Source organism: Oncorhynchus mykiss, chromosome 2 (assembly GCF_057628025.1).
Source record: "Oncorhynchus mykiss isolate SJ-2025 chromosome 2, ASM5762802v1, whole genome shotgun sequence".
Classification (NCBI taxonomy): Eukaryota; Metazoa; Chordata; class Actinopteri; order Salmoniformes; family Salmonidae; genus Oncorhynchus; species Oncorhynchus mykiss.
The window spans coordinates 36,458,337-36,530,425 of record NC_143023.1 but is presented as its reverse complement, the minus strand read 5'-3'; the positions used below and the strand labels follow the sequence as shown (position 1 = coordinate 36,530,425).

The 72,089-nt window shown below is 43.7% G+C and overlaps 1 long non-coding RNA gene across 3 annotated transcripts; it reads right to left on the bottom strand.

Annotated features, from left to right (window-relative positions):
• Nucleotides 1–18,715: 18,715 nt before the first annotated feature.
• LOC149985087 (uncharacterized) lies at nucleotides 18,716–41,893 on the bottom strand. Of its 3 annotated transcripts, none has more exons than XR_016486343.1 (4): nucleotides 41,597–41,893; nucleotides 38,703–38,790; nucleotides 20,724–20,907; nucleotides 18,716–20,492 (listed from the first exon to the last, which is right to left on the bottom strand). It is a non-coding gene; the product is annotated as an uncharacterized LOC149985087 (long non-coding RNA). The 3 variants fall into 3 exon arrangements; XR_016486344.1 differs by lacking the exon at nucleotides 41,597–41,893 and adding an exon at nucleotides 38,914–39,783; XR_016486345.1 differs by lacking the exons at nucleotides 38,703–38,790; nucleotides 41,597–41,893 and adding an exon at nucleotides 21,028–22,069.
• Between the last annotated feature and the right edge of the window lie 30,196 nt (nucleotides 41,894–72,089).

The following is a 72,089-nucleotide window of genomic DNA, read 5'->3' as shown; positions in this document are numbered from 1 at the left end:
GGACTTAAGATTTTTTGTCATCGTTCCCCCTGTATGGAGTTTTACTATCACTCTAAACCCTTTAGTATTCAGGAACAAGAACCACAGAGATAGTGAAAGAATCAGTGAAAGAACAGAGATAGTGAAAGAATCAGTGAAAGAACAGAGATAGTGAAAGAATCAGTGAAAGAACAGAGATAGTGAAAGAATCAGTGAAAGAACAGAGATAGTGAAAGAATCAGTGAAAGAACAGAGATAGTATCTTTCACTGTTCAGATCCCTCTTGATTACTTTACACAGACCTACAGTACCAGACGACCTCATGAAGCTGGTTGAGAGAATGCCTAGAGTGCAAAGGGTAGCTACTTTGATGAATCTAAAAATCAATTTAGATTTGTTTAACACTTTTTTTGGTTACTACGTGATTCCATATGTTTTATTTCATAGTTTTGAATTATTCTACAATGTAGGAAAAAAAGTCAAAAATAAAGAAAAACCCTTGATTGAGTAGGTGTGTCCAAACTTTTGACTGGCACTGTATGTCAATGAATAATGAGTCCACGATGTCATTACGGTACTAAAGCACTATAGGGAGACCTAGAATGTTGTCGCTATACGCACACATCGCTCCCCCACTCAACCCCTGTATAGTTTAAGGAGTGGGCAAATGGAGAGGAATCTGGAGCCTGATTCACACTATAGAGCCAAACCAAGCCAAACTGACCTGTACTGGACTGGCCTGGTTATGCGTCCACCATAGTTACTGTGACCGTGCAGAAAAAACAAATTATGATGGAAACAAAAAATCAGTATGGTTTGGCACAGTATGGTTCAGTTCGGCAGTGTGAATCAGGCATAGTAGTTTCCCTTAGGTAATCTGTCGCTGATGAGGGCAGTGGTGGTTAGATGGGAGGGGGAGTAAGGAGGAGTCGAGGGGGGCGAGGTTGTATATTAGGAAAAATATTAACTCTGAATAATGCATGGCCTGCTTGCTCAATGTGGGTGATTTGCTTTAAGGAGCCCTTCTCTTTGACATTGAGATTAAACCAACCTTAGACTGCCTGGAGAGGCCGGGACAGGCATGGGACCTGTCAATACTGCAAGAACATACCCCATGCACCATGCATCTGCAAGATAGACAGATAGAGGGGCGGGGGAGTCAGAGAGAAAGATAGACAGATAGAGGGGCGGGGGAGTCAGAGAGAAAGATAGACAGATAGAGGGGCGGGGGAGTCAGAGAGAAAGATGGACAGATAGAGGGGCGGGGGAGTCAGAGAGAAAGATGGACAGAGAGAGGGGCGGGGACAGATAGGCTCTCTGTGTTCTTATACCCTCTCTATCAGGACAGAGAGAGAGAAAAAGAAAGAGAACGAAAGTCAGAAAGAGAGAGGAATAAGGTGAGGAGGAGGTCTGTCAGAGAAAGAGAGTTTCAGAGGAAATTGAGTCAATATTAACCTATGTAAATTGTGTGCTTTCTCCGTTTCGATTCCAATTCTGTCAATACTGGTGTGATGCGCTTCAGTCATCCATCATTGATCTCTCTCTTTCTGGCTCTCTCTCCACTCAATCAGGTCGGCCTTTTCCCAATCAATAATCAATTTCCTTCATAAATAATGGGAGAAAACAGTGGTGGCCCGTCTGGCCATGAGGCCTTGACCTCCTGATACAATTATGGAAAAGCCTAGCAGCCTAAATGAGGGAGCAGCCTTTTCCCCATTATAAACCATGGCCTTGTCAGGCTGTCCAAAATCCATGTTGAGAAATGAAGAAGACCGAGAAGTCAGTGCCATGTCTATGTGTAGGCTACTGTAGGCAGAGGCAGTTTCTGATAGGATACAGCATTACAGTGTGTATGCTTGCCTATGCTCTGAAGATCTGCTCAAGACGACGTGAAATGTACATAGACACCTTAACGCTGATCACAATCAGAGTTGAGGTCTGGGTCAATGTTCACAAACTCTCAGAGTCAGAGTACTGATATAAGAACCGGTTTTGCCTTTTTAGAGGAAAATGTGTACGGTTATATGGACTTGGGGCACCTGATCCTAGATCAGCACTTCTACTCTGAGACGTTTTTAGAATATGGCCCCTGAGTCCATGGCAAGTGGACACGCATGACAAGGAAAATATGGGATAGTAAAAGTGTGGTTCAATAACATGCCGTGCTAACACTCAACTGTGCACATGAGGCGAGGAGGAAGTGAAGCAACTACTAGAGGGAAGGCAGAAGAAGCAGAACACACGGTTTAGCAGGACACGTCACCTGGCTTTCCAAACGCTGCTTGTGTTACATAAAGACCTTTTCCAAGGAGTCCTCCTCTGCACAAGAGAGAGAGAGAGTGAGGGGAGTATGAGCGAGAGAGAAAAAGAAAGCACATCCTTACTGGAGCCCATCCTCAGGTAATCATCCCGGCCCTTAATCTCCCCGTAACGACGTTAGACCCGGTCTGTCAGAGAAAGTTAAATATTCACGATACAAGGCAATCTACTCAGTGTTCAAACAAAGTGCCCCTGCCAAGTTCACCCATGTATGGAGAGCTGAGAGACTGCTATGTAAAAGAGAGTGGTGGGGAGGGAAAACAAGAGAGGGGGAAAGGAGAGAGAGAGGGAAGAGTATTTTATTATTCACACAAGGCATAATAAACCAGGCATGCTCGGTTAGCACTTAAACTCTCTGTGCTTTAGCGGTTAGCTCTTAATACGACAGCAGTGATTTGGACATGTCCTATCAATAGTATAAGGAGAGTTTCATACATGTTAATACAGCCTGGTGTAAGCTACTAATAGATGTTCATAGGAGGGGTCTAGATGAAGAAGAGGGGGAATGTTTAACTACCTGTGTGTGTGTGTGTGTGTGTGTGTGTGTGTGTGTGTGTGTGTGTGTGTGTGTGTGTGTGTGTGTGTGTGTGTGTGTGTGTGTGTGTGTGTGTGTGTGTGTGTGTGTGTGTGTGTGTGTGTGTGTGTGTGTGTGTGTGAGAGAGACAGAGAGAGAGAGAGAAAGAGTGTGTAGAAAGAGAAAGAGTGTGTAGAAAGAGAAAGTGTCTCCAGTGGTTTGAGGTGCTGTGGATTCAGGATGGAGTCAGGATGCTGGTGTTGAGGGTAGACGTTTGGGAGGTGCTGGGCTTTCCTCTCCTCCCTGTCTCTTCTTCACCATGGATATTTGATGACCCAAACCAACCCTGAGATACTGTCGTCGTCCCCCCCCCCCCCCCCCGCTCTCACCCCTCTCCTCCCCTGCCTTCCTCTGTCCTCCCTCTGTCCCCTCTCCTCCCCTGTTCTCTTCCCTCAACTCCCCCCTCCTCCCTGCTCCTCTGCTTTCAACTCCCTTCCCCCTGCTCCCCTTTCCTACACTCCTGTTCTCCCTCCTTCTCCCCCTCATTTTCTTTTCCTCTCTACTTGGTTCCCTCTCCCCCACATCCAGGAAAAAACACTATTGCCCTTCTCTGAAAATGATCAGTCTGGTCTCATAGACTAGACGTGACATAGTAAATGTAAATCCGGGACACTCAAATTAGAATGATATGTTATGTTTGGTATGGTTACATAAGACAGATGGTTACTTCAGGCAAAAACAAAAGTAGGGTGGTTGGGCGGGGCAGATGGGTGGGCATATAACGCGAACGTCTAGCAACCCTGAGGTTGTGAGTTTGAATCTCATCACTGACAGCCTTAGCATTTTAGATAACTTTTCAACTACTTACTACTTTTTAGCTACTTTGCAACTACTTAGCATGAACCCTTCCCCTAACCATAACCCTAACCTTAACCCTTTAGCCTAACTCATAAACTTAACCCTAATCTCAACCCTAAGTCCTAACCCTAACCCCAAGTCTAGCTAAAGTTTGCTAGCTAGCGAACATTAGCCACCTAGCTCAAATTAGTTTTGCTAATTCGTAATACAATGTATATTTTGCAAAGTCGTAACATAGTACGTATTGCAAATTCGTAACATTTCATACAAAATGGGTGATGGACATCCACAAACTAATACATCCCAAAGGAAATGTAACCTATCATACTAAATGGAGTGTCTCGGATTTAGGTAAAGAATATTACGTAATGCTCTGAAACCAGGTTGAAATGATATGTATTTAAAATCATCCAGGAGCATATTATACAGTAAGAGTAGGCTGGACATGCATCCTTCACATAAATTAAGCTTCTTCCATGCATGGGCTTCTACAATATATTCAGTCTTAGTTATTCCATTGATTATTGTATAAAGTGCCATAACAAATGCTTCTTACGCAATTCAAATGGCTTTTTACTAATCAAGCTTTCTCATTGTCATGATTGTTAATATATTAGGCTTTTTCTTGAAGTTGTGGTTCAATTAACATGTTTTTTGTTTTGTACGAAGCCATCTACAAATATGTTCCTTTCACAAGACCAGTGATTATTCATCAATTACTTTCCTACTCAAATTACTTATTTCCCGTAATTTAATTTACATTTTAGGCACATTTTCTCTACATAGAGGACAATATTTTGGCCACTGTAGTTTGTGGTGGACAACATTGTACACATGATTCATTAATGCCAGTTTTCCATGGTTTAAAGATCAACACTTTCTATCTGTGATGCTTGCGGTGGCAGAAACAGCATGGGGCCAACTGAAGAGCAACATGAAAAACACTGAATTACAATTTAACACATCCAGCATTTTTGGTTTGTAGCTTTTCACCCACTATTCCTAACAGAAATACATGGCAAATCATCCACGCTAAGAAGAAGAAGTCGTTTCCAAAACTGATTGTGGAATGCCCCTATGGATCAAAACAGAATGCCTGAGAATGAAATGGAAGTTTGTTGTGACCCTGCTCAAGGACAATACTTCCGACTGATGTCACTTCTGATGCTCTGAGCGATTGAGAATTTGAACGTCTTATAATATTCTTGCAATGTCATTCTATGAAGTCTGTAAAACTGATCCACATTTATCTTCTTCTCAAAACTGTTCTACAAATGGAAAATACTGTACATTATTCCGCAAAAAGTATCTAAATGTGTAAATGTACTTCTAAGAATATATCTCTATATTTGAGTTTTAATAAACAGAGGAACAGTTGTTCTTGATCATAAGCTGCACTTAATGCCAATATATCAATATCAATATATAATGTATCATAATTATAACAATTATTATGTAGTAATTATCATTTTTATTTATTATTAATTAATTAAGTATTAATGACATTATAATAATAATAATAATAATATACGCTGAGTATACGAAACATTAAGAACACTGCTCTTTCCATGACATAGACTGACCAGGTGAATCCAGGCGAACGCTATGATCCCTTATTCAATCAGTGTAGATGAAGGGGAGGAAACAGGTCAAAGAAGCCTTGAGACAATTGAAACAAGGATTGTGTATGTGTGCCATTCAGAGAGTGAATGGGCAAGCCATCTATTACCAGGTACACCCGTTACCATACCCCGTTCAAAGACACTGCAATGCTGCTGTTTTTTTTTTACCCTCAATAGTTGTCCCGTGTGTATCAAGAAGGGTCCACCACCAAAAGGACAACCAGCCAACTGTGGGAAGCATTGGAGTCAACATGGGCCAGCAACCCTCTGGAACGCTTTCGACACCTTGTAGAGTCCATGCCCTGATGAACTGAGGCTGTTCCGAGGGAAGGTGTTCCTAATGTTTGGTGTACTCCATATACAATATCAATATTTGAGCACAGAGCCTTCTGGTGACACCGTCTCACCGTTTGGTGAGAGACCGGGGTGAGGAGAAGAGGAGGAGGTTGTGGGCTGGGCAGGTGTGTCAACAGAGGTGAAGAGAGGAGAGATACGGTTATGTGTGAAAACAGGGAGAGATCCCTGTTTTAACACATAACCGTGTCTCTCCTCTCTCACACACAACACGCACACCCACAGGCATACGCAGAGGGAACACTCCAGATTCAAGGTGAGGTTTGACTTTTTTTACAGATTCCAAGGATGTCGGGAGACGCTATCAAAATCGTCCACTAGAGGCAAAAAAATGTTTTAAACAAGTGCCTGGAGCTGTAATTAAACACATGGTCTATGTAGCAGGAGCTCGCTGCTTAGACCACTGTACCATATGTCCACAGTGAGTTAGCAACGGCAGTCTTAATAGCTAAACTTAACCCTAGGAGTTGTTTCTCTGTTTTTGTGCTGTAAGCCACTTTAGTGAGTGAAAATGTGCTTACTACGACGGAGATAAGTGGTTGTATCACCGAGCGATCTTCAGATGAATGTACTAACTGTAAATCGTTCTGGATTAGAGTGTCTGCTAAATTAATAAAATACACAACCGTTCAAATGTTTGGGGTCATTTAGAAATGTCCTTCTTTTTGAAAGAAAAGCAACTGTTTTGTCCGTTAGAATAACATCAAATTGATCAGAAATACAGTGTAGACATTGCTAATGTTGTGAATGACTATTGTAGCTGGAAACAGCTGACTTTTAATGGAATATCTACATGGAATATCTACAGAGGCCCACTATTAACAACCATCACTCCTGTGTTCCAATGGCATGTTGTGTTAGCTAATCCAAGTTTATAATTTTAAAAGGCTAATTGATCATTAGAAAACCCTTTTGCAATTATTTTAGCACAGCTGAAAAATGTGGTGCTGATTTTTAAAGAAGTAATAAAACTGGCCTTCTTTAGACTAGTTGAGTATCTGGAGCATCAGCATTTGTGGGTTCCATTACAGGCTCAAAATGGCCAGAAACAAAGTCCTATCTTCTGAAACCCGTCAGTCTATTCTTGTTCTCATAAATGAAGGATATTCCATGTGAGAAATTGCCAAGAAACTGAAGATCTCGTACAACACTGTGTACTACCCCCTTCACAGAACAGAGCAAACTGTCTCTAACCAGAATAGAAAGAGGAGTGGGAGGCCCCGGTGCACAACTGAGCAAGAGGAAAAGTACATTAGAGTGTCTAGTTTGAGAAACAGACACCTCACAAGTCCTCAACTGGTAGCTTCATTAAATATAGTACCTGCAAAATACCATTCTCAATGTCAACGGTGAAGAAGCGACTCCGGGACGCTGGCCTTCTAGGCAGAGTTGAAAAGAAAAAGCCATATCTCTGTCCAGTGTCTGTGTTATTTTGCCCATCTTAATCTTTTCTTTTTATTGGCCAGTCTGAGATGTGGCTTTTTCTTTGTAACTGCCTAGAAGACCAGGATCTCGGAGTCGCCTCTTCACTGTTAACATTGAGACTGGTGTTTTGCGGACTAAGTACGCCTATGTAGATATTCCATAGAAAAATCTGCCCTTTCCATCTACAATAGTCATTTACAACAATAACAATGTCTGGACTGTATTTCTGATCAATTTGATGTTATTTTAATGGACAAAAAAGTAGCTTTTCTTTCAAAAACAAGGACATTTCTAAGTGACCCCAAACCTTTGAACGGTACTGTATATTTTTTTAAATGTAGCCCGATCCCAAACCTTAATGCCTGTACTTCACCCTAGAGTTGTTTCTGTCTTAACCCTATCCCAAACCATCATTTTAAACTTCATATTCATTATCTCCAGCACCACCCCAACATCAACACGTGAAAATGGCACTTTTCTATGTTTTGTAGTAAAAAAGATAAGAGGAAGACGTGTTTCCAATGACATCATCAACCAATTAGTAGACAATTCCTACTCATAACTGACTAAAATGAGAAGTTGCACACCGATGATGTCATTGGAAACACTTATATTCCTTTATTTATTCTACTGCACAACAAAGAAACGTGTCATTTTCAAATCAGTTGATGTTGGGGTGGTGCTGGAGATGATGAATATGAAATTGAACCTATTGGAAAAGTTCCTTTAACTCTTAACTCAACCTAGTTGGACTTTGTGCCTTAACTTAACTGTAGAGTTGTTTTCTGTGAGGCTAAATCATCTGGAACTCATGCGGGAGCTGTGTGCCTAAATACAGGACGTCAGGAGATTAAGTCAGTTTACTAGTCAAAAATAGATTTTTATCCAAGGGCGTCAAGAAATTACGTGAGACTGTGATATCTCGTTGGGCATACGCATACACACGCACGCATGCCACGTGCACACACAAACACCCTCAAACGCACTTGAACGTGTGCACGCACGCACAAACACACACACACACACACTCTCTCTTCACATCACTCTCACATCAACACACATACAATTATAGTATAATAGCTTTCACTCTGATTGCTTCATCCTTTATTTAAAATCAACTACAAACCCCATGACTCTGTTGATATTTTTGGACTTTAGACTTTCAGCTCTAACATAACCACAGCAGCCCAATAGATCCTTGTGGATGACAACAGACTCTGTGTGGTACTGTCTGTGGAATAGGTATATTGTTTTCCACTGTGCTTGTGATCATGGCAATTTGGCAGCGGGCTCAGGGAGGGTGAGCTAATTCAGATCTAATGAGAACGCGGCCTGGTGGATTGAGAAGTGTATCGGCGCAGTAATGTGAGGAGATGGGGGGGGGCCCGTGTTACCATGAGGATTAGGACTTCTGGCTGCTGGCTGTGGTGGATGGGTCTGGTGCAAGCAGCCCTCCCTCCCCTCCAGACCTGGGTTCAAACCCTCTTTGAAATCTTTCAAATTCTTTGAGTATTTGCTTGAGCAGATGGATGGGTTTGCCTTTTTGTGACTCTTCCGTTGGTCGATTGTGCCAGGCAAGCTCAATCAAGCCCAACTCTCTCAGTCAAGTATTTGAAATGATTTCAAATAGTATTTGAACCCAGATTTCCCTGCCTCCCCTTTGTTCCTTCTCTACCTCCCGTCTCTCCAAAATGATTCCCCAGTGGATGTATGGGCTCTCACCCTCTTTCCGACACGCCCACCCAGGGAGTAATTGATTCTGCAAAGGCCCCGGCGGTGGAGGCTCCTGGTCTTTGTGCTGCTGTCGACATACGTGTGCCACTGATGCATGGGAGAATTACACCAGGATTGACGGATTAGGTAGCCGCAGTTAGCCACGTTGACGAATCATTGGTGTTGCTGGTGTAGGTGGTGGGGAAGTGTGTGTGATGGAGAGGGGTGTGTGTGTGTGTGTGTGGGGGGGGGGGGGGGGGGGGGGGGGCTGAGAGAGAGGGAATGTGTGCGTGTGATACAGTACTGTATGCCTGTGCGTGTGTTTGTGTGTGTATGTTCATTCAGTATGTCCACGCATGTGTGTGTGTGACTGATGTGTGTTGGATCACAGCTCCTCACTGAGAGACTTTAAAGGTCTGATGATAATCTGCATGTGTACGTAGAGTAGAGCCGGTGGTGTGGGCAGGGGGCGTGGGGGTGGCACTGCATTGATATTCAAAACGGCCTGGAAATTCAAACCCTTGTGCAAAAGATCAAGGACTCTCATAGCTTTAACACAATCACTTTACTGTGTAGATGGTTCTCTTATGGGTCTCTCATAAATAAAGGAATAGAGTGGCACTTCATACCACAATCCTTTAATTATTAAGATAGAACTACCAAGGTTATCTCAGCGTTCACAGAAAACACTTCAGGAAGACTATGGACTATGGATTTGAATTTTGCCAGCACAGTAGATAGGGCAACAGCATTCAGTGGCATACAGAGTTAAAGATCAAGAACATACACTACATTTAGGAGAAACTAATTTTAGGGAAGAGAAGGATACAAGACATACAGTACAGTATATGGCAATCAAACCCCTTTACGATTGGATAATGATTGTTATAGAGTATCTTATATAGTGACAAAGGTCCATTGTTATTTTAGAGCGTACATAAAGAAGAAAGCCACAGGTGATAAGAGAGATCCATCTTGATGTGTTAGGAGTACAGGAAGTAAATTATCATTACCACAATACCCCTATAGAAAAAAAAAAAACACAAAAAAAACACTTTACACAAGGAACTCTCATTAATTTAACTGAAGGACCATTATGTGTTTTTCCCAGAGTGCATTAGTCGTGTGGACAGGCAAGGAAGGCAAGACGTCTTTGGTGCTAACACAGTTGGGGGGCCGATGACGTTTTCCCCGTTTGCAACTCAGACAGGAGGGATGAGGGACTGGGGCTGGTGAGGGGGAGGGTTATAATTTTTAAGTCAAGAGGTAAAGAATGACCCAGATCAACTGTGTAACATACATTACATCTTCCATCTTCCCCTGTGTTACAGTGGAGAGCGTTAGCAGGTGAGAGGAACAGCGAGGGGAAGGGAGGAAGAGAGGGAGGGGAGGAAGAAAGGGAGGGGGGGGGCTTTAGTTTCCCCCTTATTGATTGCGTTTTTTTTATTCGGGCATAACAACTATAACTTCCCCCAAATGTAATTCACCTGGTAAACTGATATAAAACTAACCTTGTTATATTTATTGACAGGACATAAAAATAAATATTAGAGGCCTGTGGTGGGAAGGATGGGGGGGGAAGGTTCCAATCCATTGATTTGCAAAAAATAATAAAATACCTTAGAAGTCTTCTAACAAAACACACCCCTTACATCTTTCCCCTCATCCCCTTCTCTCCTTAGCATATTAGGTGAGGAATAATGTGGAAAAAATGCTTAGCACACGGGAACGATGGTGGTGTGCAGACGTGGGAGTGGGTCCCTGGGGGGTGCGGTGGAGCCCCAATCCCATAAATCCCGGCTCAGGCGCAAACAATCAATTTTATATTTTAATTATTTACCATGGCCCTGCACGGACAGAGGCATTCATTCTCCCCCTCTGTCTGGGATAAAAAAGAAAAAATTAGGAGATTAATATTTGGCGGAGTGTGCAGAAAAAAATACAATGAAAAAAGAACCCCTGAAAAATTGTATTAGCTTTTGCTGGGCCTGCGTGACGGCCAAGGTTAGCGATAGCCAAACGGACCGATCAATAACTTCATAAATTCTCCCTGACCCCCTCCTCTGGCCCACCGCCGCACCCCTGCTGTTTTAGTTGGGGGTTCTCCTCCGTGCCCAGCAACATTAAATCTGTGCAGGGGAGAAAACTGGAAAACGGTTTACCTCAGCACTTTCCCCACACAGCTCTGTGAGTTTTCGGACTCCGCCCTCACCTGCATTCAGATATTTCATCTGTAAACTTAATTACCAAAGCCGGAGCAATATTGCTGAGGTATCCCGTGTCAACCTCTCATTCACAGGGATTTAGCATAATAGAAAGTGGCTTGCAATAAACAGAAGCAGGAAATACTCAGCACAACGATTTCCCAGCCAGGCCACAAAATCACCTTTAATAAGTAAACCAAATAAACCTGTGAGTTCTGTATGGAACACCTACAGTGTGATTTCATGCACAGACAGAATTTGTACTAAATCAAATGAGATTCAAACAGCATTCAATCATATTCAAATAACAGGAAGTGGCCACACACACAATTGTAGATACTGTATCCCAACCTGTCTGCATTTATGCACCTTAGACATGGCTTAGGCATGTGTGCATGTGCGTGCATGTGTGCATTTGCTTGTGTGTGTGTCAGGGGTTGGAACCAAAATTATTTTCCAATTGTTTCTTCCTGAACGGAACCAACATTTTATTTTGTTTCGTTCCACTGTTCCCATCAGCAAAATAAAGTTCTGAGCCAGTTTGACTGCCAAAAGGTACCGGTTAAATTGTTCCTTTCTGTCCCTTTTTTAACCTGTGAAATGACTTTTTTTTTACATTTAGCTCATTAAATGTCTTCACAAATCAGTGAGGTTAGAGTTAGCTGTTCACATATGCGTGATGTACAGACAAGTGTAGCCAATGGCTACGGGTGGGGAGTGTCACGTTCGTTATAAGGATCAGACCAAGACGCAGCCTGGTATGCGTACATTCGTATTTATTTAAAGAATGAAACACTGAACAAACTAACAAAATAACAAAACAAAACATGACGCTATTCAAACGAGTGCTGACAGGCAACTACACATAGACAAGATCCCACAAACACCAAAGGGAAATGGCTACCTAAATATGATCCATACATACAGTGCCTTGCGAAAGTATTCGGCCCCCTTGAACTTTGCAACCTTTTCCCACAATTCAGGCTTCAAACATAAAGATATAAAACTGTATTTTTTTGTGAAGAATCAACAACAAGTGGGACACAATCATGAAGTGGAACGACATTTATTGGATTTTTCAAACTTTTTTAACAAATCAAAAACTGAAAAAATGGGCGTGCAAAATTATTCAGCCCCCTTAAGTTAATACTTTGTAGCGCCACCTTTTGCTGCGATTACAGCTGTAAGTCGCTTGGGGTATGTCTCTATCAGTTTTGCACATCGAGAGACTGAAATTTTTTCCCATTACTCCTTGCAAAACAGCTCGAGCTCAGTGAGGTTGGATGGAGAGCATTTGTGAACAGCAGTTTTCAGTTCTTTCCACAGATTCTCGATTGGATTCAGGTCTGGACTTTGACTTGGCCATTCTAACACCTGGATATGTTTATTTTTGAACCATTCCATTGTAGATTTTGCTTTATGTTTTGGATCATTGTCTTGTTGGAAGACAAATCTCCGTCCCAGTCTCAGGTCTTTTGCAGACTCCATCAGGTTTTCTTCCAGAATGGTCCTGTATTTGGCTCCATCCATCTTCCCATCAATTTTATCTTCCCTGTCCCTGCTGAAGAAAAGCAGGCCCAAACCATGATGCTGCCACCACCATGTTTGACAGTGGGGATGGTGTGTTCAGCTGTGTTGCTTTTACGCCAAACATAACGTTTTGCATTGTTGCCAAAAAGTTCAATTTTGGTTTCATCTGACCAGAGCACCTTCTTCCACATGTTTGGTGTGTCTCCCAGGTGGCTTGTGGCAAACTTTAAACAACACTTTTTATGGATATCTTTAAGAAATGGCTTTCTTCTTGCCACTCTTCCATAAAGGCCAGATTTGTGCAATATACGACTGATTGTTGTCCTATGGACAGAGTCTCCCACCTCAGCTGTAGATCTCTGCAGTTCATCCAGAGTGATCATGGGCCTCTTGGCTGCATCTCTGATCAGTCTTCTCCTTGTATGAGCTGAAAGTTTAGAGGGACGGCCAGGTCTTGGTAGATTTGCAGTGGTATGATACTCCTTCCATTTCAATATTATCGCTTGCACAGTGCTCCTTGGGATGTTTAAAGCTTGGGAAATCTTTTTGTATCCAAATCCGGCTTTAAACTTCTTCACAACAGTATCTCGGACCTGCCTGGTGTGTTCCTTGTTCTTCATGATGCTCTCTGCGCTTTTAACGGACCTCTGAGACTATCACAGTGCAGGTGCATTTATACGGAGACTTGATTACACACAGGTGGATTGTATTTATCATCATTAGTCATTTAGGTCAACATTGGATCATTCAGAGATCCTCACTGAACTTCTGGAGAGAGTTTGCTGCACTGAAAGTAAAGGGGCTGAATAATTTTGCACGCCCAATTTTTCAGTTTTTGATTTATTAAAAAAGTTTGAAATATCCAATAAATGTCGTTCCACTTCATGATTGTGTCCCACTTGTTGTTGATTCTTCACAAAAAAATACAGTTTTATATCTTTATGTTTGAAGCCTGAAATGTGGCAAAAGGTCGCAAAGTTCAAGGGGGCCGAATACTTTCGCAAGGCACTGTATCAGGCCACCATAGACATACAAATCACCTAGACCTACAAAAACCCTAGACATACAAAAAATACTAGACAATACAAAAACTAGCGTACCCACCCTAGTCACAACCCTGACCTATCCAAAATATAATAAAAAAGAAATATCTCAGGTCAGGGCGTGACAGGGAGAGAGCGAGAGAGGGTGGAGGAGGAGGCTTGAAGAGCTGGGCATCAGATTTATACCTAGGAGGAGTGGCTTCTATGGAGGAACTTTGCATGTCCTGTGATCTAGCTAGCCAACAAGCTGGAGCTAGATAGCTAACAAGTTTGTGTGTGCAGAGCGGCACCAAAATTAAAAACACATCTTCCCTTTTTATAGTTAATAAATCCAACGTGGAACGTGATAACTATGCGTGTAGTATCCTTAACTAGCTTTGAAAAAGTGAATCCATTATTCTCTAGCTAATTAAAAAATTGTCTCCGTATCTTTTCAATCAAGCTTGGGCAGGTAGCCTAAACACAGGCAAAAATGTTCAGCTTCCAGGCAGACACTGGAATAAGGCTTTGCATAGGTGCTTTGTTGTGTATTACTGTGCGACTAAAAATACCTGGAACGTCAAATAAATCTATTAACCGGTTCCCATGCTTTTAAAATAATGGTCATGTTCTGGAACAGTATAGATCACATTTGCTCCAAGTTCTGTTTCTGTTCCTTGAAATGTTTTGCTATTTTCAGTTCAGTTCTGCATTGATTCCAACCCCTGCTGTGTGTGTGCAGACACGGGGCTGTGCACAGACCATGCAACCGCGGTCACAGACTTGTTGAGCAATTATTACAAGAAGAGGGGAAAGGAGCAATCTGATGAGTCAAATGTTTTGCAAAACAATATTGAACTGGAATAAATGCTGCAATTATTAACAAAGACTAACACAATTCCAGTCCAAATAAAAGACTAACAAATACTGTAGCCTACCAACCCTACCATTTGTTCCCACTATCATGTATCTCAGAGGTTTTTTAACTTTTAGACCTGGGACCCCAAAAAAGGAGTGGTACAAAACTTGCAACCCCCACGAACGCACAAGCACGTGTGCACACATGAAAATGCTTGCACAATAGCTGCGCAAATGTAGTGGCCGTCACAGCCATAAACTGTGATGCATTTTCAAAATATAAGACAGGCTACAGAAATAAACTGCGTTTCACACATGCATTTGGAGCTGAAAGTCATTCGCGTTAGCAGCCAGTATCAACTAAGGATATATCATGTCACTTCTCTGGAGACCAGAGCAAGCTAAATCATACGACCTACTTACAGGGGAGATTGTAGGATCGATGGAAAGCATTTTTGTCGGCACGGCGCCATCGCTTTGGAGGGCAGCCTGTCTACAGAGTGCTCATTGCCTGTAGAGTAGCCTTGTTCTTACTCACAAATATCCTAATACATTAGCTGATCCTCAACACAGGGGCTCCACAAGGGTTTGTGCTCAGCCCCCTCCTGTATTCCCTGTTCACCCATGACTGCGTGGTCACGTACACCTCCAAGTCAATCATCAAGTTTGCAGACGACACAACAGTAGTAGGCCTGATTACCAACAATGACGAGACAGCCTACAGTGAGGAGGTGAGGGCCCTTGCGGAGTGATGCCAGAAAAATTACTTCTCCCTCAGAGTCAACAAAACGAAGGAGATGATCATGGACTTCAGGAGACAGTAGAGGGAGCACGCTCCTATCCACATTGACGGGACCACAGTGGAGAAGGTGCAAGCTTCAAGTTCCTCGGTGTACACATCACGGACAATCTGAAATGTTCCACCTATACAGACAGTGTGGTGAAAAGGCAGTGCCTTAGAGACCAGTGCCTTGGCCTCTAAGACCCTCACAAACTTTTACAGAGGCACAATTGAGAGTAACCTGTCGGGCTGTATCACCGCCTGGTACGGCACCTGCATTGCCCGCAACTGCAGGGCTCTCCAGATGGTGGTGTGGTCTGCCCAACACATCACCGGGGGCATCACCCTCCAGGACACCTACAGCACCCGATGTCACAGGAAGGCCAAAAAGATCATCAAGGACATCAACCACCCGAGCCACGGCCTGTTGACCCCGTTATCATCCAGAAGGCGAGGCCAGTACAGGTGCATCAAAGCTGGGACCAAGAGACTGAAAAACAGCTAATATTTCAAGGCCATCAGACTGTTAAACAGCCATCTCTAGCCGGTTACCACCCGGTTACTCAACCCTGCACCTTAGAGGCTGCTGCTCTGTGTACATAGACATGGAATCAATGGTCACTTTAATAATGGAACACTAGTCACTTGAATAATGTTTACATACTGCTTTTCCCATTTCATATATATATATACTGTATTATATTCTACTGTATTTTAATCAATGTCACTCTGACATTGCTTGTCCTAATACTGACATATTTCTTAATTCCATTATTTTACCTTTAGATGTGTGTGCATTGTTGTGAATTGTTAGATACTACTGCACCGTTGGAGCTAGGAACACAAGCATTTCACTACACCCGCAATAACATCTGCTAAATATGTGTACGTGACCAATACAATTTGATTTGATAAGGGCACTTTGGAGACTGGAAAGGCTAAAGCCCTATCTGTGCGTGTGCCTGTGCCTGTGCTTACGTATGTGTGTGTGTGTGTAACTACAGAGCCACTCTAGAAGGGATGGAGATGACCTAACCGTCATCACTTAACAAACACCAATTAAAGCGGTCATAACTTACAGCCCTGCTACATCCCACACCGACTCACTACAACACCCCAACACGGCAACCGTCTAGTGTCACACTCTTTCACTATGATGTATCCAACAGTACGGTCTGCAGGCAGGTCTAATGTTCCCCATAAATTTTGGCCGCTGGGCTTTGGAGTGAAAGCTTTAACACTGATCAATGAGGGATGTAACCAGCGGGATAGGAGAGGCTGAGATGACTTCATTCTAGCCAGCGTACACCATGCATCTGTACTGGTGGAGGGAGGGCCAGGGCCGATACTTGCTGCAGAGAGAGACAGCGGATAATACAGTGAACACTCGGGACTGTGTAAGCTTGTCTGAAAAGCCTTCCAAAAACATGTTTGGGACGGTTAGAGTTTTTAGTGAATCCCTCGAATCACTTGGAAACGCAGGCGATAACTCTCTGGATGTCTCTCTGTTGAAATATTTTGGAGAAAGGAGAGCGAGCAGGAGAATAGAAATGGTGAGGGAGATAGAGGGAGGTACAGTAGAGAGAGAAATAAAGAGATATCTAGCCTGTGGGTGTATGAACAGGAGACAGGTACTGTAAACAGAGAGAACTACAAAGATACACATAACTGTCAAGGCGCTGAAAGAGCAGAAAGAGACAGAGCGAGTGAAGGAAGAGGGGTTGAAGAGAGAGAAAGAGAGAAAGAGAGAGAGAGAGAGAGTCAGACCGACAGGCTGTGTTTAGTTCAGAGCAGAATGTTGTTATTTATCCGGTGGCTGCTGAACAAATAAGGGACCTCCCATTCTATGATCGTGTCTGTGGGGGGCTGTCATATCGAGGCACACATCCTGGCTGAGGACCCAGAACGCAGCCATAATGCTCCAGCTGCGCTCTCCCAACACGTTCAATATGCCAGGGAAGTTTTGCTTATAAGCAGTCTGAAGATGAGGTCACTATTTATGAAGAGCCTTTTGACTTTTAACACCCACATCATCATTGAAGGTTTAGTGATACTATTTAAGATAAATAAACCATACTCCTACTTGCAACACAATCCTACTTAGAACACAACACAATACAATCACTTATAGCTTTTTCTAAGTATCTGCCTCTTAAAAACGGAAATAAATGTGTCAGTTTAACCCACAACATATTGCCCACAACATAGCCTACAAGACAGGCCTCAAGGCTTAGCAACACATAGTTCTAATATTGAACTATTATATTTCAGTGTAAGAGGCAGAGAAGGATCAAATGCTCGCAAAAACATCTGCTATCTCCATGCAGAGAAAGATTAAGTCCTGAACTGCAGGATCTACTGCAGCAGCCCATCTTGGAACCAGCCCAGTGGATTAAAGTGGGCCCCTACTGGACCCTTTACCTTTGGCTAAGAGAATGGCCTCTGACACCTGTGCCAGCCAGAGGAAGAGGGAGGTTGAAGAGGAGGTGGAGTGGGCTTGACCTCCCTGTGAGCCTCTCTCGCTCTCACCCTCTTTTTCTGAAGTGGCAGCTGGGGTCAAGAGTTTGACCCCTGCTAGGGGGTGGTTGACCTCTGTGATCCCTGGTTGACCTCTCTTGACTCTGCTTACACCGTGGAGTCCGCGGGGGCTCAGTGGGGGCTGGCCTGGCTAGACCTGGACCCTGTGGCCACTGTTCCGTCAATGACAGGCAGCAGCGGTCAGCCCGTGACAAATGAGGTCAGCACACTGCCGGGAGATTTATGTCCCTCTCAACATGGACAGGTCACAGCCAGAGTTAGCAAGGGGTCTATCTTTACAAGGTGTACTGGGTGTGAGAGGTGTGAGAGCTAGTGCTGCATTTATTGAGACGTGTGGAAGACACTCATTAAGTTGTGTAGAGAAGGTGTGGGTGTATAGGGAGTGTGAGAGATAACACTGTTGATCTAGACCTGTAAGTAAATTATGAGTTTGTGAGGGAATTTATCTATTATATGGAAAAGCAAGTGGAGTGTGTGTAGCGTGAGAGAGTGGATTCAGCCACACAGAGTAAGTTCAAGAGAAAAGAGAGAGAGAGAGAGAGAGAGAGAGAGAGAGAGAGAGAGAGAAGAAATAGAAGGTAATCATGAAGTATAGGTGGAACTCAGAATTCATGTTTGATACCTGTAATCTACTTTCCTGTTGCTTCCTCGGAAAAACAATCCCACAGTGCTTTGCTCAAGGTCGAACAGTTCCTGGTCCCGAGAACCACGGGAGGTAATCACCTAGCTTTGCTAATCTTGCTACACGCTGACACTCGTAGCGCACCAACGAACCAAATGAACGATTGTCGCCCAACAAACTACTTCCCTTACTTATTCATTCTTTCTCAAGCTCCCAAAACATATAAATGAATAACTGCACACACATCAATCTATCTCTATCTCTCTTTCCTCTTCTCCCTCTTTGAAAGCGTTGCTGTGGGCTTTTACCGAAGTGGCGCCGGGGCACCGGTATCATTTATAACGGGATGGCAAACGGTAATGCAGCCATGGCTCTGTTCAATGTTTTATTCATTCTGTTTTATTATTAGGGCCCCACTTAAAAAGGTGAGCTCTCTCTCTCCTCTCCTCTGGCCGAAACGGCTGCTGCTAGGGCGGCACAGCTAGCTTTATCTATCACCCTGACAAGAGCTGCTTACCAAATGGCACCCTATTCCCTATATTGTGCACTATGGACCCTATGGGCCCTGGTCAAAATAGTGCGCTGTACAGGGGATAGGGTGCCATTTGGGACAAGGACAAGACCGTCTTCCCCAGGAAGTATTTCCGAAAAACTTCAAACAGGCCGAGCTATTGATTTCTCCCTCTTCTCCTCTTTCACCTGGGCACAAGCATACATCTTCTGCTGACTAGAAAGACAGAGAGAAAGTGAGAGAGAGAGAGAGACAGAGAAAGAGAGACAGAGAAAGAGGGAGGGGGAGTTAAGGAGAGAGGTAAAGAGAGTAAGAGAGATAAAAGTAGAAGAGAGAAGCCTAGGCCTCTGCATAACAATGTGGGTGACCTCATGTGATCCGCTGTTCATTTTGTCTCTATGTTGAGAAGAAACCTGTAACTGTCAGGTCTTGCAGTAGACAGTAGTCGCAATGGTTGATTCAATCATTCAAGAATGATTCACATACATGTATATGTTAATTGGATTGTTTGCTAAGATGAAAAGTGACACACAAACTAACATTCTTAGCAGAAATGTGACACTTTGGACAAAAGAACGTGGATCTTGACTTCTTGACTCAGGGAACAACCCTGGACAAGCTAAAGTCAATTCCAACACAAGGGGAAGCATGATGAAGTCACAATAAAATAAAAACTTGACATAACAACACAACCGCAGCTTTCTATTCAGACTTTCTAGGAATGTTTTAAGCAATTCTAAGAACTAATCTGTGCCACGTATTTCTCTAGCGGGCGAGGAAAACATTGTAGTTATGACTGTAGTGAAATAAGGGAGTCTCTTATGTTGCTCTAATAAGAGACTTGTCAGCACTGTGAGCTTTTTGTCCTGATTCCAAACACTGTGTTGAGAAGCCAAAGGAAACCAAAGGAAGAAAACACTTGTTATTATTCCCTCTCATCAACAACCCTAAGCCTTTGCAGGGAACACAACAATGATTTAAGGTCTTTTGATGAAAACGATGTTTTACCTTCACCCCTTTGTTGGAGAGAAAGATGCCGTATTGGTATAGGAGGCGATATGATTTAATGGGAGCCTAATGATTTTCCCCAAGTGGGTTAATGAGGAACGGTGGAACTCTGAACTGTTTGAAAGCACAGCCCTATTTAAAGATTGTTTTAGAGCCCTGCTCAAACTCGCTTAAAGAGGAGTAAAGAAAATAAATACTTGAGCAGATAAGCAAGTAATTAAGCAAATAGATTGGTAAGCCCAGACCCAAGGAGGAGGGATAAAGGGGATAAAGTCGATGTGATCAGTGGGAATTCTGGTGGTGAATCGCGAACTGTCTTTGATGGACACTTCTGAGAGCCAATGGGATTTGGCCTGTCGAAAGTCTCTTTACTCTTGTTAATGTACGTGATTACGTGAAGGCTTGATCGTGAAGGTGCTGGCACAGTTGACAAAGTAGCTATCTTGTGTTTGCAAGTTCATCGACAGGTGATACAAAGGAGATGTATGTGTTATTCTAGACAGCGTTGTGACGCCGTCACTCTTGGCGAAGCTTGAGGCGAGGTATGTCGTGGACAAAGTTGCTCTCAACCTGGTTGTCATCACTGCTGCTGACAGTTTTTCAGATCCCCATGAGGTGGAGAAACTCAGGCGCCCTGGGAGATGGAGAAAGAGGGGTTTAGACAGAGGTCATAAGTTGACGCATTAGTCTTGTATCAAACTGGGAGGCATACTGTGTGAGAAACCTCATTCTAACCGTTCCCCATGCCATTTACTATGACTGCTCACAGCAACGTTACATTTGAAGGCCTACAAGGTGCACAATACTGTTTGAGTGACAGGACAAATACTCCCTTAGATCATAATTTGTATTTGAGATAACTCACTTTGATGTCAGAATCATCTTTCCCAGTCCATTCTGACTCCGTAGAGTAAGCTGTCGTAACTCACGGAGCAGTGGCACGTTTGTCTCTCATCTCTCGTCTCAAGTGTCTTTTACTGCTTCAAGGTATTTCTGTATTCCCCCACGGAGCTTCGCTTTGTGCTAAGCAGTCGCAGCCAACGCGTTAGCTGGAGGTGAGGCAGAGCAACAGATTATCTTTTATTTCTGTCATGTTAGCATGTTAGCGTTGACATTCTCCCCCACCTCCGCCCTTAACGCTCTACTAGCCTCCGGCCATCTCACCTTACCGAAGCAGGTTGTCTTCTTTTCCTCCCCTTTGTAGATGCGGGGCTAGCGTCTTTCATTCTCTTTCATTCGCATTCTCACTTTGGACAGAGAGAGGAAGCGAACCTGAGTGTTTACCAGAGCACCGTGTTTGTCACACCTGGTGTTGTGCACCCTGACAGGAGCATAAATTAGCGCCCTCACAGGCACCCAAGGGCCCCATGGTGATGAGCATCAGTATGGGGCGTGAAGCAAGCTGCAACCCTGATTGTAGGAGGCCAAATGTTAGGGAGGAGACGTAACCTGCTGCAGCTGTTACAGGCTTAGACACCCCCATCACCTCACACACACACGTATGCACACACACACACACACACACACACACACACACACACACATATGCATGCATGCAAAGTCGCAAACACGCACAGACACACACTAACCATTTCCCTTAACTTCTATCATGCTCTTTCCTAAATGTTTCAACTCTTCTCCCCTCCTCACCTCTGCTCAGCTTCCTCCCTAACAAACATACATTAACCAGGAATTACAACAGAACAAACATGCAGACAAAAATAGATGAGCGAAGACAAAGGAAGAGAGAGGATAAGATGTGGAAAAGACACAACGGACACACACAATACCAAACAAACAGGCTCCAATGAATATTTAATTATAATTGAAATATTCATATGTTATTGCCGGAGTGAGACCTTTTATCTGTCCTCAGAGAGGGGTGGGAGGGGGGACAGCGGGCTGAATTGGGCTCCTAAAATGTCACCCTAATGTGATGAACAACGGGACAGAAGAAAACGACTCCCATTAGTGTACAGAAGTAGTGCTCTAATATTGTGCACCAATAGAGAGTGCAGGTTGAATACTTAGGCCTACTTTAATTTGTCTTTACCTGTGGAGAGACTAAATATTTTATCTTCAGCCACATCACAATCTTTTGAGATGGTATTGTCAGAAGCAATTTCAAAAGGGATTGTCACTCTTTGAATGCAAATGACACAATTGTATGAGCGCAAGTGTAGAAGTGTGTGTGTGTGTGTGTGTGTGTGTGTGTGTGTGTGTGTGTGTGTGTTCTGTGTGTGTGTGTGTGTGTGTGTGTGTTTTGTGTGTGTGTGTGTGTGTGTGTGTGTGTGTGTGTGTGTGTGTGCGCGTACAGTTGTAGGATCTTAATCGGATTACTCTTTTGTTGCTGAGAATTGTCCTGAGCTTTGTAAATGAGCTGTGATTGTGATTTCTATAAATTCACTGAAAAGCTCATTTCACCTATGCACTAACAAGGCTTTTCAGCATACACAGCTTTGACACCAGTACAGTAGATCAAGCTTTACTGATCTACTGTACTTCAACAACAACAAGATGTGCTCACATTGCATGGATTGATTAGGATTCAAACCGTCTTTCAAACAGCCGAATACATACTCTTAGAGTAATTTTACCCCATTAATATACTTGGAAATGTAAACATGTGTTTTTCTCCATTTAAGACATGATCCCATTCCACCCATTTTAAAAACGTTAAGGTGCAATCTGGCATCTGGGAATCTGTTCTGTGGTCATATTATTAATATGTATGCCTTGGTTCTTAAAGGGGCAAACTGAAGTTCAAACAATGAAGTGGATACCCCACAACTGTTTTGGTAAAAAGCTGAGGAGTTTGCGGTGGAGAACTGTAACCACAATCACATTTATCGATAGAGCAATGCATACAAAATGAAAATGTTACCATATTCAAAGGCCATACAGTGGTTGTTTACAATTACATTATTTACAAGCAATGAAGTATAACAAGCATTTTTGTGGGATACGACAATTGGACTAAGCTCATGAGGCATTTATAATATACTCTAAGTCACATATGTCAGAGTCAAGGCCCGCGGGCCACATCCGGCCCGCAAGAAGGTTTTTTACGGCCCCTGGGATGATCTTGATTTATTATTAGAACCGGCCCGCAGCAAGCCGGCAGCCCGCAGATCTTTTACACGCACCAATACTACATTTCCCACAATGCAAAGGTGACGCACCGAGCAGTAGGCTGCTTCATTTCAATATTTATTGGCACAGCAGTCGTCAGCATCACAGTAAAATTAACTTTCAGATACCCATCAAAAATGGCAAAACGGAAGGTGGATACTGAGAACCGGGGGTTTCAAACAAGGTGGGAGTCGGAGTATATGTTCACGAAGGTAGCTGGAAAACCTGTGTGTCTTCTGTGTGGAGAAAGTGTGGCGGTACTGAAAGAGTATAATCTGAGACGACATTATGAAACGAAACACGCGGACAAAAACAAGAATATGGACATGGAACAAAGGCTACAAAAGGCAGAGGAATTAAAACGAGGCCTCAAATCTCGACAGGCTCTGTTCAAAAAAGCCAAATCACAAGGCCAGGCTGCTGTCAAGGCCAGTTTTATTTTGGCAGAAGAGATCGCTAAATCAGCCCGGCCATTTACGGAGGGGGATTTCATCAAAAACTGCATGATTAAAGTTTGTGACGAAGTTTGCCCAGAAAAAAGGCAACTCTTTTTAAATGTGAGTCTGAGCAGAAACACCATTGCCGAGAGAGTAGACCAGTTGTCCATCAATCTAAAAGAGCAGCTTGTGAAAAAGGGAAAAGATTTTATTGCATATTCCTTGGCTGTGGATGAGAGCACCGACATTTCTGACATTGCCCAGTTGTCAATTTTCATCCGCGGAGTGGACTCCAACCTAAGCGTGACAGAGGAGTTTTTGGCTTTACGTCCTATGCATGGCACAACTACAGGGCATGATTTGTATGAAGAGGTGTCAAGATGTGTAAATGAGATGGAGCTGCCTTGGGAAAAACTCGTGGGTTTGACAACCGACGGAGCACCTGCGATGTGTGGACACAGGAGCGGACTGGTGGCGAAGATACGGGAAAAGATGCAAGAGGAAAACGCGACAGGTGAGCTGACAGCTTATCATTGTATCATACACCAGGAAGCGTTGTGCGGTAAAGCCTTGAAAATGGAGCATGTAATGAGCATCATCACGCGCACAGTTAACTTTATCAGAGCCAAAGGTTTGAATCACCGCCAGTTCAAGGCATTTCTGACGGAGTTAGAAACGGAGCATGGTGATTTGCCTTATCACACAGAGGTGCGATGGCTAAGCCAGGGAAAGGTGCTTCAAAGATGTTTCGAGCTTCGTGAGGAGATTTGTCTGTTCTTGGACAGCAAAGGGAAAGACACAACACAACTCCGAGACGAAATGTTTCTGTGTGAAATGGCTTTTCTGTGTGACATTACGAGTCATCTGAATGCAATAAACTTGCAGCTGCAGGGTCGGGATCGTGTCATCTCTGATATGTACAGTACAGTGAAGGCATTTAAAACCAAACTGACTCTGTGGGAGACGCAGATGCGGAAAGAAAATTTGAGCCACTTTCCCAGCTGCCAGACCATGAAAGAGAAGCTCTCTACCAGTGCGTTCCCGAGCACACAGTTGGCTGATAAAATAGGTATGCTTGCCGCTGACTTTCGACGCCGATTTGCTGACTTTGAAGCACAAAAAAGCAGGTTGGAACTGCTCGGTAACCCATTTGCTGTTGACGTGGAAAGCTCACCACCAAACCTCCAAATGGAGTTGATTGACCTCCAATGCAATGATGCACTGAGGGCAAAATATGCGGCAGTGGGTGCTGCGGAGTTCGCCCGTTTCCTCCCCGGCACAATGCCCCAGCTGCGCATCCAGGCTGCTCAAACGTTGTCTATGTTTGGCAGCACATACCTGTGTGAACAACTGTTTTCTTTGATGAACCTGAACAAAACATCACACAGAAGTCGACTTACTGCTGAACACCTCCACTCAATTCTGAGGATTTCTTCAGCTCAGAGCCTTACCCCGAACATTGATGAACTTGTGGAAAAGATGGGACACCACCAAGTATCACCCTCAACCTCAAACAAGTGAACATTACTGTGCAATCACATATTTAGAGTTTTTACTCAGTTCAAGTTTAAAAGTTAAAATGTAATATTTGTTTTCACTGCATGTTACTTCTCCTTAAACAAAGTGTTGTTTTTGATTAATAGATTTTTGCACTTTATTTTTTTGTATTTCAATCCAATTATATTTTAAAAATATTTCAGTTGAGTGGATGATAGAAAATTGCTATTATTGTTTTTTCTTTGAAGTAAATTTAGCCCACTTTTGCTAAAATAGAAAATATAGTCTACTGATGGTGCCTTGAATACCGGTTTCTTTCATTTAATGTTCATGTTATGGGGATATTTATATAAAGGAAATTTGTCTTTTGTGTCTGTTGAAAATTAAAGATTACTGACAGAGCCATAAGAAAATATTGCTTTATTTATCTGATCATATTGTAATATATTTGTTAGGTTTTCAGTAGGTTCAATTAGGTTCACTAGACTATATGCGTCATTTAAAAATTTTTCAATGAACATTCGAACAGTCCGGCCCTCGTCTTGTAGCTGATTTTTTTATTTGGCCCTCCGTCCATTTGACTTTGACACCCCTGCTCTAAGTCATGTTGTTCAAGAATCAATGGGTGTGTGTAAATAAATGTAAAGTAAAAAAAAATAAAAAAACATGTAGCAATTGCAGATTTGACCCTTTAAATAATATACCTTATAAACGTTTTAAGAGCACAACTGTCTTACCCTATCATAACCCCAAAATATTGGGTTGCATTACTCAATAGTTTATAGCAGGAACATAAAACATGTTCTAAAGCTGGCAACTTCCTTGTCCATTTCCCATCTGAGTAGACCTGTGTATTCGACTGGGTCACATGTAGGGTTACTTTGCTCACTTCAATGTCCTGCCCTTCTCTGCTTCTGACAAAACCTGTTTGTATAGTCCTGCTATTCAACATTGACAACATCAACTTGGATGCAGAAATGTAACTTTTTCCCCAATCCTACTGAATCCAAGACAATTCATAAAGACCGCGATAAAACACATGGTAACAAATGCTTGTGTTCTGAAGTTTTCTTACTTTAAGTCCTGGACTAGAAATCACTACCAAGTACATTAAAGTGGTAAACCTAATCTAAGAGTATGTGTTAGGCTGTTTGCGGGAAGGTTTGAATCCTAATCAACCCATCCAACGTGAGTACGTACATCTGTTGTTGAAATGCTGTAGATCAATAAAGCTATAGTACTCTAGCAGGTGTCAAAGCTGGGTATGCTTAAAAGCCTTGTTAGTGCATAGGTTACATTGGCTTTTGAATTGCTGTCTTTTTTGGCTTCTGACAAAAGCATAGTTTACATTTTTTTCCTGGAAGGTGTGATAACAGGGACAACAGTGTGATGGTGGCACCCATTATACTGCGATACTGATCACTCATGGCCGCACGGCAAGGCACGACTCCAACACCATTAAGTTTGCTGATGACACAACAGTGGTAGGCCTGATCACCGACAACGATGAGACAGCCTATAGGGAGCAGGTCAGAGACCTGACCATGTGGTGCAAGGATAACAACCTCTCCCTCAACGTGATCAAGACAAAGGAGATGATTGTGGACTACAGGAAAAGAAGGACTGAACACGCCCCCATTGTCATCGACGGGGCTGTAGTGGAGCAGGTTGAGAGCTTCAAGTTCCTTGGCGTCCACATCACCAATAAACTAACATGGTCCAAGCACACCAAGACAGTCGAAGAGGGCACGGCAAAATCTATTCCCCATCAGGAGACTGAAAATATTTGGCATGGGTCCTCAGATCCTCAAAAGGTTTTACAGCTCCACCATCGAGAGCATCCTGACGGGTTGCATCACTGCCTGGTATGGCAACTGCTCGGCCAGTACATTACCGGGGCCAAGCTTCCTGCCATCCAGGACCTCTATACCAGGTGGTGTCAGAGGAAGGCCCTAAAAATTGTCAAAGACTCCAGCCACCCTAGTCATAGACTGTTCTGTGGCACAGGAGCACCAAGTCTAGGTCCAAGAGGCTCCTAAATAGCTTATACCCCCAAGCCATAAGACTCTTGAACGGCTAATCAAATGGCTACCCAGACTATTTGCAACTCTCTATTGTTATCTATGCATAATCACTTTAATAACTCCACCTACATGTACATATTATCTCAATTACCTTGACACCGGTGCCCCCCCCCCCCCGCACATTGACTATGTACCGGTACCCCCTGTATACAGTGCCTTGCGAAAGTATTCGGCCCCCTTGAACTTTGCGACCTTTTGCCACATTTCAGGCTTCAAACATAAAGATAGAAAACTGTAATTTTTTGTGAAGAATCAACAACAAGTGGGACACAATCATGAAGTGGAACGACATTTATTGGATATTTCAAACTTTTTTAACAAATCAAAAACTGAAAAATTGGGCGTGCAAAATTATTCAGCCCCCTTAAGTTAATACTTTGTAGCGCCACCTTTTGCTGCGATTACAGCTATAAGTCGCTTGGGGTATGTCTCTATCAGTTTTGCACATCGAGAGACTGAAATTTTTTCCCATTCCTCCTTGCAAAACAGCTCCAGCTCAGTGAGGTTGGATGGAGAGCATTTGTGAACAGCAGTTTTCAGTTCTTTCCACAGATTCTCGATTGGATTCAGGTCTGGACTTTGACTTGGCCATTCTAACACCTGGATATGTTTATTTTTGAACCATTCCATTGTAGATTTTGCTTTATGTTTTGGATCATAGTCTTGTTGGAAGACAAATCTCCGTCCCAGTCTCAGGTCTTTTGCAGACTCCATCAGGTTTTCTTCCAGAATGGTCCTGTATTTGGCTCCATCCATCTTCCCATCAATTTTAACCATCTTCCCTGTCCCTGCTGAAGAAAAGCAGGCCCAAACCATGATGCTGCCACCACCATGTTTGACAGTGGGGATGGTGTGTTCAGCTGTGTTGCTTTTACGCCAAACATAACGTTTTGCATTGTTGCCAAAAAGTTCAATTTTGGTTTCATCTGACCAGAGCACCTTCTTCCACATGTTTGGTGTGTCTCCCAGGTGGCTTGTGGCAAACTTTAAACAACACTTTTTATGGATATCTTTAAGAAATGGCTTTCTTCTTGCCACTCTTCCATAAAGGCCAGATTTGTGCAATATACGACTGATTGTTGTCCTATGGACAGAGTCTCCCACCTCAGCTGTAGATCTCTGCAGTTCATCCAGAGTGATCATGGGCCTCTTGGCTGCATCTCTGATCAGTCTTCTCCTTGTATGAGCTGAAAGTTTAGAGGGACGGCCAGGTGTTGGTAGATTTGCAGTGGTCTGATACTCCTTCCATTTCAATATGATCACTTGCACAGTGCTCCTTGGGATGTTTAAAGCTTGGGAAATCTTTTTGTATCCAAATCCGGCTTTAAACTTCTTCACAACAGTATCTCGGACCTGCCTGGTGTGTTCCTTGTTCTTCATGATGCTCTCTGCACTTTTAACGGACCTCTGAGACTATCACAGTGCAGGTGCATTTATACGGAGACTTGATTACACACAGGTGGATTGTATTTATCATCATTAGTCATTTAGGTCAACATTGGATCATTCAGAGATCCTCACTGAACTTCTGGAGAGAGTTTGCTGCACTGAAAGTAAAGGGGCTGAATAATTTTGCACGCCCAATCTTTCAGTTTTTGATTTGTTAAAAAAGTTTGAAATATCCAATAAATGTCGTTCCACTTCATGATTGTGTCCCACTTGTTGTTGATTCTTCACAAAAAAATACAGTTTTCTATCTTTATGTTTGAAGCCTGAAATGTGGCAAAAGGTCGCAAAGTTCAAGGGGGCCGAATACTTTCGCAAGGCACTGTAAAGCCTCGCTATTGTTATTTACTGCTGCTCTTTAACCATTTGTTGTTCTTATCTCTTACTTTTTTTAAAAGTATTTTCTTAAAACTGCATTGTTGGTTAAGGGCTTGTAAGTAAGCATTTCTCTTTAAGGTCTACCTGTTGTGTTCGGCGCCCCCTCCTTTCTACTGCGACACAATGCACAGATAAATGTGTGTAGTTCAATAGATGATAGGAGTAGGCCTTCACACCATTTAGGCTTAAAACAAAACAAATAGATCACATAATTACTTTTAGAAAGTAATGTGTTCGATCAGTAGTATAAAACATGTAAATAATACATTTTTGCCTTTATTATGAATTTACAGAGTTTACAGGCAAAGATGTACTCTTTCCCCCAAAAAAGAAACCGTGGCCTGGAAGTGATTCATTAGCTTTGCTGGCTTCAAACTCATCAGCTGGTTGGTTATGCTGTCCAGCGGGAGAGCTTGTGGGGACACTCATACTCCGCAGTCCTTGGTTACTTTGCTAGTAGTCTTTTGAAGTGAGTTGATACTCTAATGGTGTGGCTAGGTTTCAGTTTGGATACATCACAGCTCGGAACATAGAACAGATAGATCTCCAATCAAGACCCGCTGCATTCTCACTTCAATTGTTGCAAGATGGCGCCGACAGAGATGGTCGCCTCGCTTCAAGTCCTTAGGAAACTATGCAGTAATTTGTTTTTTTTAATGCATTATTTCTTACATTGTTAGCCCAGAAAGTCTTAAGTGTTATTACATTTAGCCGGGAAGAACTATTGGATATAAGAGCGACATCAACTTACCAACATTACGACCAGGAATATGACTTTCCCGAAGCGGATCCTTTGTTCGGACCTCCACCCTGGACATTGGATCTAATCCCAGAGGCCGCCCCAAAACAACGTTGTCGCCGCAGGAGAGGGAGATGCAGCGGCCTCCTGGTAAGACTTAGAAGGCGAGCACACCATCCACTGATTCCGAGCATATTACTCGCCAATGTCCAGTCTCAAGACAAGGTGGACGAAATTAGGGCACGAGTTGCCTTCCAGAAAGATATCAGAGATTATAACATTCTCTGTTTCCCGGAAAAATGGCTCACTCAGGATATCGGTACAGCCACCGGGTTTCTTCATGCGTCGCGCCGACAGAAACAAACATCTCTCTGTAAAGAAGAAGGACGGGGGTGTATGCCTCATGATTAACGACTCATGGTGTAATCATAAAAACATACAGCAACTCAAATCCTTTTGTTCACCTGACCTAGAATTCCTTACAATCAAATGCCGAATGCATTATCTCCCAAGAGAATTCTCTTCGATTATAGTCACAGCCATGTATATCCATCCCCAAGTAGATACCTCGATGGCCCTGAAAGAACTTCACTGGACTATGTAAACTGGAAACCATATATCCTGAGGCTGCATTTATTGTAGCTGGGAATTTTAACAAAGCTCATTTGAGAGCAAGGCTACCTACATTCTATCAGCACATTGATTGTAGTACCTGCTTGAGCAAAACTCTGGACCACTGATACTCTAAATTCTGCGATGCATACAAAGCCCTACACCGCCCTCCCTTCGGCAAATCTAACCATGACTCCATCTTGTTGCTCCCCTCCTATAAGCAGAAACTAAAACAGGTCTTAGGTCTATCCAACGCTGGCCTAACCAATCAGATTCCACACTTCAAGATTGCTTCGATCACGTGGACTGGGATATGTTCCGGGTAGCCTCAGACAATAACAATCTGGACAAGAGGAATACCTATGTAAGAATGCTGTTCATTGACTACAGCTCAGCATTCAATACCATAGTACCCTCCAAACTCATCATTAAGCTTGAAAACCTGGGTCTCGACCCTGCCCTGTGTAACTGGATCCTGGATTTTCTGATGGGCTGGTCCCAGTTGGTGAAGGTAGGAAACAACATCTCCATCCCAATGATCCTCAACACTGGGGCTCCACAAGGGTGTGTTCTCATCCCTCTCCTGTACTCCCTGTCCACCCATGACTGCGTGGCCATGCACACCTCCAACTCAATCATCATGTTTGCAGATGACACTACAGTGGTAGGCTTGATTACCAACAACGATGAGACGGCATACAGGGAGGAGGTGAGGGCCCTCGGTTTGTAGTGTCAGGAATATAACTTCTCACTCAATATCAACAAAACAAAGGAGATGATCAGCAAGCAGCAGAAGGAGCACCCCCCTATTCACATAGACCTTGACAGTAGTGGAGAAGGTGGAAAGTTTTAAGTTCCTCGGTGTACACATCATGGACAAACTGAAATGGTCCACCCACAGACGCAACAGCGCCTCTTCAACCTCAGGAGGCAATATAGATTTTGCTTGTCACCTAAAACCCTAAAAAAATTTACAGATGAACAATCGAGAGAATCCTGTCGGGCTGTATCACCGCCTGGTACGGCAACTGCACCGCCCTAAAACGCAAGGCTCTCCAGAAGGTAGTGCTGTCTGCACAACGTATCACCGGGGGCAAACTACCTGCCCTCCAGGACACCTACAGCACCCAATGTCACAGGAAGGCCAATAAGATCATCAAGGACAACAACCACCCGAGCCACTGCCTGTTCACCCTGCTATCATCCAGAAGGCGAGGTCTGTACAGGTGTATCAAAGCTGGGACCGAGAGAAAAACTTCTATCTCAAGGTCATCAGACTGTTAAACAGCCATCACTAACATAGAGTGGCTGCTTCCAACATACAGACCCAAATCGCTGGCCACTTTAATAAATGGATTTAAAAAGATATCACAGTCACTTTAAATAATGCCACTTTAATCATGTTTACTAATTCTACATTACTCATCTCATATGTACAGTATATACTGTATTTTAAACCATCTTTTTCGTCTTGCCTATGCCACACTGCCATCGCGCATCCATATATTTATTTGTACATATTCTCATTCCATCCCCTTAAATTGGGTGTACTGTATAAGGTAGTTGTTGTGAATTTGTTAGATTACTTGTTAGATGTTACTGCACTGTCGGAACTAGAAGCACAAGCATATCGCTACACTCGCATTAACATCTGCTGACCATGTGTATGTGACCAATAACATTTGATTTGATTTGTAATGATAATTCTGTCCATCTTTTTCTGTTTCTCTTGCAACAAAGATGAATTATTAGCCTTTAGCGTGTGTCGTTTCCCCGTAATGAGCTTTTCATTTTCAATGTAAAAATCTAAACTAGAAGATTGATTTTAATTACAACAACAACACCTTTCTTGACACTGGTCATCATTAATCTTTCTCAGTGATTTGAGTGTCACTGTCAACAATTTCTGGAATTTCTTGAAGGTCATCATAAAGGTCACAAATGGCAAATTGCTAATTCCTCATCCGTCCCCTTATTCAGAGAAATCTAGCAAACATATCGTGGTGCCATCTGTTAACTATTTAGGGAATGGAGTTCTCAGCTGACACTTATGAATATGGAGTGTTCAAGGAGAAAAGACTAGAGAAAAAAGTCAATTTAACATGCATCCGGACCAATCAACACCTAATTATAGTTGCAACAATAATTAACAGTATTGCACTTTTCACGAAGACTCATTTTGGCTAGCTAATGGTCTAACCACCGATCAAGCAACCTTATGAACTAAATGTTTAAGTCTGGTTGCTGCAGGATTTTTTTGCTGCGACAATACTGGTCAAATTAAGATCCTACATCTGTATGTGTATACACACGCAATGACAGCAATATGAAGTGGAAGTCCCATGCTGCGTCGTTTATTGGCTTTGTAATAAGTGGGGTAATAAAACACAATAGGTTGACACAAGCCTGGCACAGAGAACACACTCTCTCCATATCCCTAACTAAAGATTTGTGACTGTCACACTCTTTTCAACCTCTCTATTTCCCATCACTTTAAAAATCTCAGCTGTCAATCCCTGGGTGTGTTAGACATGAACATGTAACTACTGAACTTCACTGGTTAAGGGCGCTGTACTGCAGCGCCAGCTGTGCCACCAGAGACTCTGGGTTCGCGCCCAGGCTCTGTCGTAACCGGCCACGACCGGGAGGTCCGTGGTGTGACGCACAATTGGCCTAGCGTCGTCCGGTCTCATCGCGCACCAGCGAATCCTGTGGCGGGCCGGGCACAGTGCGCGCTAACCAAGGTTGCCAGGTGCACGGTGTTTCCTCCGACACATTGGTGCGGCTGGCTTCCGGGTTGGATGGCGCTGTGTTAAGAAGCAGTTGGGCTTGGTTGGGTTGTGTATCGGAGGACGCATGACTTTCAACCTTCGTCTCTCCCGAGCCCGTACGGGAGTTGTAGTGATGAGACAAGATAGTAACTACTAACAATTGGATACCACGAAATTGGGGAGAAAAAGGGGTACAATTCAACAAAAAAATCAAATAAAAGAAAAAAAAAAATCAAATCACTGGCGTAATTAATTATAAATCAGAAATCAGACTGCGAAGAAAAAGTCTAGTCATACAGCATGACTATAAACCAATATGTCAGTTTAGGTGACATAAAAGTAAAAAGCCTATATGTAAGAATTGTTTACATACTCTAGTGAGACTACAGTATGTTCCATACAAGAAGAAAGCACATTTGAGACAGATATACACCATACAGTAGGTCTAAAATGTAAAAAGTGTTATACATGTGAACTGAGGACTACTCCAGTAAAACAGTGGTTTCCTTATTGGCGCTTGTTGTAGCTGTAGCTATCAGATCTAACAGTGTGTAGCCTTTACTCCCCAGGGTGAGCCCACTGTATGAGGTAAACGCTATAGCTTGCTGTTCATCTCGAAAATCAATTCCCCCTCTTCCTTTAAGTGGTCAATATTTTCAGTTTCTCGCTGTGGGGCTCGTTGCACGTCGTTTTCTAATTCAACGCGCCAATTAAAAGTAGGGCCATGTCTAATTCTGGCCCTGTTGTTTGTGTTGTGACCTCATCCCGGCGAGAGGTAGGGGGAGTGTGGGGAGGGGGGATGCTCTCTCCTCTGACCATCCTCCACCGGACCCCCATCCCCATAGTGTTCCTTCGCTCTTCCCCACAGTCAAGGACGGGAGTAATTGACGTGAAACTTTCAGAAATGAATTTGGCCACGTGCGCCACTCATGGACGGCCGCCTAGCCACCACTCCGCCGGGATCATTTATTACTCAGACCTGATTGGCCCTGACAAAACAATACCCTAAAAACTCGCCAAAGTAAATTATGGTCCTGGTAAATGGCCAAGGGGAATGGCTGCTGCCTGCCGTAGCTAGCTCTCTCGCTAGGCTTTGGCGCGGGGCCAGACACAAAACAAAGTAATGCGCTTTTGATATTAATAACAGAGATGATATTGATCTGCCGTGAGACCAGAGCAGAGCAGACACTCGCTGCTTCTCCTGGGGTGGGCCCCGGGTAGGAGGGTTCCTTGAATCACTCCCGCTCCTGCTCTCTTTCCTCTCTCCTCTTGCTGAAAGCCACTTTTCCTGAGGGGCCATTTCATTTGAGTCTTTAATTATGTGAAATGGATTCCATCGGAAGAGGATGAAAAGGCAGAACAGGAGAGAGAGAGAGAGAGAGAGAGGGGATAAAGAGAAAGAGACTGTGTAGAGACTTAGAGAGAGAGAGTGAGGAGGGAAGGGGTGGTTGCTGTACCTTCCAGCATCAGCGTCCATGCCTGATTCACCACACTGTCAACGGCTGTGTCCACTACTTCCGCTTCCTTTTGTTAGGATGGATTTTTCTTCTTCACTCAATAATGCCATGCTATGTGCGTTTCCTTCGCTTAAGACAGAAATGCACCGAGAGAGTAGAGAAAGAAAGTGAAGAGAAAGAGAGATTATAAAGGAGAAAGGAGGAAGGACAAAGAGAGAAAGTGAATAAGGTTGAAGAGGGCAAAGTAACTTTGGATGGGTGCTACAGAAAAGAGTTAGCTACGGAAACACACTAGCATACGGTGTCCATATTAGGACTTGTCCATATTACATATTTCCATTTAATGTATTCACATTATCTAGCTCTCCCTGTGACATCACTGGATAGAGTTGCAGAAAGGTACATTATTGGAAATGAAAAGGAACACCACTACGCTAGCTTATATTTACTAAAATAAAACAAGATGTCTTGTACAGAGCATTATGGGTACAGTAGTACATCATGCTACAGCTACTGTACAAGCTAAGGAGGTAAATGTCACCAGACCAACATGGGTTTGACTGTAGGCATCAGGAGAGTGTAAGAGAAGGAACTGTCTGTCCCTTGCTTTAGGCCTGGTACTTACAAAATACAGACTAACACTGTAGCCCAAATGATTGTGTCCATTTTAGGGACTCTGACACTCAACTTCCATGGATGTGACTGTCCTAATATGGACACAGTGAAATAAATAGACTACTACTGTACACAAATGCTCAGAACGGAAACAAATGCAAACAATCAGGTGCAACAGAAAGTGCAAATCAAGTGCAACAGGAAGTGTCACGCCCTGATCTGTTTCACCTGTCCCTATGATTGTCTCCACCCCCTCCAGGTGTCACTTATTTTCCCCCAGTGTATTTATCCCTGTGTTTCCTGTCTCTCTGTGCCAGTTCGTCTTGTATGTTTAGTCAAGTCAACCAGCGTGTTTTTCCCCATTCTTCTTTTTGCTATTCTCCTTTTTCTAGTCCTTCCGGTTTTGACCCTTGCCTGTTTCTGGACTCTGTACCTGCCTGCCTGACCATTCTGCCTGCCTTGACCACGAGCCTGTCTGCCACTCTGTACCTCCTGGACTCTGATCTGGTTTTGACCTTTTTGCCTGTCCACGACCATTCTATTGCCTACCCCTTTGGATTATTAAACATTGTAAGACTCCAACCATCTGCCTCCTGTGTCTGCATCTGGGTCTCGCCTTGTGCCTTAATAGGAAGTGGAACAGTCCCACATTAAAATCATGATTCCACATTTCTCACCAATGCTCTTAGGGATTTTAAAGTTGGTTTAATTTTTAAATGGATTTTTTTTCCTTTGTAGATTTGTTTGCCTTTGTGACAATCAGATATATTGTCCATTTATGGAGCACTACTAAGGGGAGGGAGGAAGAGCAAGAGAAGGAGAGAGAGCCAGAGAAGGAGGGAGAGCCAGAGAAGGAGAGCGAGCCAGAGAAGGCGTGAGGGAGAGAGCAAGCAAAGTAGACATTTGTGTGTGTGTGTGTGTGTGTGTGTGTGTTAGAGGAATTCGAGAGAGAGAGAGTGTGTGTGTGTGTGTGTGTGTGTGTGTGTGTGTGTGTGTGTGTGTGTGTGTGTGTGTGTGTGTGTGTGTGTGTGTGTGTGTGTGTGTGTGTGTGTGTGTGTGTGTTTACGTATTTGTGTGTCACTTGCTGCCAAGCCTTCTCAAGGTGCTCAGGCATAATTTACAGCCCTGGTGGCTGGGTTCCAGGAGGCAGCTAGGATCCAGTCTCTCCGGTCCTTCTGTTGTCCTGGGGACAAGAGGTGAGCCCTGACAAACCAGGGCCAGCATTTGCATATAAAGAGCCGATTTCCTCCCCTCGTCCTTCCATCGCTCTCCTCCGCAACAAATGATTCATGAACTTGACATAGCTGTCGGGTTAAGAGCCATTGGTCGCCAGCCAACTTCTGCTTCTCGTGTCACTGTGGTGTTTGATTAAAGCAGCTGCACGTGCACACACACACACACACACACACACACAGTTTCTCCCCCAAATAGATCATTATTGATACATTGCTTCAAATAAACAGGCAATTGAAAATGTGATAAATATTTAATTGAAAATGGACGATTGTTTGGCACCAGGAGTTAAATTCCAAATAGGTGCAAATAATTGCCCATTCCTGTGATGTCTGGCATAGTATTGATACTGGGTTCTAACCTGTTAACCACCTTGCACTGCACACACACACACAAACAAACACGCACGCACACAAACATGTACACACACCCCCATTCACTCACTAAGAAACTCATACACACCTTCATTAATTGTTTAGTTTGTTTTGCTATTGTTGGTTATAGTAGATAAGCAAAAGCCTGTAAACAGAACAGTGGTAGGCTTAATTCATTAAACAAAATTAATGCATTAATGAGGATGAGACCACATACATGGTAATGTGCTGGGTAAATATAACAGCATATAGCATTTGGTAATAATGGTTTTGCTTGTACATAATGGGACAGCAGGTTTTGACTATGGTATGGCCATGGTTTCTAAGAGACAAGGTTGTACAGTCTTGTTTGGTTTCCAGTTTTTAATATAGGCCCTCGTGTATGAGGCCTAAGCAAACAATACTACTCAGTCACATTGTTTGTTTGCGGGACATCCCTGTGCTTTGGCATCTTGTTGTTGTAGAGAGAGAGAGAGGGATCAAAAGAGATTGGGTGTGTGTGTTCTGTGACTGAGTAAGCCTTGGCAACCATTCCATGTTTACAAAACGGGCCAGCACTTTGCCAGGTCTCAGACTTTCCCTCCTCTGCCAAAGACCCCCCTACCCCATCATCCCTCGCCAGACTCCTCCCCCCTCACCCTCACCACAAACACCTCCCCAGGCTGCACTCACTCACACACACACACACGTAATCCCCCGAGAACAAAAGAGTTAGGGGGTGGTTCAAGGGGCTGAGTGTAGGGAGGAAGGGGATACGGGGGTTGGAGTGCACAGCTTGTGTGGGTAGCATGCGTAATGGACTAAGATGTGTGAACTTTGACAAGTGTGTGTGTACGCCTGTGAGATATCGGCTGTCTTTCCTCCCGTCTCCTTGCTTCTCTTCCATCTTCACCCCTCTCGCCCCCCACTCTCACACACACATATCCAAAGAACTAACTATTTACATATGCATGGGATTTTTTTTAGGCGAAAATACAAAATCTTAGAGAAAATCAACGGGGGGGGACTTTTCAACATAACCCCCCCCCCTTTTTCCACTATTAAATATTGAGCTAGAAATGAGCTGGAAGGTGTGTGTAAATGTTAAATAATGGAGTGGCTAGGATCTGTCTGTGTCAGAGCTGGTGGGGAACAGATCTACCTCTCTCTCTCTGATACATTATTAAATTTGGATGCACTTCCCTCCATCCTCCATATCTGCTGGAGAGGAGCGGGAAGGCAATAGGAGCTAGAGGGAAGGGGGGCACCCCATCTTCTCCACGGGAATGGCGAGTGGTGGTGGGTGGGTGAGTGGAGGGATGGGAAGGGTACAAGGACCAAGCTAGGAGATTTGGGTGTATGTGCTCGAAGCATATGGAAAGCCATATGCACCTTCCCTGCCTCCCCTGTACCCCCTCCTTCCTCTATCACAGTACCCACAGACCCATTTGTACTAATGACTCTTCGGTGCCTAATGCACTTTGGAGGACAGCGCAGAAGATACTCATTTGAGGGGGGGGGGGGGGGGGGGACTTTCCAATACGGTGTGTTGTGTCCACCCGTTTTAGCAGGCCGATTTTTCAACCATGCCCACTCAGGCCAGTGTGACGCGATTCATCACAAGTAAGTGGGTAGAGAGCTGCTTGTCTCTGACTCTCTGAAGAGTAGAGTGCCTGGTGTAAACTGGGGAAGTGACTGTTGGAAGAAGACTTATACAGGGCAGAGAAGTAAAGGAAACAAGGTTCTGATGAAGGAACTGTGGGAGATGCTCACTCAAAACCCCTGACACATGCACCAGGGGCGCTGTAACTGGGAAATAATGATCTGCGTGTGTGTTTGCTCTAACATATGAATGGGCTCCAAACATTTTCTTATTTTCAATATTTGCATGTGATGAGTGAGAATGTGTGTCTAGTGGGTGCTGCATAGGAACGTGTATGTACGACTCTGAGTGTGTGTAGCATGCACATGCTTGTAACTGAGATGGAGTGTGTATTAGGTGAGAGAGTCTATAAACATGCCCCTGTTTAAGTGTCTTCAAGTAATATGTGGATAGGGACATCAAGATGGCGGTTAGAGGAGGAACCTACCTCCTTTGAACACAGTGGCGTCTGTTGCAGAGGGGCCCCACGAGGCCCTGTGAGGCCCCTAGAGTTGGGCCCTGTGCTCCTCTCTCGCCTTGAGGGAATGATACAGGATGTTACAGAACAGGCTGTGGTGGCGTTTGAGGACACACACACGGGAGAATGACACACACACACACATACACACCACAACAAATAATAAAATGTTTGATGTTACCTTGTGTGCTGCCTGGGGCCAACACCACACAGGGTAGTGCCATCACGCCCCCCTCCCCCATCCCCGGAGAGGGTGCTATGATGGGGGTGGAGGATCAGGAGTAGAGGGGGCGGTGGTGGTTCTCCCAGGGGCTCTTGGACTAACCCTGTTTTGGGTTTGTGGGGTGTAAAACCGAGCTGGAATGCGGTGGAGGAGGAGCAGTCATGTCCCAAAGTAGAGTTGAGAGGTGTGTGTACGTGCACGCGTGCATGCGTCTGCGTGTGAGTGTGTCTGTGTAATTGAGTGAATGTGTGTTTGTGTGGGAAATCAAATCAAACTGTATTTGTCACATGCGCTGAATACAACAAATGTAGACATTATCTTAAAATGCTTAGTTATGAGCACTTTCCCAACAAGGCAGTTAAAAAGTATAAAAATGAACAAATAGATAAAAAGAAAATAGTCAAAGAATAAAATAACACAATAACAATAACAAGCATATATATACAGTATATACAGTAACAGTCAAAAGTTTGGACACACCTAATCATTCAAGGGTTTTTCTTTATTTGGACATAATAATAGTTTATTTATACATAATAATAGTGAAGACATCAAAACTAAATTAATTGAAATGCATTCCAGGTGACTACCTCATGAAGCTGGTTGAGAGAATGCCAAGAGTGTGCAAAGCTGTCATCAAGTCAAAGGTGGGCTACTTTGAAGTATCTCAAATACAAACTGTTTCGATTTGTTGAACTTTTTTTGGTTACTACATGATTTCATATGTATTATTTCATCGTTTTGATGTCTTCACTATTATTCTGAAATGTAGAAAATAGTAAAAAATAAAGAAAAAACATAGAATGAGTAGGTGTCCAACCTTTTGACAGGTACTGTGTGTATATATACAGTGCCTTGCGAAAGTATTTGGCCCCCTTGAACTTTGCGACCTTTTGCCACATTTCAGGCTTCAAACATAAAGATATAAAACTGTATTTTTTTGTGAAGAATCAACAACAAGTGGGACACAATCATGAAGTGGAACGACCTTTATTGGATATTTCAAACTTTTTTAACAAATCAAAAACTGAAAAATTGGGCGTGCAAAATTATTCAGCCCCCTTAAGTTAATACTTTGTAGCGCCACCTTTTGCTGCGATTACAGCTGTAAGTCGCTTGGGGTATGTCTCTATCAGTTTTGCACATCGAGAGACTGACATTTTTTCCCATTCCTCCTTGCAAAACAGCTCGAGCTCAGTGAGGTTGGATGGAGAGCATTTGTGAACAGCAGTTTTCAGTTCTTTCCACAGATTCTCGATTGGATTCAGGTCTGGACTTTGACTTGGCCATTCTAACACCTGGATATGTTTATTTTTGAACCATTCCATTGTAGATTTTGCTTTATGTTTTGGATCATTGTCTTGTTGGAAGACAAATCTCCGTCCCAGTCTCAGGTCTCTTGCAGACTCCATCAGGTTTTCTTCCAGAATGGTCCTGTATTTGGCTCCATCCATCTTCCCATCAATTTTAACCATCTTCCCTGTCCCTGCTGAAGAAAAGCAGGCTCAAACCATGATGCTACCACCACCATGTTTGACAGTGGGGATGGTGTGTTCAGCTGTGTTGCTTTTACGCCAAACATAACGTTTTGCATTGTTGCCAAAAAGTTCAATTTTGGTTTCATCTGACCAGAGCACCTTCTTCCACATGTTTGGTGTGTCTCCCAGGTGGCTTGTGGCAAACTTTAAACAACACTTTTTATGGATATCTTTAAGAAATGGCTTTCTTCTTGCCACTCTTCCATAAGGCCAGATTTGTGCAATATACGACTGATTGTTGTCCTATGGACAGAGTCTCCCACCTCAGCTGTAGATCTCTGCAGTTCATCCAGAGTGATCATGGGCCTCTTGGCTGCATCTCTGATCAGTCTTCTCCTTGTATGAGCTGAAAGTTTAGAGGGACGGCCAGGTCTTGGTAGATTTGCAGTGGTCTGATACTCCTTCCATTTCAATATTATCGCTTGCACAGTGCTCCTTGGGATGTTTAAAGCTTGGGAAATCTTTTTGTATCCAAATCCGGCTTTAAACTTCTTCACAACAGTATCTCGGACCTGCCTGGTGTGTTCCTTGTTCTTCATGATGCTCTCTGCACTTTTAACGGACCTCTGAGACTATCACAGTGCAGGTGCATTTATACGGAGACTTGATTACACACAGGTGGATTGTATTTATCATCATTAGTCATTTAGGTCAACATTGGATCATTCAGAGATCCTCACTGAACTTCTGGAGAGAGTTTGCTGCACTAAAACTAAAGGGGCTGAATCATTTTGCACGCCCAATTTTTCAGTTTTTGATTTGTTAAAACAGTTTGATATATCCAATAAATGTCGTTCCACTTCATGATTGTGTCCCACTTGTTGTTGATTCTTCACAAAAAAATACAGTTTTATTTCTTTATGTTTGAAGCCTGAAATGTGGCAAAAGGTCGCAAAGTTCAAGGGGGCCGAATACTTTCGCAAGGCACTGTACATATATATATATATATATATATATATATATATATATATATATATATATATATATATATATATATATATATATATATAAATATATATATATATATATATATATACTGTATATATACAGTGGGGAGAACAAGTATTTGATACACTGCCGATTTTGCAGGTTTTCCTACTTACAAAGCATGTAGAGGTCTGTAATTTTTATCATAGGTACACTTCAACTGTGAGAGACGGAATCTAAAACAAAAATTCAGAAAATCACATTGTATGATTTTTAAGTAATGAATTTGCATTTTATTGCATGACATAAGTATTTGATCACCTACCAACCAGTAAGAATTCCGGCTCTCACAGACCTGCTAGTTTTTCTTTAAGAAGCCCTCCTGTTCTCCACTCATTACCTGTATTAACTGCACCTGTTTGAACTCGTTACCTGTATAAAAGACACCTGTCCACACACTCAATCAAACAGACTCCAACCTCTCCACAATGGCAAAGACCAAAGAGATGTGTAAGGACATCAGGGATACAATTGTAGACCTGCACAAGGCTGGGATGGGCTACAGGACAATAGGCAAGCAGCTTGGTGAGAGGGCAACAACTTTTGGCGCAATTATTAGAAAATGGAAGAAGTTCAAGATGACGGTCAATCACTCTCGGTCTGGGGCTCCATGCAAGATCTCACCTCGTGGGGCATCAATGATCATGAGGAAGGTGAGGGATCAGCCCAGAACTACACGGCAGGACCTGGTCAATGACATGAAGAGAGCTGGGACAACAGTCTCAAAGAAAACCATTAGTAACACACTACGCCGTCATGGATTAAAATCCTGCAGCGCACGCAAGGTCCCCCTGCTCAAGCCAGCGCATGTCCAGGCCCGTCTGAAGTTTGCCAATGACCATCTGGATGATCCAGAGGAGGAATGGGAGAAGGTCATGTGGTCTGATGAGACAAAAATAGAGCTTTTTGGTCTAAACTCCACTCGCCGTGTTTGGAGGAAGAAGAAGGATGAGTACAACCCCAAGAACACCATCCCAACCGTGAAGCATGGAGGTGGAAACATCATTCTTTCGGGATGCTTTTCTGCAAAGAGGACAGGACGACTGCACCGTATTGAGGGGAGGATGTATGGGGCAACGTATCGCGAGATCTTGGCCAACAACCTCCTTCCCTCAGCATTGAAGATGGGTCGTGGCTGGGTCTTCCAGACCTGGCCAGTCTCCAGACCTGAACCCAATAGAAAATCTTTGGAGGGAGCTGAAAATCTGTATTGCCCAGCAACAGCCCCGAAACCTGAAGGATCTGGAGAAGGTCTGTGTGGAGGAGTGGGCCAAAATCCCTGCTGCAATGTGTGCAAACCTGGTCAAGAACTACAGGAAATGTATGATCTCTGTAATTGCAAACAGAGGTTTCTGTACTAATATTAAGTTAAAATACTTGTCATGTCATGTCATGCAATAAAATGCAAATGAATTACTTAACTTCTTGCGTCGAGCCATCCCGGATCCGGAATCGTGACTACAGCCTCAAGCCCATTACCATTACCAAATGAAATGAAATAAATGTGCTAGCTCTCAAGCTTAGCCTTTTGTTAACAACACTGTCATCTCAGATTTTCAAAAATATGCTTCTCAACCATAGCAAAACAAGCATTTGTGTAACAGCATTGATAGTTAGCATAGCATTTAGCGTTAGCATTCAGCAGGCAACATTTTCACAAAAACCAGAAAACCATTCAAATAAAATAATTTACCTTTGAAGAACTTCGGATGTTTTCAATGAGGAGACTCTCAGTTAGATAGCAAATGTTCAGTTTTTCCTGAAAGATTATTTGTGCAGGAGAAATCGGTCCGTTTTCTGCGTCATGTTTGGCTACCAAAAAAACCCGAAAATTCAGTCATTACAACGCAAACTTTTTTCCAAATTAACTCCATAATATCGACAGAAACATGGCAAACGTTGTTTAGAATCAATCCTCAAGGTGTTTTTCACATATCTATTCAATGATAAGTCACTCGTGGCAGTTTGGTTTCTCCTCTGTTCAAAATGGAAAAATGCACGCACCTGGAGATTACGCAATAGTTTCGACGGAGGACACCGAGCGGACACCTGGTAAATGTAGTCTCTTATGGTCAATTTTCCAATGATATGCCTACAAATACGTCACAATGCTGCAAACACCTTGGGGAAACGACAGAAAGTGTAGGCTCATTCCTTGCGCATTCACAGCCACATAAGGAGACATTGGAACACAGCGCCTCAAAAACCTGGCTCACTTCCTGTATGAAATTTCATCTTGGTTTTGCCTGTAGCATTGGTTCTGTGGCACTCACAGACAATATATTTGCAGTTTTGGAAACGTCAGAGTGTTTTCTTTCCAAAGCTGTCAATTATATGCACAGTCGAGCATCTTTTTGTGACAAAATATTGCGCTTAAAACGGGCACGTTTTTTTATCCAATAATGAAATAGCGCCCCCATAGGTTAAAGAGGTTAAAAATCATACAATGTGATTTTCTGGATTTTCTGGATTCTTTCTTTTAGATTCCGTCTCTCACAGTTGAAGTGTACCTATGATACAAATTACAGACCTCTACATGCTACCTCCGCCTTCGTGCAAGGAGGAGCAGGAGGAGCACTGCCAGAGCCCTGCAAAATGACCTCCAGCAGGCCACAAATGTGCATGTGTCTGCTCAAACGGTCAGAAACAGACTCCATGAGGGTGGTATGAGGGCCCGACGTCCACAGGTGGGGGTTGTGCTTACAGCCCAACACCGTGCAGGACGTTTGGCATTTGCCAGAGAACACCAAGATAGGCACATTCGCCACTGGCGCCCTGTGCTCTTCACAGATGAAAGCAGGTTCACACTGAGCACATGTGACAGACGTGACAGTCTGGAGACGCCGTGGAGAACGTTCTGCTGCCTGCAACATCCTCCAGCATGACCGGTTTGGCGGTGGGTCAGTCATGGTGTGGGGTGGTATTTCTTTGGGGGGGCCGCACAGCCCTCCATGTGCTCGCCAGAGGTAGCCTGACTGCCATTAGGTACCGAGATCCTCAGACCCTTTGTGAGACCATATGCTGGTGCGGTTGGCCCTGTGTTCCTCCTAATGCAAGACAATGCTAGACCTCATGTGGCTGGAGTGTGTCAGCAGTTCCTGCAAGAGGAAGGCATTGATGCTATGGACTGGCCCGCCCGTTCCCCAGACCTGAATACAATTGAGCACATCTGGGACATCATGTCTCGCTCCACCCACCAACCATTGCACCACAGACTGTCCAGGAGTTGGCTTATGCTTTAGTCCAGGTCTGGGAGGAGATCCCTCAGGAGGCCATCCGCCACCTCATCAGGAGCATGCCCAGGCATTGTAGGGAGGTCATACAGGCACGTAGAGGCCACACACACTACTGAGCCTCATTTTGAATTGTTTTATAAGTTGGATCAGCCTGTAGTGTGGTTTTCCACTTTAATTTTGAGTGTGACTCCAAATCCAGACCTCCATGGGTTGATAAATTTGATTTCCATTGATCATTTTTGTGTGATTTTGTTATCAGCACATTCAACTATGTAAAGAAAAATTCACCCCGACTGTGCTGTAGTGGAGCGGGTCAAGAGCTTCAAGTTCCTTAGTGTCCACGCCACTAACAAACTATCAGGGTCCAAACACACCAAGACAGTCGTGAAGAGGCCACGATAACGTTAATAAATTTGCTACCCGGACATTTTGCATTGACCCCTTTTTTTACGCTGCTGGTACTCGCTGATTATTAATTATGCATATGTAACCGGTGTGAAATGGCTAGCTAATTAGCGGGGTGCATGCTAATAGCGTTTCAATCGATGACGTCACTCGCTCTGAGACCTAGAAGTAGTTGTTTCCCTTGCTCTGCAAGAGCCATGACTTTTGTGGAGCGATAGGTAACGATGCTTCGTGGGAGGAAGTTGTTGATGTGTGAAGAGGGTCCCTGGTTCAAGCCCAGGTAGGGGCAAGGAGAGGGATGGAAGCAACACTGTTACACAGAGTCACTTTACCCCTACCTACATTTACATATTACCTCAGTTACCTCGAATAACATTGAATAACATTGACTCTGCACATTGACTCAGTACCGGTACCGAGTTTTAAATTTTTTTTATTTAATGTTAATTTATGAAATGTTTTATGATTCTTTTTTTTGAAAAGATTTTATTACTTACATTAAAAAAGGGGGTTATAAGTAAGCGTTTCACGGTAAGGTTGTCTTCGGCGCATGTGACATAACATTTGATTTGATTTGAAATGACAGGGTGATAAGAAGAAAGCCTCAACAGAAATGTTTTTCACCAAAACATGCAATAAGGCACTAAATTAGTACTTCAAAAATGTGGCAAAGAAATTCACTTTTTTTCCTGAATACAAAGCATTATGGGGTGTTGTGAATGGTTATAATCTGTCATTTTACAGTGCTCTTAGACTGGTCTTATGTCCTCTCCCAGAAGGCACTTGAGTAGCGAAAAAGGAGGCCCTACTCATAAAATGTACAAGTACCTGATATCTCTTTTAGTCTCCTTTAAATCATATTGTTTGCAAATGAATGAATTACCTTAGAAAATGTAGGCAATAATATGAATCTTAATTGAGCCATAGAGAACCAGAGACCGTTGGAGAGGATGTGTGTGTAGGTATGGAGAATAGTCATGTTAGTTCTAAACAACTATAGAATGATGCTCATTGCCTTTGGCCTTATCCATTAACCTCGCCGTCCGTCTCCCTATTTTCTCTCATTGCCCTCTCTGGAAACGGCCCAGTGCACTGCTGGAATGGGCTGTGCCTTTTTGGCACTTCTCCCTCTGTACGGATGAGAGGCTGTCCTGAGGCACTGACAACCAGGTGTGCCACGTGTTGCGATGTGTGTGTGTGTGTGTGTGTGTGTGTGTGTGTGTGTGTGTGTGTATTTCTCTATCTATCAACAGCACAAAAACTGCCCTTGCTAAAAAAAATATAAAAAAATAAAACAAGACAGGTGACAGACAGGGACAAGTGAAGCCGGGGACTGCTGACACGGCGCATTGCCAGGACGTTGCCACGGCTCCCTGTCTCGTCTGGCTTTGACAAGCGATGCGGCTTCAGCACAGAAAGAAAAATCAGATCAGCATCGCGGGTCGATAAGCACCTGCATCATAATACGCTGATCCCTGTCATATATAAACATGATTGGAGCCCTCTCTCTCCCTGTCCCTCTAGGGAGCTGATGTATGGCTGAGAATACTGGGACTGTGTGTGTGTTAGTGTGTGTGTGTGTGTGTTCCTGTGAGGGGCACACCCTCAGTTATAGCCCCATTATCTGACATCTACCAAAACAAGATTAACACATACTGTATCTAAGCTCTTGCACATCAGATCAGTGGACATTGGCCTACAATATGTCTAGGTGCAGGGAGCAAGGGGCATGTATGTTTTCAGTCATATGTACAGTATGTTTTCAGTCAATCATACGGAATCCATATTAGGAACATTGTCATGCGGGAGGAGGAATACAGATTCCGTACTTAAATTGATAGCAACACCTACAGGCCTATATGTTTAATTTACAGGTTGGATATCCAGTATTTCAAGGTTTTTAACCTAAGTTGACCTGTTGATTGTTTTGTATGACTCCTATCCCATAAAATGACTTATACTTATTTATAAGTGATGCATTAGGATGAATGAGGAGGGTATTCACCTTAAAACGACTTGAATCAGCTCAAGGTTATGCCTTTATTCCCTAAACTGGCATTTAACAATATTTGTCTCATCTAGGCAACCAAAACTTATCAAGGAACCAAACGTATAATACAGTATGTGGTTGCCTAACCAGTATTCAAGTAGACTTACACCTGGTGGCTGTTGAATAATGGAAGAAAAGAAATTGGAGCAGTGTGAAGCTCGGTTGACGGCCTGGATGGAACAAGCCTACCTACACACCTCTGGCAGAGAAGTCAGAGAGATCTCAAGGTAGTTTTCAGAGGCCAACCTAGAAGCTAACACAATCAATACATTGGAATGGAGGGAGACAGGTAACATTAATTAAAAGACACATACAATTATCTGTAAGGACCTTCATTTGAGAAGTGAATTTCAAACACAGATTCAACCACAAAGACTAGGGAGGTTTTCCAATGGTTCACAATGGTTCACAATGGTAGATGGGTAAAAAAGAAAAAAGCAGACATGGAATATCCCTTTGAGCATGGTGAAGTTAGAATTACACTTTGGATGGTGTATCAATACACCCAGTCACTACAAAGACAGAGGCATCCTTCATAACTCAGTTGCCAGAGAGGAAGGAAACTGCTCAGGGATTTCACCATGAGATCAAAGGTGACTTTAAAACAGTTACATGGTTTAATGGCTGTGATAGGAGAAAACTGAGGGTGGATCAACAACATTGCAGTTACTCCACAATACTAACCTAATTTTCAGAGTGAAAAGAAGGAAGCCTGTACAGAAATATTGCAAAATATGTATCCTGTTTGCAACAAGGCACTAAAGTAATACTGCAAAGAAATGTGGCAAAGCAATTAACTTTTTGTCCTGAATAGAAAGTGCTAGGTTTGGGGAATTTCCAATACAACACATTAATGAGTACCGCTCTTCATATTTTCAAGTATAGTGGTGGCTGCATTATGTTATGGGTATGCTTGTAAAGGACTGGGGAATTTTGCAGGATAAAAATAAATTAAATGGAGCTAAGCACGGGCAAAATCCTAGAGGAAAAGCTGCTTCGGTTTGCTTTACACCAGACACTGGGAGATGAATTCACCTTTCAGCATGACAATAACCTAAATCACAAGGCTAAATCTACACTGGAGTTGCTTACCAAGAAGACATTGAAGGTTCATGTTTGGACAAGTTACAGTTTTGACTGATCAACAACTAATTTGAAAGAGCTTGAATCATTTTGAAAAGAATAATGGGCAAATGTTGTACAATCCATGTGTGGAAAGCTCTTAGATACTTACCCAGAAAGACTCACAGCTGTAATCACTGCCAAAGGTGCTACTACAATGTATTGACTCAGGAGTGTGAATACTAATGTCGATGAGATAAATATGTGTTTCATTTTCAATAAATTAGCAAAGATGTTATCACTTTTTCATGATGGTGTATTGTGTGTAGATGGGTGAGAAGAAAACAATATATTTAATCCATTGTGAATTCAGGCTACAACACAACTAAATGTGGAATAAAATACTGACCAGACCACTCGCGCACATGTTGATTTTGTCCAACAACACCAGATGAGATCAGGACATGCAGGTTGAAATATCAAAATGAACTCTGAAACAACTATATTCATTTGGGGACAGGTCGGAAAGCATTAAACATTTATGGCAATTTAGCTAGCTAATTTGTCCTGGGATAAAACCATTGGGTTGTTATTTTCCCTGAAATGAAAAACTGAGTTAGTTTCTAGTAATCTCTCCTCCTTCAGGCTAATTATTATTCTTTGGACTTCATATGGTGGTTGGCAGCTAACTTTAAGGTGCATTACCACTACCAACTGCACTGGAGTGTGGACCTCAGTTAATTTTCCAATCAGCCAAAGGGGGTATATGCTCCTAAAAACCAATGAGGAGATGGGAGAGGCGGGACTTGCAGCGCATCAAGCGTCACAAACAGAACCGAGTTATATTTCAGTGCCTGGCTACGCAGACGCTCGTTGACGCACACAAGCAGTGTGGGTGCAATGATTGAATAACATGTATGTGTAAATGTATTTTGCAACGCGAGTACACGCGACACGAGCGGTGTGGTCAGCATGTCAGTCAAGGGATGTGAATACTTTCTGAAGGCACTGTACATGCACACCCACTAGACAGGATGCTATTCGATCACAGGGCCTAAGATAAATATTCTGGACAAAAAGAAACCATAAGACCATTAGTATTGCCAGGATCATATTTCCTAAATTCATAAAGAAAGACAGAAAAAGTGAGAGAGACAGAAGTGGAGGGTATACGGTGCATGAGGAAAGTATTTAGACCCATCAACGTTTTGTTAAGTTACAGGCTTATTCTAAAACGGATGAAATCCTTTTCCCCTCGTCAATCTACACACAATACCTCATAATGACAAATCAAAAACAGGTTAATAGATTTGTCTTCTTCTTTTTTTCACATTTACATAAGTATTCAGACCCTTGACTCAGTACTTTGTTATAGCACCGTTGGCAGCGATTAAAGCCTCGAGTCTTCTTGGGTATGACACTACAAGCTCTGCACACCTGTATTTAGGGAGTTTCTCCCATTCTATTCTGCAGATACTCTCAAGCTCTGTCAGGTGGGATGGGGAGCGTCGATTCACAGCTATTTTCAAGTCTCTCCAGAGATGTTCAAGTCTGGGCTCTGGCTGAGCCAGAGACTTGTTCCGAAGCCATTCCTGCGTTGTCTTGGCTGTGTGCTTAGGGTCATTGTCCTGTTGGAAGGGAAACCTTCACCCCAGTCCGAGGTCCTGAGCTCTCTGGAGCAAGTTTTCATCAAGGATCTCTCTGTACTTTGCTCCGTTCATCTTTCCCTCAATCCTGACTAGTCTTCCAGTCCATGCCGCTGAAAAGTATCCCCAAAGCATGATGCTGCCACCACCGTGCTTCACCGTTGGGTTGGTGCCAGGTTTCCTCCAGATGTGAAACTTGGCATTCAGGCCAAAGAGTTCAATCTTGATTTAATCAGACCAGATAATCTTGTTTCTCATGGTCTGAGAGTCCTTTAGGTGCCTTTTAGCATACTCCAAGCGGGCTGTCATGCCTTTTACTGAGGAGTGGCTTCGGTCTGGCCACTCTAGTGTACCAGTGACCAGATTTTTGATTTGTGGAGTGTTGCAGAGATGGTTGTGATTCTGGAAGGTTCTCCCATCTCCAGAGAGATCCTTTGGAGCTCTGTCAGAGTGACCATCGGTTTCTTGGTTACCTCCCTGACCAAGTCCCTTCATCCCCGATTACTCAGTTTGGTCGGGTGGCCAGCGCTAGGAAGAGTCTTGGTGGTTCCATATTCTTCCATTTAAGAATGATGGAGGCTACTGTGTTCTTGGGGATCTTCAATGCTGAGACACTTTTTGGTACCCTTCCCCAAATCTGTGCCTTGACATAATCCTGCCTAGGAGCTGTAAGAACAATTCCATCAACCTCATGGCTTGGTTTTTGCTCTGACATGCACTGTCAACTGTGTCCAATCAAACAAATATTTCACAGGTGGACTCCAATCAAGTTGTAGAAACATCTCAAGGATGATCAACAGAAACAGAATACACCTGAGCTCAATTTCGAGTGTCATAGCAAAGGGTCTGAACACTTACATAAATAAGGTATTTCTGTTTTTAATAAATGTGCAAAAAATTCTAAAAACCTGTTTTCACTTTGTCATTATGGGGTATTTTGAGTAGATTGGTGAGAATAAGGCTGTAACGTAACATAATGTAGAAAAGGTCAAGGGGTGTGAGTACTTTCCGAATGCACTGTATGTACGTAAAAGCAAGCATTTTTGTACGTTACCATCACTATGCTGATTTATGTACTTTTGTCATCTCGCTCATTCGTAGTTCAGTATTGCTAATAACAGGCATTGGCCGGCGCTGTGGCGAGCACCGTGGTCAGGGTTAGTTTACAACTGTCCCTGAATGGCCGCCCTCCACTGCTGCACGCCTCTCGGCCAATGAGGTTGCGGCGCCCACTAACAAGTGCAAACGCGGGTCAGCGAGTGAGGGAATATTTATTGTGTTATTACCCACACTCACTCTCCCTCCCCTGCAAGGTGAAACCAAACTTTGCATACAACCTTTGCAAACCTCTACCTCCACAACACCACGTCTCTCCACCCTGCATCTCTCGTCGGAGGCATAGGATCATACAGTATTTATTTATTTTTTTACTCCTCTGGTATGTTTATTAGTAATAAGTGGACAGCAACTGTGTGTGCATGCGTGTGTGGCGTGCGTGCATGCACTTGTGTGCATGGTGTACTGGTGGCTAAGGGAACGGATGAGCAGCACATGTTTAAACAAGAGCATTAGGCTAAAGAGAGGGTCAGAATTTGCATGGCTCAGCCAGTCTAAGACGAGCTGCGGAGACTCAGCCGTGGCCGGTTAAGCCACAAACAAACACAGACACAGACAGAGACAAATGGGTTGGAGTCTAGGATGGGATGGTGTCTGGCAGGTGTGGTGCTGATCTGTTTTAGGGAAAGAAGTGGAGGGGGTGTCTAGTGTGTGTGAGTGTGTGTGTGCGGGTGCGTGTGTGTACGTGCCCGCGTGCACATGCGTGCGTGCCATGCGTCTATTTGATGGGGCCAAGCACACAAGCAGGGAGCTGCCCATGGGGTGATTGAAGTTGGTGACATTTTAAGGCTATTGAAAACAAAAGCTAATAGGCGGTGCAGCGTGCGGGAATCGTGTCTGGTTCATGTTTAACAAAACAAGGTCACAGAGGTTGTCAGGCCGTGAATTCCATAAATAACTTGATAATGGGATTTTAAAACAAGCCGTCCACCAGCACTAGCCTCCCCACCTCTCCTTTCCCCTCCTTTCGTGTGTGTGTGCGCGTGTGTGTCTTTCAGAACAGGGGGGGAATATTAGAATGCAAATGGATTCACACCGCATCCTCATAAACAACGGTGTTCATTTAACCCCCGACCCCTACATTTAACTGCCCATCAAGTAATTTGTGCAGTGCAAGACACGTGGAAGTGGCCAGGGAAGAGCCGGAGGAGGGGTGTGTGTGTATGTTTGTGACTGTGTGTGTGCGTGCCACTGTCTATGTCTGTGTGTGCATCTGTATGTACAGTATGTGTGTGTGTGTATGAATCCGTCTGTATTTGTCTATTCTTGTGTGTGGGTTCAGAGTTTACCATTTGCAATGCTCAATTAATCTTGTCAGCATGCATTTACGAGTGAATTGAACACCTTTTAAAATGCGCTGTCTGGCTTTGTCACTCTCTCCTTTTCCATCCATTACGGAGACAGAGTCTGTATCCCAAATGAGACCCTATTCCCGATGTTGTGCACTATTTTTGACCAGGGCCCAAAAATCTCTGGTCAAAAGTAGTGCATCGGGTGCCATTTGGGATACATGCAGAGTCTCTGAGAAGACCTCAGCACAACAGGGCTGATTAAAACATATTACAGCCTCCTTAGCACACCATGCTCTATAGGATAAAAGTTCATATCGCTTTATCCAGCTATTATAATGTGTTTGGCTGATTACTGTGCTCCATTCCATTCCGTACCAAACGGAAGACGACGGAATGAAACAGACAGGGACAACCTGGACTTGTCCAATGCGAAACGCATTAAAATGTTTTCTATTGTTAACCTTAATGAATATGACCCTGGTCTCAATCAGAGCTTATGTCATAAATGGTTGGTCACTCTATCCACTGGTAACATGAGGGGGCAGCTGTCAGTGCCAGCTCACTCTTTCACGCCCATGTCACACGAACGCACCCACCCACCCACACACACGCATACACACACACACATGCACACGCACACACTAGCTAGTCCTCAGCCTGTTGGCATATTACCCATCTGACCCTCTTCTTGTCCCACTGTTAGAGCTGTAGGGGGAACAGAGAGAAAGAATTACTTGATTAGATGAGACATTAGAGGCATATAAAGAAAGAGGGGGAGAGAAACTAGACAAAATAAAGGTAGAGAAATCTAGCGGTAGGTAAACTGTGAAAGAGAGAGAGAGAGAGAGAGCGAGAGAGGGGGTTAGTTTGAGAGGTACTAAGAGAGAACAAAGGAGACTGGGAATGGAGAGGGAGGAACAGAGTACTGTGAGAGGGAGAGAAAGTAAGAGAGACAGAGAGAGAGAGAGACATTTCCCACAGATCACATAGACCCACAAAGAATTTGAAAACAAATCAAACACTGATAAACTCCCATATGTGTTAGGAGAAATACCACAATGTGCAATCATAGCAGCAATATTTGTGCCGTTTTTGAATGCAATGAATACTGTTCATTTCTAATATTTTTGTTGTGGAATTTGTTTCTTTCTCACTTTTGTTTATTGTATATTTAACTTGCTTTGGAAATGTAAACAAATGTTTCCCATGCCAATAAAGCCCCTTTGAATTTAATTGTGAGAGAGAGAAAGAGAAAATTAGAGAAGGAAGGAGAGAGAGTCATTCAGAGAGGGAGAGGCAGTCTCACAGTGACAGTAGCAACAGGGGCCCATTTGAGTGCAGTGCGGCGGCTGCGGGCCCCCTTCTCTTAATCCCGGGTGTTTTTCGCCGCTAATTACGACGGACAAGCCTCTTTATCGAAGCTGCTCTTGCCGCCACCATTAGGATGCATGAGCCGCGGCTGTTGTTTTAAACGCTCTCATTAAACACACAAATCAGTGCTGTTGACAGAGTGCTTTTGAATTAAGCGGCTCGCCCTCCTTGCTAGCGCCGCGCGACGACAACGCTAGCAGGGCCCAGGACCAGGAGCAATTTATAACGCCATTAGCCACACTCGCCGAGGTTACAGGCATCAAAATTGTTCCCGTCTAATTATTCCTAATGGATACAGGGAGGAGAGCGGCGCTCAGGACAGCTTTTTCATTAGCCCTCAATCAAGAGGGTCGGGGGAGAGAGGGGTGGGCCAAATGTACTGTGCGAAGTGTGTGGAGTGAGCGGGCGAACAGAAAATCAAAAATAATCTTGTTTGCTTTTTCACAATGCAACATACAGTGGATGCATTGGAGAGTGCGATTAGGGAAGAGGAGGAGGAGAAGAGAGAGAGAGAGAGAGACTCTTGACTGTAGGATAATTCGTACACAGTGTTTTCACTGGCATATCAAGCATTTCCTTGCATATTCAGAGGGGACATTTGCTTTTAGTGTGATCAATACTAATGCCAGAATTAACTTACTTCTCACATGTAATAGATTTCTTAGACACAGGTAATCAATGGTGAAATGAAGGTTTGGGGAAAATGTCACTTTCTTTATATGAATTCTGATCATTGTTAGATTAAATGAAAAGTTATATTGTTGGGGAAAACATGTGAGGGTACACAGATGGATACGTGGTGAAATATCTGCTTATGACCACTAAACAAATAGACTGGTGATGTAGTATACAACATTAGTTCATACATTAGTTCATATGTTACCCGATTCAGGAAACTAGGCGTTTGTCGCGGGTCACTACTTCACAGGAGAGCCGTTTGAATGTAAACTTTTTTGTTTAACAACATTTTTTGGGGGGCAGAAATGCCTTCTCAATCATGTGAACTTTCATGCGCCTTAATAACAAACTTGTATGCCATCTGTAAATATGAATACAATTGTTAAATGACGGGCCTAGTTGATTAAGCCACAGAAAAAGTGAGCTTTTGTTTTTTTGGATTGGTCTGCTACATAGCACTCTTCTGTCTATTTGAGCTGGTCATTTTGAATTTAGATATTTTTTTAATTTTATGTATCGCATAGTAAAACTTAACAAAAGACTCAACTATGCAAGTATCCATTTCAATAGAACGTCACAGCAACAATTGTTTCAGAGCGCTCTCATCTGAGTGTGCCAGAGCGTTGACATCCTTCCTCCCATAGATGGTATGCCTGTACAAGCACCACCTGGACTGGACACAGCTAGACAAACTTATGTTTTTGAGAAGATCAGGGAGTTTTGTGACTAAGAGGCTATGGACATCACATGCCCTGCACCAAAGTCAAGGGCAGGACAGAAACAGGCTCTCCGAATATAGATTCCCTTGTTCATGCGTGGTTCGGACAGACCAGTCATCAGCACTATCTGCAGTGACTCTATTCAAATTACTCCCTCCCAACACACACGCCATATGTTGCTGCTACTATTTTTTTATCCTGTTGCCAAGCCACTTTACCCCTGATTGGATGCATAAAAGTAACTCATCTATCACTGATATTGTTTTTGATATTGTTCTTTTACATAGAGTCATTATAAATAAAATAATATACAGCATCTACACTACCGGTCAAAAGTTTCAGAACATCTACTCATTCAAGGGTTTTTCTTTATTTTTACTATTTTCTACATTGTAGAATAATAGTGAAGACATCAAAACTATGAAGTAACACAGATGGAATCATGTAGTAACCAAAAAATACAAAAACAAATCAAAATATATTTTACATTTGAGATTCTTCAAATAGCCACTCTTTGCCTTGATGACAGCTTTGCCCACGCTTTATATTCTCTCAACCAGCTTCATCTGGAATGTTTTTCTTGGAGGAGTTCCCACATATGCTGAGCACTTGTTGGCTGCTTTTCCTTCACTCTGCGGTCCGACTCATGTCAAACCATCTCAATATGGTTGAGGTTGGGGGATTGTGGAGGCCAGGTCATCTGATGCAGCACTCCATCACTCTCCATCTTAGTCAAATAGCCCTTACACAGCCTGGAGGTGTGTTGGGTCATTGTCCTGTTGAAAAACAAATGATAGTCCCACTAAACCCAAATCAGATGGGATTGCGTATTGCTTCAGAATGCTGAGGTATCCATTCTGGTTAAGTGTAGCCTTGAATTGTAAATAAATCATAGACAGTGTCACCAGCAAAGCACCCCCACACCATAACACCTCCTCCTCCATGCTTTACGGTGGGAAATACACATGCGGAGATCATCCGTTATCCCACACCTCGTCTCACAAAGACGCGGCGGTTGGAACCAAAAATCGGCAATTTGGATTCCAGACCAAAGGACAAATTTCCACTGGTCTAATGTCCAACGCTTGTGTTTCTTGGCCGAAGCAAATCTCTTCTTATTATTTGTGTCCTTTAGTAGTGGTTTCTTTGCAGCAATTCGACCATGAATGCCTGATTCACACAGTCTCCTCTGAACAGATGATGTTGATCTGAACAGTTGATGTAGAGATGCGTCATGAAAGTAATGATGGATTGTCATTTCTCTTTGCTTATTTGAGCTGTTCTTGCCATAATATGGACTATCTTCTGTATACACCCCCCCCCCCCCCCCCCACACACACACACACACACACACACACACACCTTGTCACAACACAACTGATTGGCTCAAACGCATTACGAGGGAAAACAATTCCACAAATTAACTTTTTAGAAGGCACACCTATTAATTGAAATGCATTCCAGGTGACTACCTCATGAAGCTGGTTGAGAGAATGCCAAGAGTGTGCAAAGCTGTTATCAAGGCAAAGGGTGGCTATTTTTGGTTACTACATGATTCCATATCTGTTATTTCATAGTTTTAATGGCTTCACAATTATTCTACAGTGTAGAAAATAGTAAAAATAAAGAAAAACCGCTGAATGAGTAGGTGTTCTAAAACTTTTGACCGGTAGTGTATTTCTGATATTGCTACTATGCAAGTAAACATTTGGCTAGACCGTTTACACCTTCTGTAGAGACCCATCCACTTGGCAATATGTGGCTGGGGGTCATAGCATTTATTTCACATGACCCATCAATTTAGACAAGTGTGTCCGGGTAAGCGTCATCAAATATTTATAAAATATTTTTATCTGGACACTTTACATTTAATCTTTCCTTATTGTAGGCTGCTACTTTTATCACTTTTAGTCTGAATCTTTACTACAATGCTCACTGTTTAGCACATGACCTCACATGTGAATCCTTAAAGATTTGACAGGGGCTGGCTTAAGAGGGTGTGAACAATGCTGAATGAGTGTAGACAAAGGAGAGCGCTCCAGTAGGTACCAAAACATTCAAAGGCCATTTTCTCAAAAGTGAGTTTGCAAGTTTCACAACTTTCAAAGCATATTTACTTTCCCATTGTTCTTCAAATGCCGTGTATGATATAGCATTTTGTAGTTCTGAGTCTCTACGTTTATATAATGTAAAAAATACAATAAAACATTTTGCTACATAAGACCGATTTGAGCCGGTCGTTCACATACGCAAAACCAGACTGCACACTTGCAGAAAATGTACTCCACTGTCAAACACAGAAACCCCTGCCAAACAGAGCCTTTGATTGGTAGATCCTACAGCCTACCAGGGCCAATCCCGTTCATGCCCTGTATATCCACCTCTACATCCACATCCACCCGCAATTAAGTCTCCCCTAAGAGTCCTAGATCATGCCATATCTGTGACTCGGGTCTTATGTAGCAACATTTGAATTTCAGTTTTTTGAATAACAGTAGAGACTCAGCTATAACGTGGTATCTCATACACTGCATTTGAGTAAACAATGGGAAAGTAATTCTGCTTTGAAAGTTGATCAGCTTGTAAACTCACTTTTGTGAAAACCGTCTTTCAATGATTTGGTACTAATGTTGGAGAGCCCTTCTCTGTCTACACCCATTCAGCATCGTTCACACCCTCTTAGGCCTTAGCCCTACCCATCTCTTTAAGGGTTGATCCAACCGTTCTGTACTTGCCAGCTACTTCCTGACATCTAAGAGAGAGAGAGAGAGAACAGCTCACTGAACATTACTCACCCTATAGCTCTGTGGTTTCAGAGCGCACACTGGATGCTCTGGTCAATAAGTAGGGTTGTTCCCGAATGCTCTGACCTCACAACTACTGTCAAGCACTCAAATTAACTGGCTAACATTGGCTAACTACTTCCAGACACATAATGAGAGAACACCCAACTCTGACCATTTCACTTGACCTAGCAGAACTGGTTAGGCTTTTTTCATGTTATCCAGAGCGTTGGTGACTGTAACTGTGCTGTTGGCAACAATTGAATTATGCTTTGTTGTTGACGTTTACTGACACCAGACATATTCAACGGGTGTTGAGTGTTCAATAATGCAGCAGTTAGTCTGCGCTCTGGCACAGTAAGACGAGAGTCTTTTGTTAAGAAATGTAACTAGATAGCTTGTTAGGTAAACAATGAATCCCACCGCATGACGTAACGTTTGTTAGCGAGCCAGCCAGCTAATGTTTGCTAGCTAGCTAACAGTACACTTTAACTTGAAATTAAAACACTTTGTCAAAATTAGAGTGGAGTCTTAAGACATGTAGCTAGCCAGCTAAACAATGGACCATAATCACAACTCATGATGTTACTACCCTGCATGAATCTGCAGGTAGCTAACCAACTAGGTTCTATGGCTATGACTAGTCAAGCAAATGTGTCTGTGATATGAAGAATAAGATCATGCACATAACTTTATGTGCAAATCATGTAATCCAGACTGGTGTTTTCTCAATCTCTTTAGCTATCATACTCAAATTCCACTGATTTCAAAACTCGGTCCTCCAGAAAGTGGAGAGCATACACCTAACGTTAGCTAGCGAGCCCGCCAACTAGTGGGAAGGTTGCCCGCTTTCTCTGTGGCTAAACAAACTAGGCTCATAACAATTGTATTCGTATTTACAGATAGCATACACGTTATTATGATATTAAGGCACATGAAAGTTCACACGTTTATGCCCCCCGAAAATATTTTGCTAAATATTTTTTTTTTCGTTCAAACGGCTCGCATGTGAAGTCGTGCCTTGCGACATACACCTAGTTTCCTGAATCGGGTCACATCTGTCATCTCACAACGGGTAGGCAAGAAAGACAGAGAAGAGAGAAAAGCCAAATTGTGAGTGTTAACCATGTTTTACAAGCCATTAAACGGGAGGACATTACAGGCATAGTGGAGATCCCTTAACGAGTTCTAACATATGTGAAGAAGGCAGTAAGCACCTAACATTAAGACATGCCAGCCTACTGATGAGAGGGGACATTGTCCATGGGGGAGGTATCAGTGTTAATTAGGGGATAATCCCCCCCCCCCTTTCTCCTCCCTTCCTCCCGCCTCCAGCAGATATGCTGGAGATCATAGCTCATTTGAGCTCACGATGTAATTTGCTCCGTTAGCTCAGTTATGGCAGGGACTGGTACTCATACTCACACTGGTACTCTGCTGGGAGGAGAGTTACAAGAGGAAGCTAGCTAAGCAGCACACCAGTGGAGACTTAACGGTGGAGGAGGGAATCAGTATCTTATGAATTATTATCGGCTTGGCTCCAGAGCCCATTCGATAGCCTACCACTCATCTGCAGTACATAGTCTATAATCTAGATATTGTAAAAATCTATGGGCAGAGTCTACTTCAAATGGAAGAAAAAAAGGCTGATTCATATTCTAGAGGAGTATTGTACAATTTGGTTGACTCATATTCAAATACTAAATTGTCAATATGTGTTTCATGCTAGATTGGACATGATAGTTAAGACAAAATGAGTTCCAGTACAATGTTTGATGTATTGTCACAGGTGTGACCAAAAAAATTCAATCACTTCTTTGTTTTGCCACTAAACCCAAACTTGAAGAAACTGTATGTATGTAACTCCCAACGCTCTTGTTTAAACCTGGGGTGGTGTAGGATCAGCAACACGGAAGATGTGTCAGAGTCACTTAGAATTTGGAGTTGGTGTGGACGTGTGACTGTCTTTAATATGGACACCGTGATACATGCTAAGGTGTAGTGGTGGTATGATGGAGGCACATGGCTGGCGCTTCCAGGTCGTACCCTCTCGCCTGCAGAGCATTGGGGGGCACTGAGAGAGACGGAATCGGGCTAAGCATCCCTCTCACTCTCCTATTTAGCCCTGTAGCACTTTGTGTTGCAACTGAGAAACAGTAGAGGTGCACATGCTAGAACGCGCACTTTACGCACATATGACTGTGCTTGTAAGCATGAGACGGTTTGAGAGAGAGAGAGAGAGAGAGAGAGAGAAAATGACAGGAGGTGGACTTATCTCATCTTGTCCATAAATACATAAGAACGCATAACAACTTGTGAACATTCGTTCAACCAATGGGCTCTCGCCTAATTGGACTTGCTAACTGGACCAGGATAACACACAGCTCCACGCACCCCCACCCCCCCCCCATGCCCTTCGGACAGACTGATGTACAGTGTTGGACAGTCCAGAATCATGCCCTGCAGCAGAGCTAACCAATCAAGTTGAATTATGCTCTGTGCGTGTGGAGCGACATGTCAGGGGTGTTCAGACAGGATACAGTGATTCTGGGCTTGCTATGATGTGTGGCCAATTGCGCCGGAGACAAATGCTCAAGCACTTGCACAGGATAGGTCAGGGAGAGTGTCAATCTATCGGTGTAGGTAAAGGTGTGGAAAAACCTAGAAAAAAATATTTGAAAAATTGGATGTGGATTTTTTGTTGTGACAGTTGTAATTGTTTTTACCAGTAAGCTCAACATGACTTATCCTCACACTTGTAAGAAATTGTGGAAATTTCCCCACATGCATCACTTTTGTCACCTTGTCACCAATAAACCTGCCTGTCTAACCATATGTGACCAATATTGTATTCTGCTTATTGTTGTACCTTTTGTACATTTTACCGACAAAAATGAGTGGTTATTCAAGACATGTTCATTTTGAATGCACTTCAATGTTGACGGATTTCTTTCTTATGTATCGGCATGGAACTGCAAATGGTTGAATAGAAATATGCACTCAAGGTCTTGGAGATTTAACTCTGCATCGTTGATGGAAGCAAAATGGTTGAAAACAGACAACATATATCAGTTTCAGAGCAATGTAGCTCTGGTTTACCATTTGAAAATCTTCGCTGTGTTCAAACCGATATATTCCAGACTCCACAAAATAAAACATAAAACATGGAGGCAAAAAAGGAGGGACAAACATGCAATTAAGCCTGACTACAAGACAACGATGAGCAGTGATTAATATTCAATTAAAGCCAGAGGAAATTCTTTTAAAGTAATTAAGCGTTTATTCATGTGATTTGCAACCCCTGAAGTGTCACAGAATATGCTGAACACTAAAGTGAAATTGCCTTCACACCCCCGCCATTGCTGAAACGTTCAACTCATTTGCCGTTTTACTGACGCCCAATTTATCTGCCAATCAGAACCAGGGGCAAGTCGGAACATGCCTGACTTCGATCAAACAGCCTCGAGCTTTCCCCTTCAATGTTTAACTTGTTTTTTCAATTTATCAATTTTTCGTCTTAAACTTCTGTTTTTCTGTTGACCCTCAGATTACATTATTAAACAGTAGCTTGAAGCAACAAAAAAAAACAAGGATCTGGATAGAATATTAGAGGACAACATATGCTGCAGAGTAAGGAAAAAATAAAAGCAAAGAAAGAGAGTCAGTAGCAAAGAGAAAAATAGAGTGTCTCGGGGATAACAGAGGGAGAAAGATGTATAGCGATCAGGAGGGACTACTGTGTCCATCGCTATGAAATGACCATTGCCCCTCTCAGCCCCTTGATCTCCTGTGTGCGTGTGTGTCTGTGTGTCTGTGTGCGTGTGTGCATGTATCCCAGCGCTCTGTGGACATCATGTGACCGGACAGACCAATCCGGGGGGCATGGAGCTATGCCACCTCCAGAAGCTGGGCTGGCTGCAACGCACAGCCCCGTGCTGACAGGGTCCCGCCAACTCCTTCTGCGTAATTTAACACTGTTTCTCTGGCTCCAAGACGACTGAGCCTGAACCCACTCTGACACTTTAAAGCCCCCTCGCTCTCCCCCAGATACTCTTAGCCTCTTGGGTCCCCTCAATGCCCCCTAAGCACTTCTCTACTGTACGTTACTGACCCTAAGCCAAATAGTTTTGTCTTTATATGTCACACCCTGACCTTAGAGAGCCTTTTTATGTCTCTATTTGGTTTGGTCAGGGTGTGATTTGGGTGGGCATTCTATGTGTTGTATTTCTTTGTGTTTGGCCGAGTGTGGTTCCCAATCAGAGGCAGCTGTCTATTGTTGTCTCTGATTGGGAATCATACTTAGGTAGCCTTTTTCCCCCACCTAGGTTGTGGGATCTTGTCCTTGTATTGTTGCTGTTGAGCCCGACAAGGCTGTATGTTTCGTTGGTTCGCGCTTTCTTGTTTTTCTAGTTATCATTAAAGAATATGATTAACCTACCCCACGCTGCATCTTGGTCTAATTCCACCAATGACGATCGTTACATTATAGCTATATAGTCCCTCTACAAAGGCCAAATGGCCCTACTGGTTTTAGGCTTTCTGCCCATCTCTTCCCGGACCATTAGAGTTCAGTTGCGGGATGACTGAGTCCAGTCGCTTCTATGTGAATTACAGTTCTGAGCAGTCTGGCAGAGTTGGATGGGATACAAATTTACCTTTTGTCTATCTACTGTGGAGTATGAAAACTGATCAATTTAACCAATTGCTTAGTACCCTTATATCATGTAGAGTTGTAGATTATCTTCACCATATTGCGTCATACGTCTGATTGCTTAGTCTGAGTTATTTAGCCTTTCCTGCTTTTTTCTTTTCTACAACTATTCTCCTGTCTCTCCGCACCTCTCTGAGCTCTCCTACTCTTCCCAGGCCCTGTGAAATATTCTCTAAAAGCTGATCTAAGCTACTCCGTCTCTGCTATCTCCTGGGCTTCCCTGCCTGGCTCCCATCTCTCTGGGATCTCTCATCTGGTCTCTCTATCTCTCTCTTTCCCTTTTTCTCATCTCCTGCCCTGCTTGACAGCTCCATCTGATCCACAGGACTTTTGGCTATTTCACAGCCCCGACTAGCGCTTTCTGCTTAAATCTCTATGGTTCATCCTCTTAGGCCTCAGCTCCTCTTCCCCCTTCTTCCCACTGATTCTCAGTGTGTGGCTGTGTGGCAGTGGGTATGTTCCGCCCCAAATGGCACCCTGTTCCCTATATAGTGCACCACTTTTGACCAGAGCTCATAGGGATCTGGTCAAAAGTAGTGCACTGTGTAGGGAATAGGCTGCTATTTGGGACACATCCCATGTAGTTTCACTCCTGAGTGAAGCGCAGGTAAGGTTCCTAGGGTTAGCCTGGTTACCCTGCTTTTCTCACAGCAGTCATTTCACTCACTGCTGTATGAGGCGGGTGACTCGGTCCTTGATATGCAGGAAATCGTGTGTCCCCATGTAAAGCGATGGCTTTTGTCTCAATCTCAACGTTACATGTGAACTCATGGAGTGTCTTTTGTCTCAATGTCAACGTTACATGTGAACTCATGGAGTGTCGTATCTATTCAGGAAGGGATAGCGGTTCGGTCAAAGGCAGGAAGATGGTAATCAAGAGACACAAGCAACATTCTTCTCTAATAAAAAATGATACGCTCAGTAGGTAGATAAATGCGTCATCTGTTGCGTGTTCTAATGAATTAAAAACAAATTCTAGGTGACTAATCTCAATATAAAGACTTCCATTTCCCCCCTTTTCTTACCAAGTGTATGACTACTGTGCTTTTTAAGGTGGGAGGAAATTGAATGAAGTGTCCAACAGACTGGCTTCAGTCAAGGGATGTTGGCTTGGCTGATTTAGTGTGTGACTCAGTCTGTATGAATGTGAGAAAGCATCACAAACAGTGGTCACAGTCTCTCCCTAAGCGGGAGTAAGCATTAGGACAATAGCGTGTCTTTGTTTGGGGCTAGACAGCGGGAGGATCGCATTACCCTGGTCTGGGGCTAGCCAGCCTCCTCCTCCCCCACCCCTCCACCCGGTCAGCTAGACTGCCCCACAAGCCCCCTACTCCTTCACCCCTCCTCACTGAAACCCAGTGTCCCCACTGGCCCCCACCCCCCACCCAAAGCCTCCTTTAACTCTTCCCTCTCCCTTCTCTAACGCCAATATCCTCCGTGTCAGTGGGCCACGTCTGTCCTTTTGAATCCCCACCATCTTTTCCCGCTCTTGCGCGGGAGGTCAGGGGCTAATGGGGACCAAAACAATGGTGCTGGGCGCAGACACAACAAACAATGGCCCGTGGGATTTGTGTGCCCGTTTTTTTTCTCCCTTCCTTTTTTTCTCTGTCCCTCCTTCCCTCCCTCTCTCTTTCCTCCACGCTCCTCACTAACCAGGCAGGCTGACAGCGGGGCCTGTCAATACCCCCGTCGCCTGGACAGTCATTTATACCTATTTGCACGGTTAATTGCCATTTTATTGCTTTCTATTTACATGAGAAGAGGCTTGTTAGACAACTAATAAAGAGACGGAGAAGAGAGAGGCAGCCAAAAGTAATTACCACATACGGTTAACAATGTGGGACTGTAAACCTAAAAAGCATGTTGCGCTTGTAGTCGTTTCACCACGCACACAGAGGATAATTGTTTTTTCCCTCTGTTTGTGGTGTTGACAGACTGATAGTGAAGTTAAGAAGCTGTTATATTAACAGTTAGGCAGGTGTTTGGTGAGAGTGGGAGGAGTAGAGGGGAATGTAAAGAGGTATTGTGGATGTCAGGAAACTTGGCTGTGTGCGCGCGTGCGTGTGTGTCTGCGCACATGCGTGTGTGTCTGTGTGCATACATGTACGGTGTGTGTACATACACTTGTGTATAGTCAGGTGTAGGTCAATAAATAAGAAAATAGGTGGGTGGTAGAACATAGATCCCTAAACTACAAGTGGGGTCTTGTCAGCTGGAAGATTACACAGCTATGGGGACAGAGAATTCCTTAATTTGACATTTCTATTGGTTATGTATTTACTGTGGCCATCAGTTAACTGGTACAACTCTCCTTCTCACAGACATGCAGTATGGCCATGGGAGTGACAGAAAGTGACAGGAAAAATAAAGGACAATGATCTACTGTAGGGGAGTGAGTGTGAAAGCGACAAAGAGAGAGAGGCCACTGGCCAGTAGTTGGCTGATACGAGAATGACAGACTGGAGAAAGAGAAGTTGACAGAGTCAGAACAGTAGGGGAGAGAGGAGATGGAGCGGAATACGATGCACTGGCTTATCCTGCAAATCCCTCCATGTGCCCATACGGAGAGTAGAGGCTGCGGAGAGTCAACTCTTAGCCCTCTGTTTGCTCAGCAACAAGAGACGACGTATGGCAAGAGAAAAGGGACAAATGTGCGTGGGCGTTGTGTGTGTGTGTGGGGGGGGGGGGGGGGGGTAATGTTGTTGATTGAATTTTTTTGCCAGCTCGACTGTTCTACGTGCCTACTCTCCATTCACGCAGACATAGCTAACCTCCCCCCATTCCCACACACGCGCAAACACACAGACACATTCACGCACACACACACACACATATACCAATCCTCTGGTACCCCCTAGAGAGAAGTGATCAGAGGTCTCCCCCCTCCTCCCTCCCCCCTCTCCCTAATTCAGCTCTGCAATCGCGTTTTGTAAGAGTCAGCAGCAAAACGGATGGTCAACAAAAGATAGGTAGAAAAAAAGAAGAGAGAAAAAAAGAGTATCGATTAGCCTTCAGAGCTCCACGTGGGCCACTCTCATCGATTAGGAATGGGAGAGAAGCGAGCTCCAGCAACCTTCTCCCTCCCTCCCTCCCTCCCTCCCTCCCTCCCTCCCTCCCTCCCTCTCCACTCTCTCTCCAGGGCCCTTTATCCATGAAGAGAGTGATATAATGGCCCTTTGAGAAGGACTGAAGGAGGGAGGGGTGGAGAGGGATGAAAACTAGATGGAGGTGAGGGGAGGGTGGGGGGTATCTCTCCCTCTCTCTCTCTCTCTCTCTCTCTCTCTCTCTCTCTCTCTATCTCTCTCTCTCACTCGCTGTAGCGTCTGGTTTCTGGATGGGGGGGTGTCAGGGAAAAGGAGGAGGGGGACACCAAGAAGAAGGAGAGAAAGTCTCAATGACAAAAGGTCGGGGCAGCTGGGCTTAGGGCGACGGGGACCAAAGGGAGTAGAAGGATAATCTGCTAAAGCCCAGAAAGGAGGGATTCAGCATGCGCGCCACCCTCGTAGGGCCTAAGAGCACATTTGCACATAAATAAGGAGGCAACTTTTCTTTGAACGTGAGGTCGAAGGGAGAGACGCAGCTGCCTACCGGCTGCTTGGTTAGACTCAGAGACGTAGGCAAAGTTCCGCATTTTAAGCTCTGCTAGGGACTAGGGAGATCGCTTTTTTTGTCTGTGTAAAAAAGTAAGCAAAGATATTTATCATTTCTTCCTTTCGAGTGGCTGTTTTCTTTGACTTCTTCCTCCCTCTGCCCCTCAGCCCTGTTGGTTGGTCTAGCCCTCAAAGACTCTGCTTTCTGTCGATTGTTGACTTTCCCTGGACTTTGGGGACAACTGTTTGTGTGTGAGAGAGAAACGCTTTGTTCCTCTCTACAGTGGGGTTTGGAGATGTGCAAATGCAATAAGGCATACAATACACACATGCGTGCGCACACACACACACACACACACACACACACACACACACACACACACACACACACACACACACACACACACACACACACACACACACAGCCATAGCGTGTGTGAACTACATGTCTAAATACACATTTCCCAAACCAACCTGTGAATCAACTGCTTCAAATTCAGTGTATAAAATAAAATAATAATAATAATGAACCATTCACGTCACACTTTCTCTCCGTGTGATTCCATAAAATGACCAACATTTACGCTGTAAACACAGAGTAAACCCTATAGACCATACTGTGGCTTCACAAGATTATACTGAGAGGAAACTTGAAGTAAAACCCCCAAAACACTTTCTCATTACTCGCCAATACGATATTCCCAAAGTTTTCCCATGACTCTTCTCATTCAGCGTAGAGATAAAGCTGGATTTTAGGAATGTCATGAGAGGAGAGGTGGAGAGGAAGAGACACAGGAGTGAAATGAGATGGAGCAGGTGGGTATTGATCAAGCCTTGGAAGTTAAAAACCAACTGTCATTTCCCTTTCATGAGCAGCTCAATAGGTATTGACTTGGAGATGAAAGCGTGCGCAAGTACGCGGGAGCCTTAAGGACGGGAACAGAGGGACAAGGAGAATTCAATGGCTTTATGAGCAGGAACATCTCGGCCTATAGGCACTCGAAGGGACATGCAAGCAAGCATGCATCAGGACAAAGACAGACTCACACAATGAATTCACATACATGCATCCTCATACTCCAACCCATGCACATCTTTCAATGCATTCAGACTCACACACACACACAGACAGACACACACACTCACACACCACAGGCACATGTGCACACACCACGCACACACACCCCACAAACACCAAGCGATATTAGCCTATGTGCCCTGGTGTGGTGTGAGGCGTGATGGGATCATGGTAAGAACATGTTGTCGTGGAGAGATGGAACGAGAGAGCGAGAGAAAGCCAGGGGGGAGATAGAGAGAGGGATTGGAGAGGGAGGAAGATGTGCAGTTGGGCGTGTGTATGTGCAGGGTCCTCCACGGGAGAGAGGATTTGAGAGGGTGGCGTGTGTCCGTCTATCCCCCGGCCCGCGGGAGGCGCCAGACTCGCCGTGAGCCGCCGGTGGACATTGACGGGCTTGCGTCGCCCACTGAGTGACGGACCGGATCACAGACACCCTGTGAGGCAGGGATGAAGGGAAGAAGGGAAAGCTTTGGGCCTCCCTAATCCCGGCTCATCCGTGTTCCATGTTCCGCGGCTCCCGACCATGCTTAGCCGGAATTTCACGGCAGAGTCGTCCGCCCTGAAACCGCTGCTGTGCTAAAGGGATAACGCCGGGCAGCAATAGGATGAGCCACCTTTAGCTCATGGGCATCCCCTTCTCTATTCCACTCCCTCTTTCTTTTCCTTCTCTTTCTCTCTGTTCTCTTCTTCAAATGTAGGTTGTTGCTCCTTTATCTTGTCATACTCCCTCCATCTTTTTCTCATATTTCTTTCTTTCATTCTTTTTAAAAATATTTTTTAATCATCCTCTTCCTCTCTTCCTCTTCTCCCTCACTCCTCCACAAGCCTCTCTTCCATGCTAGCGGCCCCATTCACAGAAGGGTGCCCATCTGATTGCCCATCCCTCCGTCACACTCCTCCCATCCTCCCGTCTTGTCTGAATGAGAACCAAGCGGAACGATGTAATTCACAGAGACGAGGAGCAGACGAAGGGGGATGAGAAATAAAATAAAGGAAAAGAGCGAGGGAATGAGAGGGAAAGAAAAGGGAGAGGGGAAGAGGGGGGGGGTTTGCGGCAGTTAGTAGCCTAGTCTCCCCCTAGCGATGTACTGTACTGAACAGGGCGCCCACAGAGCAAAAGAGAGATAGAGAGGGAGAAAGAGAGAGTGAGAAAGAGAGAGAGAGAAACCACAGTTTTAATCATAGCCACCAATGCCATCCTCCATCCTTGCCATCCTTCTCCTGAAGACACAGGCATGCGGGCAGAGCTCGGCAGAACACCGCTGGCACTCGGCATCTCTCAAATCCAGACCAGAACTAAGTCCCTCCCAGATGAATGGCAGCAAACGACAACAACAACAGCTAAGCATGTTAGCTTCATCTCTCCATGCGCATGTGTGTTGGCTGGCTCAATGAATAGCAATGAAAGCCGAGTGGCCCTCTGCAGATCCAAGACAATTACGCTAGAGCAGGCCTGTTGTACAGTGCATAAATAGCGCCGCCTTAGAATCCCTTACAATCTTAGCTGATGGAAAGTCAATGTGAAAGGCACCATTTGGGTTTTGGAGAAAAACAAAGACCACTGGCTGGTATCACAAACACCAAGACATTAGTGGGAGTTAAATACACAATTGGGGATCGTGGATTTTAAGTGACCCAGAATACGACATGTCTTTAGGCAAATTGCTGTTTATAATGTGACACTAACTGGTAGGTCTACCCTATGATATATTGTTTGAGTCCTGAATGCTGATTGGCTGAAAGCCGGGGTATATCAGACCTTATAGCAGGGGTATAACAAAACGTTTATTTTTACTGTTCTAATTACACTGCTAACCAGTATATAATAGCAATAAGCCACCTCAGGGGTTTGTGATATATGGTCAATATACCACGTCAAAGGGCTGTGTGCGTCGTGGGTAAGAACAGCCCTTAGCCGTGGTATGTTGGCCGTATACCACACCTCTTCGAGCCTTATTGCTTAAATTACATGTTTGCATTGCATTATTTATTACAATTACAATGAATCAATGGCAGCAGAGCAGTGTGTTTTGACTTAGCCAGTTAACAGCTCATCTCAACACCTCAGAGTCTCCTGGCTGTCTCTAGGACTACTCCTATGACTACGCTTAGGACCACTCTTAGGACCACTCTTAGGACCACTCGTAGGACCACTCTTAGGACTAATCTCCCCGTAGCCTCCTTATAGGGCTGTTTTACAAGATACTATAGAATGACGAACCTAACGCAATGGTAAATATAAGTACTGGCGGTGTCGCTATAGGTTCGGGGGGGGTGTCAAAAATATTTCTGCTACTTTCACAACCAAGAATGATGAGCACAGTGCTGGCGGTGGCGGGAAAGGGCTGGGTTTTGATTAATAAAGAAGTTGTAGGTGTGACGAGACTTGGCCCCTCACTGACCAATCAGAACATGCTCCATGGCTAAATATGTGGTTGCTTCAAATGGTGTATTTACGGTATTTTATGTATTGCCTTCGAATCAACTCCAATTCTAATGTTAGTCCGTTATAGTTTGTGAAATAGCTTACAGTAACGAAATAACAAAATATAGACCTATTCCATTGAAATGCTAAGTACCTGTTTGCAGTTCACATTGTTCTAAGTAATTGCATGGCTTCAATATGGAAACACACTACATGACCAAAAGTGTGTGGACACCTGCTCGTCGAACAGCTCATTCCAAAACCATGGGCATTAACATGGAGTTGGTCCCCCCCTATCCCCCCAGCCTCCACTCTTATGGAAGGCTTTCTGCTAGATGTTGGAACATTGCTGCTGGGACTTGCCTTCATTCAGCCTCAAGAGCATTTGTGAGGTCGGGCTCTGATGTAGGGCGGTTAGGCCAATCTGCGTTCCAATTCAACCTAAAGGTATACGATGGGGTTGAAGTCAAGGCTCTGTGCAGGCCAGTCAAGTTCTTCCACACCAATCTCGACACACCGTTTCTGTATGCTTTGTGCACAGGGTATTGTCATGCTGAAACAGGATTGGGCCTTCCCCAAACCGTTGCCACAAAGTTGCAAGAACAGAATTGTCTAGAATTTCATTGTATGCTGTAGCGTTAAGATTTCCCTTCACTGGAACGAAAGGGGCTTATCCCAAAAGGTGAAAAACAGCCCCAACCCATTATTCCTCCTCCACCAATCTTTACAGCTGGCAGGTAGCATTCTCCTGGCATACTCCTAACCCAGATTCGTCCGTTGGACTGCCAGATGGTGAAACGTGATTCATCACTCCAGAGAACGCCTTTCCACTGCTCCAGAGTCCAATGGCGGCGAGCTTTATACCACTCCAGACAAGACTTGGCATTGCACATGGTGATCTTAGGCTTGTGTGCGTGCGGCTGCTCAGCCATGGAAACCCATTTCACGAAGCTCCTGACGAACAGTTCTGTGCTGACATTGCTTCCAGAGGAATTTTGGAACTCGATAGAGAGTGCTACAACCGAGGACAGACGATTTCTACACGTTACACGCTTCAGCGGTCCCATTCCATAATCTTGTGTGGCCTACCACTTCACGGCTGAGCCGTTGTAGCTCCTAAACATTTTCAGTTCACAATAACAGCCCTTACAGTTGACCGGGGCAGCTCTAGCAGGGCAGAAATTTGCCGAACTGGATTGTTGGAAAGATGTCATCCTATGACGGTGTCATGTTGAAATTCACTGAGCTCTTCAGTAAGGCCATTCTACTGCCAATGTTTGTCTATGGAGATTGCATGGCTGTGTGCTTGATTTTATACACCTGCCAGCAATGGGTATTGCTGAAATAGCCGGATCCACTCATTTGAAGGGGTGTATATATAGTGTATATAGTCCTAAATTGCATTCTCACAGATATAGGTGCTATGAGTAGTGTAAATTGCTTATTAGCTGAGCATGATCATGCCAAACATCCCAAACATACACACCAGATTGCATTCACACTTCTCCAGAAGTAGCATTTCCAGAAGTAGCATTGCATGTGTGCCACGGATGTTCTCAACCTTAAAACCAGGACGGTGAATCATTCTAATAAGTTTGGTTTTAATAAAATTAAACAAAAAACAAGCAATTGTTACAGGAAAATAACTTGTAAATACGAGATTCATCGGTATTCACAGAGTTTCTCATCTCTCGTTTCATGAGAGGTATGGACAAATGTAGCCTACAACATGGAGGGGGTTTTACAGTAGCTGCTGTTTTGGAGCTTACTGTTTTGCTCCAAAACAGGAGCCGCATGGCTAAAATAATGTAGGCCTGCCTGCAATATCTGTAAATAGCCCATCCATCTACCTACCTCATCCCCAAATTGTTTTTATTTAGTTTTTTGCTCTTTTGCACACCAGTATTTCTACTTGCACATCATCATCTGCACATCTATCACTCCAGTGTTAATTGGCTAAATTGTAATCACTTCGCTACTATGGCCTAATTATTGCCTTACCTCCTCACGCCATTTGCACACACTGTATATATACTTTTTCTATTGTGTTATTGACTGTACGTTTGTTTATTCCATGTGTAACTCTGTGTTGTTTGTGTCACACTGCTTTGCTTTATCTTGGCCAGATCGCAGGTGTAAATTAGAGCTTGTTCCCAACTGGCCTACCTGATAAAATACTGTAAAGGTGAAAAAAACACATAGGTAAAATGGGAATGTGAGCTCACTGTTTTGCTCTTCTCAAACTTGATATTTAAAAAAGCTTCGGTGATTAAGCCAAACCCTGTTTCCACAGTCTTGAGAACTTCATGATTGCATTAAAAAAAAACTTAATTGAGAGGAGGGGAGGCTATGCCAAAATGGGAAAAAAAAACAAAAATGATGTTTCTAAATATGAAGAATACAGTACAGGCACCAAAAGCACATTAATCTTGTTACATGTGCATAAG